The 72,089-nt window shown below is 42.1% G+C and overlaps 1 protein-coding gene and 1 long non-coding RNA gene across 3 annotated transcripts in view; one reads left to right on the top strand and one right to left on the bottom strand.

The window, feature by feature from the left end:
* Positions 1-23,852: 23,852 nt before the first annotated feature.
* LOC119721360 (rho GDP-dissociation inhibitor 1-like) lies at positions 23,853-64,582 on the bottom strand. 2 transcript variants are annotated; one of them, XM_038191407.1, is made up of 7 exons: positions 64,410-64,582; positions 38,678-38,761; positions 36,961-37,137; positions 36,290-36,370; positions 32,838-32,914; positions 27,673-27,736; positions 23,853-25,006 (listed from the first exon to the last, which is right to left on the bottom strand). In XM_038191407.1, the coding sequence occupies exons 2-7, from the start codon at positions 38,742-38,744 to the stop codon at positions 24,810-24,812; spliced, it is 663 nt and encodes a 220-aa protein (XP_038047335.1). In that variant the 5' UTR covers positions 38,745-38,761; positions 64,410-64,582; the 3' UTR covers positions 23,853-24,809. The 2 variants fall into 2 exon arrangements, with proteins under 2 accessions (XP_038047335.1, XP_038047336.1); XM_038191408.1 differs by having other exon boundaries at positions 38,678-38,756.
* Positions 64,583-69,281: 4,699 nt separating this feature from the next.
* LOC119719324 overlaps positions 69,282-72,089 on the top strand; it is a 4,828-nt gene continuing 2,020 nt past the window's right edge. Inside the window, exon 1 of the long non-coding RNA XR_005269899.1 lies at positions 69,282-69,453. This is a non-coding gene — a long non-coding RNA (uncharacterized LOC119719324). The remainder of the gene's footprint in view (positions 69,454-72,089) is intronic.

Here is a 72,089-nt window from a genome sequence, read left to right as displayed (position 1 = left end):
GTTAACCTTGCATTTTTAGTAAAATTTAGATGTTCATAAAATATTTCAAATTGTAAGGGGTGAACCTTGCATTTTTTAGCGAAATTGGGAAAAATCAGATCTCTCTGGAAAATTTCAGATTGTAAGTGGTTAACCTTGCTTTTGTAGTAAAATTTGGCAAAATAAGATGTGTATGAAAAAGTTCAAATTGTCAGTGGTTAACCTTGAATTTGTTTAGCAAAATAAGGCAAAATCAGGTGTTTATGGAAAATGTCAGATGGTAAGGGGTTTACTTTCCATTTTTAGCGAAATTGGGCAAAATCAGATTTGTATGAAAAATCAAAAATTGTAAGGGGTTAACCTTTGCCAAATTAGGGCACTAAAAATGCAAGGTTAACCCCCTTACATCTGAAAATTTCAAATTGTTACGGGTTAACCTTGCATTTTTTTAGCAAAATACGGCAAAACCAGGTGTTCATGAAAAATTTCAGATTGTAAAGGGTTCACCTTGCATTTTTAGCAAAATTGGGAAAAATCAGATTTGTATGAAAAATCAAAAATTGTAAGGGTTTAACTTAAGCCAAAATAGGGCAAAATCAGATGTTTCTTGAAAATTGCAGATTGAAAGGGGTTAACCTTGCATTTTAAGCAACTTTGGGCAAAATCAGATGTTTCTGAAAAAAATTCCGATGTAAGGAATTAACCTTTTTTTTATTTTTGTGAAATTTGATGTTTATGGAAAATTTCAAATTGTAAGGGGTTCAGATTGCATTTTTTTTAGCAAAATAGGGCAAAATCAGATGTTTATTGAAAATTTCGAATTGTAAGGTGTTATTCTTGCTTTTTTAGTAAAATTGGGAAAATTTCAATGTTTATGAAAAATTTCAAATTGTCAGTGGTTAACCTTGCATTTTTAGCAAAATAGGGCAAAATCAGGTGTTTTTGAAATTTCAGATTGTAAGGGTTAACTTTGCAGTTTTAGCAAAATTGGGCAAAATCAGATTTGTATGAAAAATCAAAAATTGTAAGGGGTTAACCTTGTCAAATTAGGGCAAAATCAGATATTTCTGGAAAATTGCAGATTGAAAGGGGTTAACCTTGCTTTAACCTTGCCCTTTTAAACGAAATTGGGAAAAATCAGATGTTTCTTAAAAATTGAAGATTGTTAGGGGTTCACTTGGCATTTTTAGCATAACTGGGCAATATCAGATTTATATGAAAAATCTCAAATTGTAAGGGGTGAACCTTGTATTTTTAGCGGAAACTTTACATCTGGATTTACAGAAGCATATGATTCTGCCCAATTTAAGTAAAATGTGCTCCAAATTTTGCTAAAAAAGCAAGGTTAACCCCTTACCATTTTAGATTTTTTTATACAAATCTGATTTTACCAAATTTTACTAAATATACAAGGTAGGTACATCAGCTATCCAACAAGCTATAGTTTGTCAAAATCCATCCATGCTAAGGTACCTTAGACCGAGACACATGAGAGACTTACTGCACACAAACGAAACTGGGGGCATCACGTACCTACGTCTGGGGATCACTCCAAAAGTTTTAAGTCTGAAGCCTTGCCGATTTGTCAGCTTGTTGGCCTATTCATCCGCTATCCAACAAGCTATAGTTTGTCAAAATCCATCCATGTTAAGGTACCTTTAGACCGAGACACATGAGAGCCATGTCGGCTGGCGCTGACAGCCCTTGCTATGGGACTTAAAGCACAAAAACGAAACTGGGGGCATCATGTACCTACGTCTGGGGCTCACTCCAAAGGTTTCAAGCCTGAAGCCTTGCCGATTTGTCAGCTTGTTGGCCTATTCAACCGCTATCCAACAAGTTATAGTTTGTCAAAATCCATATATGTTAAGGTACCTTTAGACCGAGACACATGAGAGCCATGTCGGCTGGCGCTGACAGCCCTTGCTATGGGACTAACTGCACCAAAACGAAACTGGGGGCATCATGTACTTACGTCTGGGGCTCACTCCAAAAGTTTCAAGTCTGAAGACTTGCTGATTTGTCAGCTTGTTGGCCTATTCATCCGCTATCCAGCAAGCTCTAGTTTGTCAAAATCCATCCATGTTAAGGTACCTTTAGACCGAGACACATGAGAGCCATGTCGGCTGGCGCTGACAGCCCTTGCTATGGGACTTACTGCACACAAACGAAACTGGAGGCATCATGTACCTACGTCTGGGGCTCACTTCTAAGTTTCAAGTCTGAAGCCCTGCCGATTTGTCAGCTTGTTGGCCTATTCATCCGCTATCCAGCAAGCTATAGTTTGTCAAAATCCATCCATGTTAAGGTACCTTTAGACCGAGACACATGAGAGCCATGTCGGCTGGCGCTGACAGCCCTTGCTATGGGACTTACTGCACAAAAACGAAACTGGGGGCATCATGTACCTACGTCTGGGGCTCACTCCAAAAGTTTCAAGTCTGAAGCCTTGCGGATTTGTCAGCTTGTTGGCCTATTCATCCGCTATCCAGCAAGCTCTAGTTTGTCAAAATCCATCCATGTTAAGGTACCTTTAGACCGAGACACATGAGAGCCATGTCGGCTGGCGCTGACAGCCCTTGCTATGGGACTTACTGCACACAAACGAAACTGGAGGCATCATGTACCTACGTCTGGGGCTCACTTCTAAGTTTCAAGTCTGAAGCCCTGCCGATTTGTCAGCTTGTTGGCCTATTCATCCGCTATCCAGCAAGCTATAGTTTGTCAAAATCCATCCATGTTAAGGTACCTTTAGACCGAGACACATGAGAGCCATGTCGGCTGGCGCTGACAGCCCTTGCTATGGGACTTACTGCACAAAAACGAAACTTGGGGCATCATGTATCTACGTCTGGAGCTCACTCCAAAAGTTTCAGGTCTGAAGCCTTGCCGATTTGTCAGCTTGTTGGCCTATTCATCCGCTATCAAACAGGCTATAGTTTGTCAAAATCCATCATGTTAAGGCTGCGAGACATAGGAGCCAGGCGGGTTGGCGCTGACAGGCCTCCCTATGGGACTTACTGCACAAAAGCGAAAGAAGGGGCATCCGCTGCTACGTCTGGGCTTTTCTCCAAAGGTTTCAGGTCTATCGACCAGCCGATTTGCAAGCCGATTGGCCCATTTATCCGCTTCAAAATGGTACCGAGTTTGTCCAGATCCGTCCAGGTTAAGGTACCTTCAGGCTGTGAGACATGGGAGCCAGGCGGGTTGGCGCTGACAGGCCTCCCTATGGGACATACTGCACAAAAGCGAAAGAAGGGGCATCCGCTGCTACGTCTGGGCTTTTTTCCAGAAGTTTCAGGTCTATCGACCTGCCGATTTGCATGCCGTGCCCATTCATCCGCTTCAAATTGGTACCGAGTTTGTCCAGATCCGTCCAGGTTAAGGTACCTTCAGGCTGCGAGACATGGGAGCCAGGCGGGTTGGCGCTGACAGGCCTCCCTATGGGACTTACTGCACAAAAGCGAAAGAGGGGGCATGTGCTGCTACGTCTGGGTTTTTCTCCAAAAGTGTCAGGTCCATATGATCTGCCGATTTGCATGCCGGTTGGCCCATTCATCCGCTTCAAAATGGTACCGAGTTTGTCCAGATCCGTCCAGGTAAAGGTACCTTCAGACTGCGAGACATTGGAGCCAGGCGGGTTGGCGCTGACAGGCCTCCCTAAGGGACTTACTACACAAAAGCGAAAGAAGGGGCATCCGCTTCTACGTCTGCGCTTTTCTCCAAAAGTTTCAAGTCTATCGACCTGCCGATTTGCATTCGGGTTAACCCATTCATCCGCTTCAAAATGGTACCAAGTTTGTCCAGATCCGTCCAGGTTAAGGTACCTTCAGGCTGCGAGACATGGGAGCCAGGCGGGTTGGCGCTGACAGGCCTCCCTCAGGGACTTACTGCACAAAAGCGAAAGAAGGGGCATCCGCTGCTACGTCTGGGATTTTCTCCAAAAGTTTCAGGTCTATCAACCTGGCGATTTGCATGCCGGTTGGCCAATTCATCCGCTTCAAAATGGTACCGAGTTTGTCCAGATCCGTTTAGGTTAAGGTACCTTCAGGCTGCGAGACATGGGAGCCAGGCGGGTTGGCGCTGACAGGCCTCCCTATGGGACTTACTGCACAAAAGCGAAAGAAGGGGCATCCGCTGCTACGTCTGGGCTTTTCTCCAAAGGTTTCAGGTCTATCGACAGCCGATTTGCATGCCGATTGGCCCATTTATCCGCTTCAAAATGGTACCGAGTTTGTCCAGATCCGTCCAGGTTAAGGTACCTTCAGGCTGCGAGACATGGGAGCCAGGCGGGTTGGCGCTGACAGGCCTCCCTATGGGACTTACTGCACAAAAGCGAAAGAAGGGGCATCCGCTGCTACGTCTGGGCTTTTCTCCAAAAGTTTCAGGTCTATCGACCTGCCGATTTGCATGCAGTGCCCATTCATCCGCTTCAAATTGGTACCGAGTTTGTCCAGATCCGTCCAGGTTAAGGTACCTTCAGGCTGCGAGACATGGGAGCCAGGCGGGTTGGCGCTGACAGGCCTCCCTAGGGACTTACTGCACAAAAGCGAAAGAGGGGGCATCCGCTGCTACGTCTGGGCTTTTCTCCAAAAGTTTCAGGTCCATCGATCTGCCGATTTGCATGCCGGTTGGCCCATTCATCCGCTTCAAAATGGTACCGAGTTTGTCCAGATCCGTCCAGGTAAAGGTACCTTCAGGCTGCGAGACATGGGAGCCAGGCGGGTTGGCGCTGACAGGCCTCCCTAAGGGACTTACTACACAAAAGCGAAAGAAGGGGCATCCGCTGCTACGTCTGCGCTTTTCTCCAAAAGTTTCAGGTCTATCGACCTGCCGATTTGCATGCATGTTGGCCCATTCATCCGCTTTAAAATGGTACCGAGTTTGTCCAGATCCGTCCAGGTTAAGGTACCTTCAGGCTGCGAGACATGGGAGCCAGGCGGGTTGGCGCTGACAGGCCTCCCTAGGGACTTACTGCACAAAAGCGAAAGAAGGGGCATCCGCTGCTACGTCTGGGATTTTCTCCAAAAGTTTCAGGTCTATCGACCTGGCGATTTGCATGCCGGTTGGCCAATTCATCCGCTTCAAAATGGTACCGAGTTTGTCCAGATCCGTTTAGGTTAAGGTACCTTCAGGCTGCGAGACATGGGAGCCAGGCGGGTTGGCGCTGACAGGCCTCCCTATGGGACTTACTGCACAAAAGCGAAAGAAGGGGCATCCGCTGCTACGTTTGGGCTTGTCTCAAAACGTTTCAGGTCTATCGACATGCCGATTTGCATGCCGATTGGCCCATTCATCCGCTTCAAAATGGTACCGAGTTTGTCCAGATCCGTCCAGGTTAAGGTACCTTCAGGCTGCGAGACATGGGAGCCAGGCGGGTTGGCGCTGACAGGCCTCCCTATGGGACTTACTGCACAAAAGCGAAAGAAGGGGCATGTGCTGCTACGTCTGGGCTTTTCTCCAAAAGTTCCAGGTCTATCGACGTGCCGATTTGCAAGCAGGTTGGCCCAATCATCCGCTTCAAAATGGTACCGAGTTTGTCCAGATCCGTCCAGGTTAGGGTTTCTTCAGTCTGCGAGACATGGGAGCAAGGCGGGTTGGCGCTGACAGGCCTCCCTCAGGGACTTACTGCACAAAAGCGAAAGAAGGGGCATCCGCTGCTACGTCTGGGCTTTTCTCCAAAAGTTTCAGGTCCATCGACCAGCCGCTTTGCATGCCGATTGGCCCATTCATCCGCTTCAAAATGGTACCGAGTTTGTCCAGATCCGTCCAGGTTAAGGTACCTTCAGGCTGTGAGACATGGGAGCCAGGTGGGTTGGCGCTGACAGGCCTCCCTAAGGGACTTACTGCACAAAAGCGAAAGAAAGGGCATCCGCTGCTACGTCTGGGCTTTTCTCCAAAAGTTTCAGGTCTATCAACCTGGCGGTTTGCATGCATGTTGGCCCATTCATCCGCTTTAAAATGGTACCGAGTTTGTCCAGATCCGTCCAGGTTAAGGTACCTTCAGGCTGCGAGACATGGGAGCAAGGCGGGTTGGCGCTGACAGGCCTACCTATGGGACTTACTGCACAAAAGCGAAAGAAGGGGCATCCGCTGCTACGTCTTGGCTTTTCTCCAAACGTTTCAGGTCTATCGACTTGCCGATTTGCATTCCGGTTGGCCCATTTATCCGCTTCAAAATGGTACCGAGTTTGTCCAGATCCGTTCAGGTTAAGGTACCTTCAGGCTGCGAAACAAGGGAGCCAGGCGGGTTGGCGCTGACAGGCCTCCCTATGGGACTTACTGCACAAAAGCGAAAGAAGGGGCATCCGCTGCTACGTCTGGGCTTCTCTCCAAAATTTTCAGGTCTATCGACCTGCCGATTTGCATGCGAGTTGGCCCATTCATCCGCTTCAAAATGGTACCGAGTTTGTCCAGATCCGTCCAGGTTAAGGTACCTTCAGGCTGCGAGACATGGGAGCCAGGCGGGTTGGCGCTGACAGGCCTCCCTCAGGGACTTACTGCACAAAAGCGAAAGAAGGGGCATCCGCTGCTACGTCTGGGCTTTTCTCCAAAAGTTTCATGTCTATCGACCTGCCGATTTGCATGCCGGTTGGCCAATTCATCCGCTTCAAAATGGTACCGAGTTTGTCCAGATCCGTTTGGGTTAAGGTACCTTCAGGCTGCGAGACATGGGAGCCAGGCGGGTTGGCGCTGACAGGCCTCCCTATGGGACTTACTGCACAAAAGCGAAAGAAGGGGCATCCGCTGCTACGTTTGGGCTTGTCTCAAAACGTTTCAGGTCTATCGACATGCCGATTTGCATGCCGGTTGGCCCATTCATCCGCTTCAAAATGGTACCGAGTTTGTCCAGATCCGTCCAGGTTAAGGTACCTTCAGGCTGCGAGACATGAAAGCCAGGCGGGTTGGCGCTGACAGGCCTCCCTATGGGACTTACTGCACAAAAGCGAAAGAAGGGGCATGTGCTGCTACGTCTGGGCTTTTCTCCAAAAGTTCCAGGTCTATCGACGTGCCGATTTGCAAGCAGGTTGGCCCAATCATCCGCTTCAAAATGGTACCGAGTTTGTCCAGATCCGTCCAGGTTAGGGTTTCTTCAGTCTGCGAGACATGGGAGCAAGGCGGGTTGGCGCTGACAGGCCTCCCTCAGGGACTTACTGCACAAAAGCGAAAGAAGGGGCATCCGCTGCTACGTCTGGGCTTTTCTCCAAAAGTTTCAGGTCCATCGACCAGCCGCTTTGCATGCCGATTGGCCCATTCATCCGCTTCAAAATGGTACCGAGTTTGTCCAGATCCGTCCTGGTTAAGGTACCTTCAGGCTGTGAGACATGGGAGCCAGGTGGGTTGGCGCTGACAGGCCTCCCTAAGGGACTTACTGCACAAAAGCGAAAGAAAGGGCATCCGCTGCTACGTCTGGGCTTTTCTCCAAAAGTTTCAGGTCTATCAACCTGGCGGTTTGCATGCCGGTTGGCCCATTTATCCGCTTCAAAATGGTACCGAGTTTGTCCAGATCCGTTCAGGTTAAGGTACCTTCAGGCTGCGAAACAGGGGAGCCAGGCGGGTTGGCGCTGACAGGCCTCCCTATGGGACTTACTGCACAAAAGCGAAAGAAGGGGCATCCGCTGCTACGTCTGGGCTTCTCTCCAAAATTTTCAGGTCTATCGACCTGCCGATTTGCATGCGAGTTGGCCCATTCATCCGCTTCAAAATGGTACCGAGTTTGTCCAGATCCGTCCAGGTTAAGGTACCTTCAGGCTGCGAGACATGGGAGCCAGGCGGGTTGGCGCTGACAGGCCTCCCTCAGGGACTTACTGCACAAAAGCGAAAGAAGGGGCATGTGCTGCTACGTCTGGGCTTTTCTCCAAAAGTTTCATGTCTATCGACCTGCCGATTTGCATGCCGGTTGGCCCAATTATCCGCTTCAAAATGGTACCGAGTTTGTCCAGATCCGTCCAGGTTAAGGTACCTTCAGGCTGCGAGACATGGGAGCCAGGCGGGTTGGCGCTGACAGGCCTCCCTATGGGACTTACTGCACAAAAGCGAAAGAAGGGGCATCCGCTGCTACGTCTAGGCTTTTCTCCAAAAGTTTCAGGTCTATCGACCAGCCGATTTGCGTGCCGATTGGCCCATTCATCCGCTTCAAAATGGTACCGAGTTTGTCCAGATCCGTCCAGGTTAAGGTACCTTCAGGCTGCAAGACATGGGAGCCAGGCGGGTTTGCGCTGACAGGCCTCCCTATGGGACTTACTGCACAAAAGCGAAAGAAGGGGCATCCGCTGCTACGTCTGGGCTTTTCTCGAAAAGTTTCAGGTCTATCGACCTGCCGATTTGCATGCAGGTTGGCCCATTAATCCGCTTCAAAATGGTACCGAGTTTGTCCAGATCCGTCCAGGTTAAGGTACCTTCAGTCTGCGAGACATGGGAGCCAGGCGGGTTGGCGCTGACAGGCCTCCCTAAGGGACTTACTGCACAAAAGCGAAAGAAGGGGCTGCTACGTCTGGGCTTTGCTCCAAAAGTTTCAGGTCCATCAACCAGCCGATTTGCAAGCCGGTTGGCCCATTCATCCGCTTCAAAATGGTACCGAGTTTGTCCAGATCCGTCCAGGTTAAGGTACCTTCAGGCTGCGAGACATGGGAGCCAGGCGGGTTGGCGCTGACAGGCCTACCTATGGGACTTACTGCACAAAAGCGAAAGAAGGGGCATCCGCTGCTACGTCTGGGCTTTTCTCCCACAGTTTATAGTATATCGACCTGCGGATTTGCATGCAGGTTGGCCCATTGATCTGCTTCAAAATGGTACCGAGTTTGTCCAGATCTGTCCAGGATAAAGTACCTTCAGGCTGCGAGACATGGGAGCCAGGCGGGTTGGCTCTGACAGGCCTCCCTAGGGGACTTACTGCAGAAAAGCGAAAGAAGGGGCATCAGCTGCTACGTCTGGGCTTTTCTCCAAAAGTTTCAAATCTATCGACCTGCCGATTTGCATGCCGGTTGGCCCATTCATCCGCTTCAAAAATGTACCGAGGTTGTCCAGATCCTTCTAGGTTAAGGTACCTTCAGGCTGCGAGACATGGGAGCCAGGCGGGTTGGCGCTGACAGGCCTCCCTATGGGACTTACTGCACAAAAGCGAAAGAAGGGGCATCCGAAGCTACGTCTGGGCTTTTCTCCAAAAATTTCAAGTCTATCAACCTGGCAATTTGCATGCCGGTTGGCCAATTCATCCGCTTCAAAATGGTACCGAGTTTGTCCAGATCTGTCCAGGTTAAGGTACCTTCAGGCTGCGAGACATGGGAGCCAGGCGGGTTGGCGCTGACAGGCCTCCCTATGGGACTTACTGCACAAAAGCGAAAGAAGGGGCATCCGCTGCTACGTTTGGGCTTGTCTCCAAACGTTTCAGGTCTATCGACCTGCCGATTTGCATGCCGGTTGGCCCATTCATCCGCTTCAAAATGGTACCGAGTTTGTCCAGATCCGTCTAGGTTAAGGTACCTTCAGGCTGCGAGACATGCGAGCCAGGCGGGTTGGCGCTGACAGGCCTCCCTATGGGACTTACTGCACAAAAGCTAAAGAGGGGGCATCCGCTGCTACGTCTGGACTTTTCGCCAAAAGTTTCAGGTCTATCGACCTGGCGGTTTGCATGCATGTTGGCCCATTCATCCGCTTTAAAATGGTACCGAGTTTGTCCAGATCCGTCCAGGTTAAGGTACCTTCAGGCTGCGAGACATGGGAGCAAGGCGGGTTGGCGCTGACAGGCCTCCCTATGGGACTTACTGCACAAAAGCGAAAGAAGGGGCATCCGCTGCTACGTCTGGGCTTTTCTCCCACAGTTTAAGTATATCGACCTGCGGATTTGCATGCAGGTTGGCCCATTGATCTGCTTCAAAATGGTACCGAGTTTGTCCAGATCCGTCCAGGTTAAGGTACCTTCAGGCTGCGAAACATGGGAGCCAGGCGGTTTGGCGCTGACAGGCCTCCCTATGGGACTTACTGCACAAAAGCGAAAGAGGGGGCATCCGCTGCTACGTCTGGGCTTTTCTCCAAAAGTTCCAGGACCATCGACCAGCCGCTTTGCATGCCGATTGGCCCATTCATCCGCTTCAAAATGGTACCGAGTTTGTCCAGATCCGTCCAGGTTAAGGTACCTTCAGGCTGCGAAACATGGGAGCCAGGCGGGTTGGCGCTGACAGGCCTCCCTATGGGACTTACTGCACAAAAGCGAAAGAGGGGGCATCCGCTGCTACGTCTGGGCTTTTCTCCAAAAGTTTCAGGTCTATCGACCTGGCGGTTTGCATGCATGTTGGCCCATTCATCCGCTTTAAAATGGTACCGAGTTTGTCCAGATCCGTCCAGGTTAAGGTACCTTCAGGCTGCGAGACATGGGAGCAAGGCGGGTTGGCGCTGACAGGCCTCCCTATGGGACTTACTGCACAAAAGCGAAAGAAGGGGCATCCGCTGCTACGTCTGCGCTTTTCTCCAAAAGTTTCAAGTCTATCGACCTGCCTATTTGCATGCGGGTTAACCCATTCATCCGCTTCAAAATGGTACCAAGTTTGTCCAGATCCGTTCAGGTTAAGGTACCTTCAGGCTGCGAAACATGGGAGCCAGGCGGGTTGGCGCTGACAGGCCTCCCTATGGGACTTACTGCACAAAAGCGAAAGAAGGGGCATCCGCTGCTACGTCTGGGCTTCTCTCCAAAATTTTCAGGTCTATCGACCTGCCGATTTGCATGCGAGTTGGCCCATTCATCCGCTTCAAAATGGTACCGAGTTTGTCCAGATCCGTCCAGGTTAAGGTACCTTCAGGCTGCGAGACATGGGAGCCAGGCGGGTTGGCGCTGACAGGCCTCCCTCAGGGACTTACTGCACAAAAGCGAAAGAAGGGGCATCCGCTGCTACGTCTAGGCTTTTCTCCAAACGTTTCAGGTCTATCGACCTGCCGATTTGCATGCCGGTTGGCCCATTCCTTACCAAATATGGTCTTGTTTTGCTGATATGCAGATTGTGAGGTTTAGATTGACCAATGAAGATTCATGATATCTTACCCTGACCAATCTGATGAAAGGTCTGTCCAATGGCCTGGGTATTTAGCCAAGACCACGAGGCTTGGCGGCCATCATTGCGTTGCAGCTTTTCAGCAAGAAACCTGACCAAAACTTCTATTTTTCGTCATCCCGCCTCCTCCCCTTCATTCCGCCTTAATGAATGCATCGGCCTTATTTGCGGGATTCAGACAGCCATGGTATTTTGTTTTGAAAAACTGTTTTTGTAGAATGTAGTGTTTAATAACGTTTTATGTTAATTAGAGATTTATGAATTACACAGACTTGCAATCTCTCCTGCTGTTCCACGAGAGATTATATTGTTCGATCCAGCCGTACGACGATTGAACAGCACATCTGTGTTAATATCACAATTAAAAACACAATAAAATTAGGACCAAAAGTAACGTCCATGGTTTTGGGTCAGGTGTGCCCGCTAAAAAAGATGACCAAGGTTAAGGTCCAATTGGTTTGGGTCAGGTGTGCCCGCAAAAGATGACCAAGGTAAAGGTCCAACTGGTTCGGGTCAGGTGTGCCCACAAAAAGATGACCAAGGTAAAGGTCCAATTGGTTTGGGTCAGGTGTGCCCACTAACAAGTTTAAGGGACCATAGTGATGGTCCATCATTTGGTTATCTCAAGACGTTTTAGTCTAATAAATGGCTGCTTTTGGCTGCAGCAAAGAGCCAAGATTATTTGTTTCCCCTTTATCTCATTTGCGTCCAAGTATAATGCAAGGTTAACCCCTTTCAATCTGCAATTTTCAAGAAACATTTGATTTTGCCCTAATTTGGCAAATGTTAACCCCTTACAATTTTTGATTTTTCATACAAATCTGATTTTTCCCAATTTTGCTAAAAATGCAAGGTGAACCCTTTACAATCTGATTTTTTTCATGAACACCTGGTTTTGCCCTATTTTGCTAAAAAATGCAAGGTTAACCCCTAACAATTTGAAATTTTCAGATGTAAGGGGGTTAACCTTGCTTTTTAAGTGCCCTAATTTGGCAAAGGTTAACATCTGATTTTGCCCAATTTTGCTAAAAATGCAAGGTTTACCCCTTACAATTTGAGATTTTTCATAAAAATCTGATATTGCCAAATTTTGCTTAAAATGCAAGGTTAACCCCTTTCAATCTGCAATTTTCCAGAAACATCTGATTTTGCCCTAATTGGGCAAAGGTTAACCTCTTACAATTTTTAATTTTTCATACAAATCTGATTTTTCACAATTTTGCTAAAAATGCAAGGTGAACCCCTTACAATCTGACATTTTTCATAAACACCTGATTTTGCCCTATTTTGCTAAAAAATGCAAGGTTCACCCCTTACAATTTGAGATTTTTCATAAACATTTAAATTTGCCCAATTTTACTAAAAATTCAAGGCTAACCCCTTACAATTTGAAATTTTTCATACACATCTTATTTTGCCAAATTTTACTACAAAAGCAATGTTAACCCCTGAAATTTTCCAGAAAGATCTGATTTTGCCCAATTTTGCTTAAAAATGCAAGGTTCACCCCTTACTATTTGAAATGTTTCATTAACATCTAAATTTTACTAAAAATGCAAGGTTAACCCCTTACAAGCTGCAATTTTCCAGAAACATCTGATTTTTCCCAATCTTGCTAAAATGTAAGGTTAACCCCTTGCAAACTGTTAAATGAATACATGAAGTGTCCCATTTGACTTTTTCAAAACAAATTATTTTTCCAGTTTTTAGGGTAAAGGAATTTTCTCTTTTTCCTTTCTCTTTTGTTGTTGCTATATTTTGCGAATTAACTCATTCGTATGGAATGCTCATAGTCAATCAAAGAAGTTCACACACAGGGGCCTAAATTATATTTTTTTTAAATTTAATAGAGACGCATTGATCGTGCTATCATATACCATTCTATTACTATTGCGAATTACTGTATTGTTTGGAATGCTCACAATTAAAGACACGTTATTTGAAAGATGTATAAATAATATTTATACTACAATGTACATCTTTATTCTTTCCCGGTATAATTTATGGCGTTTCTTACGTCAATTGGCAATCGCGTCATTATATAATGATAGTCAAATTGATTAAACGAAACTGCGTTTTGATTATAGTAGTGGCCTATCCCGTCGAATACGACGATGTAGCTCGGTGTCTAGCTGCACGACGATTCTCGCAATCAGCAATATAGGCGGCAGAGGAAGCAGAGCGGCCAAGATGGACAGCGGATCGCCAATGAGTGCGGTCCTGCACCACGGTCTGCCAGGAGGTGACTGGGATTCGGAAGGTTCGCAGATCACGCTTTAGAACATCCTTGTAACGGAGTTTTGGACGACCACGGGGGCGAGGAGCATGAGCCAGCTCCCCAAAGAAGATGTCCTTCGGCAGTCGACCGTCCTCTTGTCTGCAGACATGACCAGACCAACGAAGGCGGCGAGCTGACAGCAATGTGAACATGTCGTTGACTCCTGTGAGCTCAAGAATGGCAGGGTTTGAGACTCGGTCTTGCCAGGAGATTCCAAGAATTGAACGTAGGCAGCGGAAATGGAACGCGTTCAGTCGGCGTTCCTGACGGCGGTAGGTCGGCCATGACTCACTGCAGTAGAGTAGCACACTAAGCACACAGGATACGTAGATGCGGATCTTCAGCTTGATGGAAAGGGCCCGGTTGTCCCAAACACGAGCACGGAGTCGGCCAAAGGTGGTTGCAGCCCTACCTATTCGGGAGTCAAGTTCGGTATCCAGGGAGTTGGTGCTGGTAACTGTAGAACCCAGATACTGAAATTTGTTGACCACGCTCAGAGGTGTGCCATTGATGGTGATCATGGGAGGGGGACCTGGGCCTTGCGATAACACCATTGTCTTGCCAAGGCTGATGATCATGCCAAACTCCGAGCAAGCACTGGCAAATGAGTTGCAGAGATGTTGAAGCTCATCTGCTGAGTGGGCAACAATGGCAGCATCGTCAGCATACAGGAGTTCCCGGATGAGAACATGCCGAATCTTCGTCCTGGCACGGAGACGGGACAGGTCGAAGAAATTCCCGGAGCTGCGTGTGTGAAGTAGGATACCAGATGGTTCGGGAAATGCACGGTGTAGCAGGGCTGAGAAAAAGATCCCAAACAGGGTAGGAGCAAGTACACACCCCTGCTTGACGCCCCGACGAACTTCAAACTTAGCAGATCTTGAGCCATTGAACTGGACTGTGGCGTGCATGTCGTCATGAAAACACATCAGAATAGACAAAAGCCTATCTGGGCAGCCCAAGCGCTTTAGGATGGAAAACAGGCCTGAACGACTCACGTTATCAAAGGCCTTAGTCAAGTCGATGAAGACCATGTACAGAGGTCGCCGCTGTTCAACACACTTCTCCTGGAGTTGTCTCAAGGAAAACACCATGTCAACAGTGGAGCGGGATGGGCGGAAGCCACACTGGCTTTCGGGAAGGATTCTGTTGGCAATGACCTGTAGCCGAGGTAACAGCACTCGAGCAAAAACCTTCCCAGCTAAGCACAGCAGTGAGATGCCTCTGTAGTTATTGCAGTCTTGTCGGTTACCTTTGTTTTTGTAGAGGGTTATGATGTTTGCATCCTTTAGATCCTGTGGTATTAACTGGGATTTCCAGCAGGTCAGGAGAACAGCGTGGAGCTCTGCAGCCAAGATATTACCACCCTTCTTAAGTACCTCTGGAGGGATGCTATCAGTGCCAGGAGCCTTGTTGTTCTTTAAGCCGTTGATGGCATGTTTCACTTCTTCCAAGGTGATGGAATTGTCCAGCTCTTTCAGGATGGGAAGCTGAGGTAAGGTAGATATTGCAGAAGTACTGACTGCAGCATCGCTGTTGTAAAGTGAGCTATAGTGCTCTACCCACCGGTCAAGCTGTGCTGTTTGGTCTGTGAGGATGGCACCAGTGGACGACAGTAAAGGAGCAGATTTCTTTGGGGTAGGACCAATTGCCTCCTTAATGCCTTGGTACAAGCCGCGTAGATCACCAGAGTCGGCACAACGTTGGATGCGATCACTTAGGTGAGACCAGTAGCGTTGCAAAGCTGCTCGAGTAAGACGCTGGACAGTGCTCTTGGCAGCCCGAAGGGCAGCTTTTGAGGAGCGTGTGTTGATCAAGCGGCATTTGTTTCTGGCTGACCGTTTGTTCTCTAGTGCAGGGAGCAGTATGTCCGCGCTGTCCCGGAACCAGTCAGGTTGCTTTCGTGAGCAGCGACCAAAGGCAGACACAGCACTGTTGTAGACTACTGAACGGAACCTAGACCAAGCACCTTCAGGGTTGGCAGAGATTGGTGCTGAGCTGAAGTTACCAGAAAGGAGCTCTTGAAACTGAGTAACATGACTGATGTCGTGAGTTGAGACAGTGTCAATAGCAGGCAATGATCTATGCGTTGCACGATGGAACTTCTTGGGTAGTAAACGAAGCTTACAGCGAACAAGGGCATGGTCTGTATTGCAATCAGCAGAATGCAAGCTGCGGCAGTGGGTGGTATCGCGCAGTTGTCTCTGTCTGACAATGATGTGGTCCAGTTGGTGCCAGTGCTGTGAGCGAGGGTGTTTCCAGGTGACCTTGGAGCGAACAGAGCCTGCGAAGAAGGTGTTGGCAATGCATAGGTTGTACGAAGCGCAGAGCTCGAGGAGACGTTGACCATTGTCGTTCATTCTCCCAACACCATGCGGGCCAATTACATTCTTCCACGCACTGCAGTCAGAACCAATGCGGGCATTGAAGTCCCCAAGGAGAATGATGCCATCACCAGCCGGGATATTGTGCAACAACTCACTAAGCTGAAGATAGAAGTCGTCTTTAGACTCTGGGGTAGACGTCAGGGTAGGTGCATAAGCAGAGATTAAAGTGACGTAACCAGTGCTCAGACACATGCGCAAGGACATGAGGCGAGGAGAGATGGCGGCAGGTTGCTGAGTGCAAGGGAGTAGGGAATTCCGAATTGCGAAGCCTGTACCATGCATAGGCCTCGCATCATCTGCGTAACCGCTCCAAAAGAAGGTGAAATTTTCCTCTCGAATAGAACCACAGCCAGTTAGCCAGGTTTCGCTGAGAGCTGCAACACTTATACCAAGACGAGTAAGCTCGAGGTCAACCACTGCAGATTTTCTTGGCGAGGAGGAGTGGCTGTCTGTATGAACACCGAGAGAACGAACATTCCAACAAGCGAAGGCTATATAGGCAGTAGCAGGATGACGACCAGGTCGCGCCTGCCTGGAACACGAACCTTGCCGAGCAACGAAAGCCCCCGAAGAGGGTGGCTCCCGCATTGCCGGTAGCTGAATATTATTGGAAACCATCATGATTAGTAGACGCCGAGCGCCGAGGCAGAGGGGAAAAGAGAGCGAATGCTTGCCCAGGACAGACGCTCTCCTCTGGGCCTGACATTCATCGAATCCAGCGGAACGCAACAAAGCGTGACAGCAGGGATGAATGGAGGCTGCCCCGCAGTAGCAAACTAACTATGCCTGTTGACCAACAGCCGTTGACCCAAGATGAGCTCATCCGCTTGCCAGTCGGCTACAACATGCCAGTAGCAAACAATTGAATATGCCATTAAAATGCCGTTAAAAACCAAAAAGACACCAGCGGGATTCGAACCAGGGACCCCGCTAACCGTGGACGACGAATCGTAACCACTCGGCCATTTCGTTACCTTAGAATTTTCCTTAAACTGAGAAAAGTTGTCTTTATAGGTGAGCAAACGCGCCAGGAAGATTACTGGGTCCATTTGCTTTACCTTAATGGGTAAAAACAAGTCGATATAATGAGCCCAGTGTGTTTGGTTTGTTAGGAAGCTGCATAACACAGCCTAATTTGCAAAACAGTCGTGTGCTAGGCGGATCATTACGCAACAATGAACACCGCAATTGTGTATTTTCAAAAGGCAGACGCGTAGATTTCTACTCTTTGTATCTGGGCACATATGGATTCTCACCTCCCTCTTCAGCTATTTCGACTTTCTTAAAAAGAAAAATAGAGACTTTCAGCGAATCCAAATTTTGCTAAAAAAGCAAGGTTAACCCCTTACCATTTTAGATTTTTCATACAAATCTGATTTTGCCAAATTTTACTAAATATACAAGGTACACCTCTTAAAATTTAAAATTTTTCATAAACATTTCTTTTTGCCCAATTTTGCTAGAAATACAGGGTTTTGCCCTAACAATCTGCAATTTTCCAGAATCATCTGATTGTGTCCTATTTTGCTTTAAAAAATGCATCCATGTTAAGGTACCTTTAGACCGCGATACATTAATTAGAGCTATGTCGGCTGCCGCTGAAAGGCCTTGCTTTTGGATTCACTGCACAAAAACGAAATTAGTGGCATCATGTACCTACATCTGACGCTCACTCCAAAAGTTTCAAGTCTGAAGCCTTGCCGATTTGACAGCTTGTTGGCGTATTCATCTACTTTCCAACAAGCCATATTTGTCCAAATCCATCCATGTTAAGGTACCTTTAGACTGCGATACGTGAGAGCCATGTCGGCTTGCGCTGACAGGCCTTGCTATGAGATTTACTGCACAAAAACGAAACTAGTGGCAACATGTACATAATTCTGACGCCTCCTCCGAGACTTTCAAGTCCGAAGCCTTGCCGATTTGAAAGCTTGTTGGCCTATATATCCACTTTCCAACAAGCTATATTGTCCAAATCGATCTATTTTAAGGTACCTTTAGACCACGATACATGAGAGCCATGTCGGCTGGCGCTGACAGGCCTTGCTATGAGATTTACTGCACAAAAACGAAAATAGTGGCATCATGTACCTACATCTGACGCTCACTCCAAAGGTCTCAAATCTGAAGCCTTGCCGATTTGTCAGCTTGTTTGCCTATTCATCTGCTTTCCAGCAAGCTATAGTTTGTCCAAAGCCATCCATGTTAAGGTACTTTTAGACCGCGATACATGAGAGCCATGTCGCAGTGGCGCTGACAGGCCTTGCTATGGGATTTACTGCACAAAAATTCTGCTGCCAGCAGCAACGCTATCGCCCTCACATTCTGATTCAGTATGCCAGTTTGGAGATTTTTTTTTCGTTGAAAAGCGTAATAATGTAGGAAATTCTGTAAAACTTATCTGTGTTTTAAATTTACAATTCCTGTCACTTGTTAAGGCTCCTTTTCGAATCACGAACGGTCGGATTGCATTTTGCGACGTTCGTTCGTATCCCCCGCCCTGCAAAAAGGACGCTGGGAAGGGCTGACGAATTAACGCTCTGATTGGACAGATTTTGCGTGACCTGTGACCTGCAAGTCATCACGACCACGACCCTGCAAGATTTGAAATTGCCGTTAAAAGCCTATCCATAAATGCAGCGCCCTTTTTTGGGGGTTAATACAGTATAGTGTTGTAGTATTGGGACCCCCCCCCATTTTTTTAATGTACCGCCTCCCCCACTTTTCGTGGAACCACATTTGCTGTTAATGTTTATCAGTGTACCAATTACTGTTTCATGTGAGATACCCTACCTTCACAGGAAACAGCTATGGGTACAAGTAGCAGGATATGATGTCACTTCCTGTGGGGCACTGGAGGGCTGTGTGATGGTCTTTAAATTTGTTCTTGGGTCATTCTGATCTAAGACTTCGATGAGTGAGGAACATTGACCACCACACCAAGCTAAACCAGTGTCCATTCGTCTGTATTCTTGCAGGTATGTTGTATTCTTTTTCATTTTTATCTTGATGACAGATTATGGAAGTGAAGAGAGGAAACATGTACATTTTGTGTCAGAATGTAAAGTTTAGTTAAAAGTAATGCCAGAGTCTGCTAAACTCTTAGCTTCTTTGTCTTTAAGAAAACACACGGTCAGAGTGTGCCAGAGTACATAGACAAATACTTTAGCCTTTACTCAATTTTGCCTTCATAAATGTTTCCTGTTTTGCCTGCTAATTATGTGTAGTCATTGTTAATTTCTGGATTGTTTTTAGATGGGGTTATGATCGAGAATAAGCTTTATGTGGCCTCTCTGGACACCCATATATTTGCACTCTAAGTTTAGTCGGGCACCATTTGCCGTCATCAGCCGACATTTGAAGCCAAAAAAAAAAAACAGGTAAAAAAAATAATAAATCCGCGTCGCCGCACCACTTTTTGGGCAAGCTCCATACCAGAAACCGGAGACTTTTTTTTGGCCTGATAGACTTTACCCTTTTTTGGCTTATTCCATACATGTACTTCAGGACATTTTGTACTGCTAGATGACATGTATGTATTGTACATGTGCATGAGTTCTTTGATAGTTAGAGCACAGCATGGGAAGCACTCATGCATAACAATTAGTAGTGAGTCAGTCCTGGACTAGAGATAAACAGTGAGGTTGAGACATGGTCAGTATCGATTTAGGTGATAGAATCGATTATGTTTATTCAGAAACAGGACAGAATCGATATTATTATCGATACCAGAGTCGATTTTCGAATCATGCTTAGGCCAAAAAAAAAGTCTCCGGTTTCTGGTATGCGCGCGCGTCGCCGTAGCCATGCGCGTCGGCAAAATGAAAAAGTTTTTTTTTCAACGAAAGATGATGTCTCAAAACCGCCAAACTCACTGGTTTGACTGGAATCCTGCTGCTGCACACTTTAAACGTGATTTTAGATGGGGTTATGATCGAGAATAAGCATTGTGTGGCCTCTCTGGACTCGGGCACCATTTGAAGTCATCAGCCGACATTTGAAGCAAAAAAGTCAGGTTAAAAAAAAAGAAAGCCGCGTCGCCGCACCACTTTTTGGGCAAGCTCCATACCAGAAACCGGAGACTTTTTTTGTTGGCCTTATTGAGTTATTTTTTGCATTTGTTTTTACTATTGTGTTGTGATTCTGATTTAAGACTTCGATGAGTCAGGAACATTTACCACACACCAAGCTAAACCAGTGTCCATTTGTCTTTATTCTTGCAGTTTTGCAGTCTTTTTAATGAACACTCTGCAGCGGCTGCTCCCGTGGCCGTTGGGGGGGGGGGTAACATTTGGCGACCACGAAGGGACTCGAACCCTCAATCTTCCGTTGTAGTATAATGTAGGAAAATCTGTAAAACGTATCTGTTTTGTAAATTTTCAACTCCCGTCAGTTGCTCAAATCAGGCTCCGTTTCGAATTCACGTACGAAGGATCGAAATGCATATCATTCGACGCTCAAAACATGCTTTATACATAGGTCATGATAAATTACCCAGAATGCCATCCCCACTTCCCTCACAACATTCTGTGAAGCTCATCTGCCCTTCCCAGCGCCCTGTTTTCAGGGCAGGGGGTACGAGCGAATAATCGACGCTCAAAATTGTGTCCACATGGTCCGCAATGAAACAGAAATCACATCCGGTATGGAACGTGTGCATTTCTATGGGTAGTTTTCGGATAATATTTTCGCACATTGTCTAACTGCGGTTTTGAACAGCTGCCGCCAGATGCTTGATACATATGTCATATATAGGCCAATTCCTTCACAAGATTCTGTGAGGCGTCCTGTTTGCAGGGTGGGGGTACGAGCGAACCCGTGCGACGGTCTACTACGCATGCGCATTTACCCTGTGCGTGAATCCTCGCGCGCACTTGGTAAACAGCAAAAAATAACATCTGGCACGTGTTGATGAATTGACCAGTGAGAGTTCGGCTCTCAATCATGAATATGTATGAGGTATAGTAATACGCGATATCGTGCCCGGCAGTTGTTGCATTACAAAACACTGCATTCGAATTGACCAATCAAATCGTTTAGTCCTGATTTAGGAATGAAATGACGTCACGATTTAGTAAAGTTGACTCCGATTGGCTGGCGCACGGCTTGCATAAATTTAAATGTCAGGAGATGTCAGACGTTGTACAGGATTTGGCTCCGTGGATAACGGGTGATACTCAGATTAGTTTCAAAGGGACCGATGTCGAATATGCCATACTTTAATATGTTAACCAACGTCAGGTGAATATACGTTGGCCCAACATCGGTCAATGTTGGAACAGTCGCAGTCGGCTTGCAGACGTATGCGGATATGCCGACGCTGGCGGTCCATTAAAGTCGACCCGACATCGTTGTTCTGTCGTTGGTAAAAAGTGTATAATCGACGACTTTTTTTCCCGGCCTGCCAACGTTGTGTAAACTTACAATCGGAATGGTACGCCAACAGTCTGCATCATGGGCGTCAATCCCCCACTTACAATATCAAATGTTTGAAACAAGTGTTCGCCTTTTGCAGACCGTAGAACCCTCATTTTGAGCATTGGTGATTGGTCACTGCTCGCGAGCACGGTGCTGTATTGACACACACAACATGTATCGTACAAAGTACATTGACCAAGCGACAGGAAATGTGTATTTTTACACTCTTAAAACTACTTAGTCAAAATATTGACTGGTTTTCCTAGTTATTGAAAATTGACTGTAGGAATTTAATTAAACATGCAAAGTTTCATACTGAAAAGTAGTTGGGTTCGACTCCAAATTCAGTTATTTGCATAACTATTTTTCCCCATATTAATACTGACTGGAAATATCTAGTCAGATTGCCTGATTTTCAGTTGCACCCAGCTGACCCTGAATAGCTAGTCGAATTTCACTGGTTTCTAGTCGAAACTGACTAATGTTTTTTTAGAGTGTACTCCGTAGGGTGCGCTGTAAACACCCGGGGTTTTATCGTCTTTTCTCGCTAACGGTAAGACATTAGGTTGGTTTCTTTTGAACAAGATGTTCGAATTAGGATAAGTAAACGACCCAAAACAGTTTTCCAGGGATTTCAGGACCTACAGGGCCCTCTTAAGCGCCTGCCCAGAACCCCACGTCTATAGCTCAGAATATAGCTGATTCAATGACTTCAACCTCGAAAATGTGGTTTAAATGATTGTCTTTTGCAAAAAAAAAAAAAAAGTGGTCAGAAATTGCCTCAGATCGCACCACGGAGAGTGTCTAGAATCAAATTTTTCGCGGCACTTGGCCCCGAACCCCCCCCCCCCACGCTGTAGGGGCTTCGCGCTTCGCGCTCGCATTAGTTCTGATCATGGTATATCCCCAACTTTTAAGAAGCGATTGACGCCCCTGATCTGTTTTTAGTTCCGCGGTATATTATTGCCGACTTTGACGATCTGTCGGGTGTGTATATATTTTGATGTCGACGATCGGTCGGGTGTATATATGTTTTAATGTCGGCCTGCCAACGTTGTACTTACGTTAATTAAAGACGTCGCATGCAAACATTTTGCTGACGTCGGCCTGGCCTGCCCGTTCTGGCTAACACTTGGTGATCGGTAATGACGCTGGCCGGCCGACAGCTGCCGGTGACGACGGTAAACAGTTTCGAGGACAGCCTTCCAACGTACGTTAATTGTGCCGACACTGACGATCAGTTTGTATTTTGAGGTTGGCCTGCCAACGTTGTTCAATATAGTTAGTAAAAAGTCTGTAGGCCTAATTTTCGACGTCGGCCTGCTATTATAATATGCCATCGTTGACGATCGGTTCGTATACTATTATGAGGTTGATTTGCCAACGTTGTTGTTCAGAAGTTATTAGTAATATTTGACGTCGGCTGTCAACATTGTTCAGACGAAACAGTTGCATGTATTCGACGTTGGCCAAACGTCAAAAATTGGTCGGGCCGACGTTACAATGCGTCGTATGTATGAGCGTAGTTGGCAGGATGGGGGGATACGTCGCCTAAAGTTGGCGAAATAATGTTGCGCCAACTTGTTTTTTGTTAATCCAACGTTGATGGCCCAACGTCCAGAAGAATTGCCGAACCAACATATCCAACGTTTAATATTTCGCCAGACCAACGGTCTGACAGTCGCGAAGCCAACGGTCAACGTTGACCACGGTAAGCGGGTCAGTTCTCGTAGGGTAGACCATAATTAAACCCGCCACTATCAGCATCGATAATGTAGGGGCGGGGTGTTGCTGTTTGTGCACCAAACTAGCGTCCCCAACTAACAGATTTTAAACAGATGTTTGCAGACCTTATATGGAACAAATTAAAACACTCTTTCACAAAAAGATATAAGCATTATTTATTTATTTATCTATCCATTCCTGTACCAAACTAAAACATGATTACGAGTATAAGGTAGACATTGACTTTCGTTTCATTTGCGACTGCATCCAATTAAGTCATATAGGCTAATCTAACAGAAGAGGCATAGAAAACTTGAATCCAGTTGAAATTATTTTCAAAACTAAAAGGCCCAATATGGATAACTTGATAAAAAAAGTATGACAGTTTTGTAAGTTGTTTTTGTCAAGCGCACGATGGTGATTTTCCCTGTATAGAGCCTTGTGTAACATAGGCTTTTGTAGTTTTAAATATCATTGGATAACTTGCAGGTGCTGATTGGATTTCGTGCTGAACTTAGTCAGCACTTTGAAAATGGAATGTTCGACTTTTTTTCAACTTGGTTAAAGTTCAATGACGGGAAGCACGAGGTTTCTTTAAACAAACCAAACAAAACACCCATGAAAGTTGAAGTGCTACTCATTTGCTACTCACTACCGACCCTAACCGACTAGTTCCTGAGTATGGTAAACTATATAGAATCAAGATTACTTTCTATATAGACATGGTAGACAAAGTATCAATGTGGAATGATTCTACATTGTACCTGATATTGATTCAAAACTAACCTAGTGAAATATATAACATTACCATTTGTGTGCAGAATGCAAATGGCTTATAGACAATGACCATTAACAGACTTCTTTGAAAGGGCTTCAGGAAAATCAATACGCATGCCTCTGGCCCACTTCCAAGGTATAGGGGGCTTCGCCAATCCAAAATGGAAACTACTACATTGTTAAAGTACACAGATGCTTTCAAATAACGTGTCATTTTGGTCCTCGTTTGTTGCCCTCATCTTGATATTTATGCCAACATGGGCTGATCGTTATTTGATGAGGTAATGTATTCCATGCTTTCATTAAAGAAACTACATTCTAGTGCTGACAAAAAAAGCTTGCCGGGTGGTAGGCATGCAACTGTTGTAATACTGGTGGCTTTATGTTACCAGGTTCCCAAAGCGCTTGGTCAAAATCTCCATGAATTAGATGACAACATAGAAGACACCAGATCACTACTATGGCAAACAAGCCATACATCATTGCGGAAATATAACATCATATTATGCACCTAAAGCAAAACCATATATTAAACCAAACCTTTAATAATTAAAATATAACAACAGAAAATATCTATATCTATGGCAAAATAGTCTAATTACAGCCTGAGGCAGGCTGCAAAGATAAAATAAAGCCTGCTATACAACTAACATGTATCATTTATTCCCAAAAGTAACTTAATAAGCGATTACAACAAATAGCATCATCAAAATGTATTTCCTAATAAATGCGTTGTTTTATAGACTTCCACAAAATGAAAGAGTTGTACAAGTTGCTCTGATAAAATGAGAAAAGGCAATGTTCATACAAAACAAGTATACGTCATTTGTTTTGTTCTGTACATAGATGATGGCATCCATATACATGTACACATTTTTTTTGGGGGGGGGAAACATGCAGTTCCTTTTTCTGAGAGACTAAAAAAAAGTCATCATTGGCAATGCTGATGACTAATGCCACAATTAATTCCTTCAAAAAAAAAGTGCCACTTTGGGAAAAAAATCAATTACATATTCATTGTATATGTTGTGGCATACATTTAACTAACATAATCCCTATACTTGCTGAACCATGATAACATAAATTTAATTAAGAATTTCACATTCATGATGTACCCCTTCAAACACCAACAGCATCATCTACAAGTAAACCGCACTTCCAGTAGACCAATTTCCTTTGTAGGAAATCATCACTATAATCTTATTCCCAATCTCTCTTAACGGAGAAACTCCACTCCCACTCCAAGTAGATATTCTTGTCATCGTCTGTGAATTTACTCTTGACAATATAGTCACCACGGCCTAACAAACCCGCGGGTAACTCATCCACGGGACTCTGGAAGATGTGCTCCTCCGTTTTGGGTCTGTAACTCCCAACCATAAAATTGGCCTTGTCCACTGCAAAGAACAAGTGGTTGATTGGGGTTATGCCAGAGTTGTAATGACTCGACTCGAGTCCGACTCAAGTCACAATTTTTGGTGACTCGAGTCCCTAAGGGCAAATGACTCGACTCGACTGAGTCCCTCATCAGAATGACTCGACTCGAGGAAGGCTATTGAGACTCGAATCCCAAAAACATAAGCAAAACTTTGCGAAAAATATTTGCAATGACTTACGCCGGTGCCGGTTTTTTTCACGTCACGTTAGAATGTTCGCGAATAATGTATACATATTACATACGTGGTTTGATCAGTGTCCCCATTAGTTGAATGACGATCAGCTGGCACCCCCTTAGCAGTAGCCCGAATGTAAAATTTAAAAGGCTAAAAAAAATGACTTTCACTCTTGTGTTTATTGATTGTATAGTGCTCAAATATCTGTGACTCGAATTAACTAGAGCTAAATACTTGACTCGACTCGACTCGACTCGACTCGTCCACACACTGTGACTCGACTCGACTCAATTCGACCGTCTTGACCTAATGACTTGACTCGACTCGAGTCACTTCTTTAAAATGACTCAACTCGACTCGAGTCACTAAAATCAGTGACTCATTACAACTCTGGCTTATGCAGGGTGAGTCAAAAAAAGCGGAATCCAACCCCCCCCCCAAAAAAATTATGAAATTGCATAATCCGTTCGTAGAATAGGCCTATATCACCATTTAAACGCAATGACCCTAAAAAGCGTTTCGTCCAAAAAGAGAGAGCAATATATTGTGTCCTGTTTGGAACAACAAAGATAATGACACGGAATACCTGTTTTAACAACTGTCAACAACTTTAGTACACAATATCTTTACTAACAACCCTGCTTAGGCAAACAATATCACTTCTACAATCCACTTTAAAATAAAACAAAGAAGACGGGCCTTCAAAAGAGCTTTGTTTAATATTTTTGAGTTTTAAATTAAGGTTTTATCGCTGAGGATGTTTGAAGACAATTGTGACGACTATTCTTGAAATCGCATTTTAAGTTTTAGGATCACCGTATTTAAATGGTAATATTCTTTGAAAGGTTCGAGCAATTTCAGTACTTTTTTAAATCTAAAATTGCCTTCTATGAAATTAGCTTTACAGTCATTATTAGTTTCGGTGCTACATACTTTTTAAAATATAAAATATGTTTTTGGGGGCTGGCGTTCCGCTTTTTTTTTTACTCAAACTGTACATGTTATTTGCATTTCCTGGATTTGAGGAGCCAGCCAACCGACCGACCGACTGACCAAGGGCGGATCCAGAACACAATTTTTTGGGGGGCCAAAAAAATTTTGGTCCCCAAAAAAGTGGGTCCAAACAATTACGGCGTGGGGGGCGGAGGTCATGCTCCCTGCCCCCCCCCCCCTTCTCCAAAAAAGTGCTCATATTTTTTTAAAGCGCAGTCGTAAAAAGGCATCCACTGCGTACACCACCACGTTTTGCTCGAAAATAAATTGGACAAAGTACACACAGAGCGTCTAAAATCCCCCCTAAAAAAATCGGGGCCCTTAAGCGGGCACCGAAACCCACGCCGTAAAATTTTGGACCCAGTTTTTGGGTGAAGAAGATTTCCTGCCCCTCCCAAAAAAAGTTGTTCTGGATCCGCCCTTGTATGGGACTTCGAAATAGACCAGTTTCCTAACAAATTCAAACTCTTGCACACATGCGCATCGATAGACCGGAAGGTAAAATGTAAAAATGTCTCTAAAATCGCCATAGGTATTACTTTTTGGTCTAAGTGGGGTTTCGGGGGTACATGACTCAGCAATTTGTAATGAAAATTTCAATCAATTTTTAGGTTGGGCACATTGTTTTTTTTGATATTTTGTGTTTCAATGTGGACGGTGTTAAATATTGCCAGAACATCCTTCTAGCCTATTTAAAATAGGCTAGAACTTAAAATTCAAGCATTTCTAGAAATTCCCTACACCCTATTTTGTTCTATCCATTTTCAGCATTAATTAAAGTAGATTTACAAGTGATCATGGATTTTGCATCCCTAAGCAATACCCTTAACTGCGATGGTTCCTCAGCACAAACAAAGAAAAGGCAGCTATTAATTAGGGCACCATGTCGCGTCACATTGAGCCTTTTTTTGGAGGGGGGGGGGTCCAGAAAAAAAGATGGTTGCCCTGTACTACGGGTGTTTTCTCACAAAAAGGCGCACCCATGCAGTGTTCTATTCAAGTTCAGTACACTACAAGTCCATTCACAAAAAATCACATATACATTTTAAAAATCTGGTCATACGTAGTAGAGGATGACTAATAACAAAAGAATGCATTAGTCAGAGGTCATTTCAACAGCTTGTGAAAGGCCTTGGGACTGGACTGGATATTATTATTATTATTATTTTTATGATTTATTCGACCAAAACAATACACAATGAACAAACACGGTATGAAAAACAAAAACTAAACAAAAATGTATGAAAGCTACGAAATACAAAATAAAACAAATAATCACAAAAGACGACACTTTATAAGTGTAAGTGTAAGTGTAGGGGCCACAAAAACAACGCATAATATGAAATGAAAACATCCGAAGACAATATATAAAAAGACGATATGTGGGTCATTGTGTGACTAAAATCAAAATGCAACACCGGGTGAGCGACAAATTGCATGTCCGTACATTCACTCACCTCTGATGCCTTTTCTGTAAACAGCTTCAAAATACCGCAGTCCAGAGACACCCTCACGTTGGACCTTTATTGGATACCGACCAAAAAAATAAAGACAACAATTATTCAAGAATCACGAAAAACCTTACTTTAAGTCTATTCTGTTCGGACCACACGCCTGAGTGCAGAAGTCATCATCATTATCATTCTCAACCGTTATCTGCCCACTGCAAGGTGAAGGCCTTCCCAAGCTGGCGAGGGCCTGTGCCGCTCTCATCCTTGATCTTCTGTATGCCTCCGCTAACGGAGATTAGCCTTCCCCATCTCTGGCAGCCAACCGCACCAGATTCCTCCGAGATGTTTTCTCCTTGCCCGATCGGGCTGCAGCCCCAAGCGACAGACCTGTCCAGTTGCGGATGTCAGCTATATACTGTCGCCATAGCCGGCCTCTCCGCCTCTTCCCTGGATGGTATCCAGCAATTATGTCCCAAGCCAAACCACCTGTCCTTCGCGCGTGGCCAAAGAAGCTGTTTCGTGGTTTTCATATTGGCGAGCAGGGTTCTTGTGGTGCTGAGCTCCTAGAGGATGCTGTCATTGGTCCGTTTGTCTCTCCCGGTAAAGCGGAGAATCCTGCGATAGACCCACATTTTAACAGCCCTAAGAGCGCGTTTCTCTGCAGCTCGTATATATAGTTCAGGACATGCCAGATGAGGGCACATACTATATGGAGTATGACTTTCCTGCTGACGCCTCTATCTTTCCAGATGGGCACCTCACCCAGTGTGCGCTTCTTTGCCATTGTTATTCTGCTCTTGATGTCTGTTGAGCAGACGCCGTTCGTTGTCTTGAGGGAACCCAGACATTTAACCTGTGCCACACGCTCGACCTCTGTATAGTGCTATCTATCCGTCTGTCTGTCTGTCCCGACAACAATTATTCAAGAATCACGAAAAACCTTACTTTAAGTCTATTCTGTTCGGACCACACGCCTGAGTGCAGAAGTCATCATCATTATCATTCTCAACCGTTATCTGCCCACTGCAAGGTGAAGGCCTTCCCAAGCTGGCGAGGGCCTGTGCCGCTCTCATACTTGATCTTCTGTATGCCTCCGCTAACGGAGATTAGCCTTCCCCGTCTCTGGCAGCCAACCGCACCAGATTCCTCCGAGATGTTTTCTCCTTGCCCGATCGGGCTGCAGCCCCAAGCGACAGACCTGTCCAGTTGCGGATGTCAGCTATATACTGTCGCCATGGCCGGCCTCTCCGCCTCTTCCCTGGATGGTATCCAGCAATTATGTCCCAAGCCAAACCACCTGTCCTTCGCGCGTGGCCAAAGAAGCTGTTTCGTGGTTTTCATATTGGCGAGCAGGGTTCTTGTGGTGCTGAGCTCCTAGAGGATGCTGTCATTGGTCCGTTTGTCTCTCCCGGTAAAGCGGAGAATCCTGCGATAGACCCACATTTTAACAGCCCTAAGAGCGCGTTTCTCTGCAGCTCGTATATATAGTTCAGGACATGCCAGATGAGGGCACATACTATATGGAGTATGACTTTCCTGCTGACGCCTCTATCTTTCCAGATGGGCACCTCACCCAGTGTGCGCTTCTTTGCCATTGTTATTCTGCTCTTGATGTCTGTTGAGCAGACGCCGTTCGTTGTCTTGAGGGAACCCAGACATTTAACCTGTGCCACACGCTCGACCTCTGTATAGTGCTATCTATCCGTCTGTCTGTCTGTCCCGTCTGTCCTGTCTGTCCTGTCTGTCCTGTCTGTAACATGTACTTCAGGTTTGGCAACACTACTTGAAGACTACTCGAAGATATCTGGAGCCAGGTAAATGCGCAACTTTTGGGTATAATCAGTGGCATAGCCAGGAATTTTTCAGTGGGGGGGGGGGGGGGGCGCTGGGGGGGGGGGGGCTGGAACATTTCATGGGGGGCGTCATGTAGATCAATGATAATGTTTTTTAGAAACTCAAAATCTCAGTGGGGGCGACTGGGGGGCGACAAGGTTTCATGGGGGGCTGTCGCCCCCCCCCCCCCCCATGGCTACGCCACTGGGTATAATAGTAGCATTTTTGGATCGTTACTACGTCCTCATAATTATTCAGTAACTTATATGCTTTAGAAATATGTTAATAAAGTAAGGCTGTGCAAGTAGAATCAACTTTTTTTTTCAAAATAAAAAAAACCAAATATACCCAAATATGAGGGCAAATATGGGGGAAAATACGGATGGTATTAACATTGCAAATACGTGAACTGACTCTCTTGGTCTCCATTGCACAGCTTTGTCCATCTGTTGTCATTTGTTCAGTCCACAACATGCCCTGCCCGCTTCCATTTTCTCTTCATCATCTTCTATGATGTCTTGTACTGTGTTTGCTCGCTTATCCAGTGACACGTTTTATTTTGTCCTTTTAGCTTCTTTGTTTTGTTTGGATCATTATTACACGACAAATCAAAACTTTTAATTATAAGTCTTTTTTTAATGAATTGATGTATCTTCACAGACCTTTACATAGTTTCAAAAATATCAAACCCGTAAAATATGCAACTTACAAAAGATAACATCATCATGGCTGCCAGGACATCAGAAAAAAAACAGCTTGGCAGTCTTGCAAACCCCCCACAACACACTGCAAATAGGTTAAATATTTAAGTTACTTTTTCTCAAAATGTCCTTATAAAGTGAGATACATCAATTTACCGAAATAGGGCGTTGCGGCACTGAAGAGTTTATGCAATATTGTACACAATTGTCTTATTTGACTCCTTTTTGAATATTGATCTTTTCGCTTTCGGTGTAAAGTCTTTTGGATGATATTCCCTATAGATTTTCTTAATAATCTGTATATAACTTTGATGTATTCTAATGCCTTCTAATGCCTCCTGTTGCCTCTTTGATGTCACTTTGATGCCAAATGGCTAGTGATGACTTAAATCTGATGCCTAATACTGAGGACTCTTTGATGCCTCAATGCTCGATGGTCATTCATGACTTCTATTGCCTTACTTGTGCCTCTTTGATGCCCCTTTGATGCCTGATGGCTAGAGATGACTTTAGTCTGATGCCTTGCTGGTGCCTCATTTATGCCTCAATGCTCGCTGGTCAGTCGTGACTTCTGATACCTTCCTCGTGATCTTTGATGCCACTTTTATGCCTGATGGTCTGCCATGACCACGAATGCCTTGCTGGTGCCTCATCCATGCCCCTTTGATGCCTGATGGCTAGTTATGACCTAATTTCGTTGCCTTGCTGAGGCCTCTTGGATGCCTCAATGTTCGATGGTCAGTCGTAGCTTCTAATGCCTTCCTGGTGCTTCTTTGAGGTCTGATGGCTAGTGATGACTTAACTCTGATGCCTTGGTGATGCCTCTTTGATGCCTCAATGCTCGATGGTCAGTCATAACTTATGATGCCTTCGTGATGCCTTCGTGATGCCTTGCTGATGCCTGATGGTCTGTCATGACCTCGAATGCCTTCCTGGTGCCTCATTGATGCCACTTTGATGCCTGATGGCTAGTGATGACTTAACGCTAATGTGTTGTTGATGCCTCTTTGATGCGTCAATGCTAGATTGTCAGTCATAATATCTAATACCTGGTTCCTCTTTAATTGATGCCCCTTGGATGCCTGATAGCTAGTGATGACATACTTCTGATGCCTTGCTGATGCCTCTTGGATGACTCAACGCTCGATGGTTAGTCATGACTTCTGCTGCCTTTATGCTGCCTTCCTGGTGCCTCTTTGATACACCTTTGATGCCTGATGGCAAGTGATGACTTAATTCTGATGCCTTGCTGATCGATGCCTCTTTAATGCCTCAATTCCTCGATGTTCAGTCATAACTTTTAATGATTTCCGGATGCCTCTTTGATGCCCCTTTGATGCCTGATGGCTAGTGATGACATAATTTTGATGCCTTGCTGCTGCCTCGTTGATGCCTCAATGCTCGAAGGCCAGTCAGGTTTTATGATGCCTCTTTATTCCTCAGTGCTCGATGGTCAGTCATGACTAATGATGCCCTCCCTGATGCCTCTTTGATGCCCCTTTGATGCCTGACAGTCAGTGATGACTTCTGATGCCTGTTTGATGCCCGTTTGATGCCTGTTTGATACCTGCCTGTGATGCTTGATGCTCAGTGATGACTTTTGATGCCTTCCCAATACCTTATATTGATGCCTAAACAATGCCGTGAGCTTCAGATGAACATCAGCAGTCATAATTTTTACATCAATGATATGTTTCTTGATGACTGATGAATGTACGCCTTTAATGTTTTTCTTTATAAACTTTGCTCAAATTGCTACTCTTTTGATGTCCAATGATGCCTAAAAGAATGTGATGCCTTTTTGATGACCATTTGATGCCTGTTCGATGGCAATGCAGCTAATTCATGGCAAGTGCAGCCAAGCCGCCTGAAAGGTAAAGGGCGTTATCTCGGCATTGGGAGTTAAAGGAAATACACAACATTTTCTTTTGCTGTACTTTTCAGAAAGGATGTAGTTGGGCGGAGTATATTGCAGCAAATATCGTCATTGAACTGACCTGTTAAAGTTTGTGTTAATACATTGATGCTGAAAGAAAGAAAAATACCGAAAGCTGTTCTTGTAGTCTAGTTGCCTGACCTTACGAAAGGGGGAATTGTCAGGTCAGGGAACTGAATCAGCTGGTCTCCACCCGTTCACGGATGTGTAACTTCAAACAAAATGTGGACTTATTAAACTTGGTAAAATGGGGGCAGTATTTGAATCAAAAAAGTATTTTTTTTTCCAATGATGGTCAGTACTAAAAAACCCCACTTTTCTTGAAAATGACAGCACACTTGCCATGATTTCACATGACGCATGGGCCATGGACTATTATTATTATTATTTTTTTATGTTGCAAATGATTAAGGTGTATATATTCCCTTTTAGAAAATTCCAAGCATGCCCCATGGTGTGCACATTAGCAAGGACATGATCCCCCAAATTTGTGGTTGGTGTGTTTTCCATGATTCAATATTTCAAACGCAGGCTCCGAAATGATAGAATCTACTCACCTTGAATTTGATTTTATTAATCCTAAATTTGATTTGAATCTTCATGCTACGCACAATAGCGCGATCCATAATGTGGCTGTTGCATTTCCATTGATGCAATTTTTGAAAGGCAGGCACTGACAATATAAATTAGAATCAACTCACCCTGAATATGAGTTTAATCCTGTACTCGGCGCCTTCCTTAACCACAAATGGGTTATGCTTGAATTGAGAAAGATCACCTTTGAACAAAGCAAAGAGGATGAAAAAAGTGTGACAATCCAAGTGAAAATTTGGAAACCAAAACAATTTCAAAAGAAGACAACCTTGAGTTTAAAGCCACATAGCATCACTATTATGTGTTGTTATTTTATGAAATGGACCAATTTAAAGGATGTTAATTAATAGCAGAAATCGTTCGATTCCGAGCTATCAAATCCTTTGTGAACACCGTGCTGCAAAAAAACAGATCAACCCATCCCCTAACAAAACCCACTGTACATTTTCAACCGGCAAAATGCAGCTCGTAGAATTTGTTGTACATAGAACCCATAGGTCACAGGAAGTGCCTGAGTACCCGAGAAATTGTTTATTGCGATCATGCCAAGGCTAAGTCCTAACCAGTGGCGTAACTATAGGGTTAAACCTCTAGGCAGGCACCTGCGGGTCCACTATTTTTTTAAGGGGGGACTGAAGTAAGAATATGGTTAACTGCTTTTTTGTTAAAAAAATTTTTGGGGGAGGGGGAGGGTTGTTAAAAAAATTATGGCTGTTAGGAAGTTATTTAGGCACCTTTTTCACATACAAAGTGTTACATGTAATGTTAGTTTCTTTTTTTAAGGCAGAGAAGTAAGGTTCATTTTGTTATGCGAATAGCCTAGGGGTTGGCTTTTAGTATTGTTTTTGTTGATGTCGGGGGGCAACATGGGACACTCGCACATCCATGCTGAAATGTAGACCCTTTTTTATCCCGGACATTTTTGGCATCCGTAATATCAGAAAATGGTGGGGGAGCATTTTTTCAGGGTGCATTGTAATGCATTTGTCGTTCGTGTCCTCGCTATACCAATTTTGGGAATATAGTTACAAACAAAATATTATATATTTACCAACGTGGACAGACTGCATTGTAAGATACCTACCATTACGTGAGTTACCAATATTAATATCCCTCTTTTTTTTTTTTTTTGGGGGGGGGGGTAATTGAACTGGTAGCTTGCACATGACACCCGACACCCGACCGACACCCGGGTGTCGGTCACTTCGCCGACAACCACTTCGCCGTACATGGGGCAGTGTGGTGCAACTTTCATAATTGTTTTGCCTTGTCCTTTTCTGGTAGCGTGAGTTATGCCTACTAATGATAAAAAAATATTGCCAGACCAACAGAAGTTGGTTTTGTTGCTCTTTCAGTAGAATGTGCGCTTAATTTCAAAAGATTTTCTGTGAGAAAAATATTCCGAAGTACCATGGGTCCGAAGTCCCATTGGTCCGAAGTCCCATTGGTCCGAAACAGAATACTGTGGCGGAACCGATCCTGACACCATTTGTAGCGGAACCGGCGGGTGTTGGCGGGAACCCGAGGGGACTGGTCTGTTTTATCCCAGGACTCCAACCCACACCAATTATCCCACAAAAATATATATTAGCCTAACGAACGGGTGAGCGGCTACCCATACGAAAGGGGGGACAATTAACGAACGGTGGACTAAGCCTAGGGGCTGTTCGTTTGGTGGAGATTTACCACCGTTTTGTGATTGAGTAATTCATTGAATGTAATTAGAGCAAGACAAGTAGCGACGATAGGCCTCAAAGTGAACTCAGGTAACCCTCACAACAGACCTAGGTAACCCTCAGTGAACTTGGTAACCATCACAGTGAACCTAGTAACCCTCAAGGTGTGCCTGGGTAACCCTCACATAGACAGTTATTCCAAAGACGATTATCAATAGGACTTATTCAAGAATAGTTATAACAAGGGTCAACTGCAGTTACTGCACCCTTTGTAGTAAACTTAGCCTTAGGTAACCCTCACGTGGTCAACTGCACCACATGATTACAAACTTATACAAATATAATCCCTGTTATTATCACAGTTCCAATAACCCTCACACAGATTGAGCTGTCCCAATAACCCTCACAGAGGAAAGGTAACCCTCAACCCAATTTACACTATGAGCCCGATGTACATATAGCCCTCGCACAAGAAAGGTAACCCTCAACACGATTTATCGTCAGAGCAGGCTGTACTATGTAATCCAAATAACCCTCACACGATCTGAGCAGTCCTAATAAACCCTCTCAGGAAACCAGTAACCCTCACAGTGAGTTATACAATATAAACCTTACGTGCAATAAATCTCAAATGAAACAGGTAGCCTTCACAAGTGCTCAGAACACGGCAAAGAGTAAACTCGTTAGGCAAGCTAATCCAATGATTACGGCAATGATTGCTTCAGTCGTAAAACCCCACCGAATGGTGTCCAACCCACGACAAGCAATCTACCACCGAATCACAGTCTCACTAGCCTCTCAAACCAAGTTCTACAACTCCTTGCCCTTTTGTTCTAGCATTAATCAAGACACAATAATCAGTCTTAATTTCCCTACTAGATTTCATCTAAATCTTTGTCCCCAATTATCTTAGACATTCGACACTGAATAACAGACCTTGAGCTACAACTTCACTCAATATATATTACATAACACTTAGCTTACTGCTACCTAACCCGGAGCTACAGCTCCCGAACCCGGCCGCACCAGAGCGTCCACCGTCAGAGATGAGCTCCTACTCCCGACCGGGGAGTACGCAACAGCAACGAAGACCCCAGAAACGGCACCGCGACTTGACTGGTCCCTGAACCCCGAAGCTTGGCTTCTTGCAACTTGGCAACAGCACCAGAACGCGTTCCTACTACATTGACGTCATCTTGCGAACTCACGAGATGATCTCAGGACCCCACGCTAAAGCATGCTAATTCGCGCACAGCCTTCACAATACGCGTTGCTGATTGGTCACTGTTCACCATGAATTATTAATCTCCTGATCACGCAGAACAATTTATTGCTGATTGGTCCACGCGCACTTTGGCATTATAAGCACGCACCAAATGTCCCAGATCACGCGCATAAATAATTCCTAGGACTTAGACTCCTACACAAGTCTTCATATACATGTACCCCTGTTTCGTCACAATACTGTGTAGTTCCACTTGTTCAGGTTGACTGACCCTAACCCTAACCCTAATCCTATGGGGCGTCGGACCAATAGGACTTCGGATCAATGGGACTCCGGACCAATGGGACTTCGGATCAATGGGACTTCGGACCAATGGGACTTCGGACCAATGGGACTTCGGGCCAATGGGACGTCGGACCAATGGGACGTCGGACCAATGGGACGTTTATACCAATGGAACGTATAGACCAATGGGACTTCGGACCAATGGGACTTCGGACCAATGGGACTTCGGACCAATGGGACTTCGGACCAATGGGACTTCGGACTATAGAGACGTCCCCGAAAAATCTACCCTAAATGCTTTGAATGACAGCACAGAGTTTACGAAAGACCCCCTCTTAATATAACTGTGGAACTGCCCTGTTTTTGCGTTTACCTGTCAGATCCAGAACAGTTTCCTCGTGGTCTACTGGAGCAAATACCAAGGCCTTCAATAGTACATTTTGTCCGCCTTCATCTGAAATTTAAGAAATTAAAAAGGTCATCTAAAGTACATATATACGTATTTAACTGGCTTATCCATTTTGTGCCAGCAACAACAGAGATATAGCGCACAGCCGCACATAGGCGGGCGCTTTCGAATTAACATAAACCAAACAGGTGACGTCATCTTAAAGAAGATTTTAAGTTTTATATCTAGAGAACTACAAGTTCGATTGGGTTGAAACCTTGAAGGTACATGGACAGGGATGTGTTATAGACGAAAATTTAAATGAGATTATTATGACGTCATAATGTGATTTTTATTCAGATCTTTGAAATTTTGAAGATTATAATCATATCTCACGAACACAACATGCTCAACTCAAAATTGATAGTCACAACTATCAGCCCAATTGTGTTAGAAAGTTGTGACTCGTTATAATGTCATCCAAAACATGACTTTCTTTTTATATTTCGATCATTTACACGCATATACACTTCCACAGAAAAGCATAAACCAGTAACAAAATCATAACGCTGAAAGGTCCTATATATTCTGTTCTTAGACAGATATAGACTTTGTCTTGTTCTTCTTTTTTTTGTTTGAATGTATTTGCACAGTACCTAAAACATCTGCAGTGCTACCCAGTAGAGCTTCCTTGTACTTGACCAGACTTTCGTCATCGGCGTCACGTTCTTGAAGCGTCTGCAAGTCCACTTCTTTGGGCGGTGGGTAGTCGCGGGTAAGCTCTTCAGTACCCCTCTGAGCTGGCACGGCTTCTGGTTCATCTCCCCTGTTTACTGCACTCCGACAGGGAGAGACAGAATTAACTTTAACGCTTGTATTACATTATACTACATTTAAGAAGATTCCCTGCTGAAAATGATAATAAAAAGAACTTTCCGTGGTTTTGGGCAGTACCTTACAAAGAGTAGCAGTTGTTTTCTGCAGACTGACGCGGTACAGGGATGCATGGGTTAACACGTACCTTTTCCAGACATGGCGTTTCAGAGTTGGACTGTACCAAACTATTCCGAAGATTTAAATTACTACAAGCAAATGTCAATGTCTGAAATAGCAGAGACTACTTCCAACTACAACTGCCTGAAATTATACAAATGTATGTGCTATTTTTCGTGAACATTTCACAGACTTTCAGGAAGGAAGGAGGATTGTTTTGTTTTGTAACTTTTTTTAATGTTGTCCATCGTCTTTACACTGCTTAAGGATACATTTAAGGGTGTGCTTTAATTAACCGAGAACACACACTAACTCCGCATGGCAAAGAATTGCATATTTTAAAAGTTTACTCTATTTTCAAATATTTGCACATGTTTGGCAATGTGGCCATGACAAATCAAGGTAGGTCCGTGTGACCATGTGACACATTAGTGTGCACTGTAAACAAAACCCGTAAAAACACTATCCTTTTCCCGCATTGTTTACGGTTTATTACCGTTATTGCTTGAACCGTCACAAGAAAGAACGTGCTACGTGCATTTCCCGTAAAACTTGGTGACCTGACGCAGGCTGGGATTCACAATGCTTTGTATTCGTAACTTTTCAAAACCCCTCCCCTTTCAAACCCTCACAACCACCTAGTTTTTAAAGCTGTGATTCGTGTGCACTCACGCAAGGTTCGCTACGTGCTGATCATTGTACTGTGAAAGCCGTAATGCTTTAATATTGCGGAATTTGGAGAGCCAAACAGCTAATTCTGCGGTGTTGACCAGCAATAGGTTGACCCTTTCTGCGGGATTGGTAAAAAGTTGTAAATGAAAATTACAACTTACAGATGCAAGTTATGTTACAACTTAAAGATAATTTCATGTTATGTTTTCTCTAAGATGTTCGTCATATATTTTGTAACGCAAACTTGAATTGTACCTTTAATGTTATTTAATATAATACTTAATATGTCTCCGTCCTTTGAATATTTATGGTATGGCTGTTCTATACTCGTAAGCCATTAATACTCATTTACTGTGTTTGATGCTTAGAAGTATAAATAATTCGTCTGTTTTTGTGTAATGGCATGCTTAAAACAAGCTACAACACAATACAATTTTTGCTACCTCTACCAGTCTTTACATCTTAACCAAGACTGGTATTATTCCTCATTTCTGCCGTTATACGAGGAAATGCACGTGTTTGCGAATAGTTTAATTCCCAATCGTCTAGACAAAGCGCAGTTAGAGGATAAAGACGGGGTCAAAAAGACTGTGTGCCAAATGCCATGCTTGTATCATCAAAGGCACAATTCCCTCAAATACTTCCCTATCTGTCCCACTTTAAGTCTTACATAGGGTCTATCTTACAATCACATGAACATGTACATACCTTGAAGTGCCGTCGCGCATACACAGCTGAGGCACATCAAGAGAATCACACAGGCGTGTCCCTTCATTTCAAGTCTCTTCTGTTCTTTTTTAACGAAAAAAAAAATGGAGCAGTCATGTTGGAAAGACGTTTGTATTGATACACCGTGGAAGTGACCATGGGAAGTGAAAAGTCCCATCACCCATCTTTGGTTTAATTGTACACACGGATGTCGCTAGAGAAGGGGTGTTGGGTCCATCCACCCAATCAAACGGTTTGTCGGCAAAACTGTCGTCCTGACGGCAAATATACTTTAGTTTATTAGGTTGTGTATATAATACACGAGTGCCACTAGTGAGCGCAAATTTGCATCCTTGTGGAGACATTTCCACAATAGGGAACAAAAGATTGTATAGGTTTCCACAGGGCAATTTCTATAGATGAATAGGTCTCCACAAGGTTTTCACGAAGTAGATATATGGATTTTACCCCAAAACTAGGAATTTCCAAGGTGGGTTGATTTGTCGCAAATGGAAGAGTTTTAGAAAAGGGATATTAAGTCCGAATTTCAGCTAAGGAAATTAATTCTGGTTAAAATAAGAGCATTTTGGAACTTCACTTTCAAACTCAAAATCTTTACTACACGAGAACAAGGAAATTTCTCCACAAGGATACAAATTTGAGCGTGTGTGAAGGGGTGTGAGAACCCCCATCAATTGGTTTTGTCTGAAAAATTGTCGTCCTGTCGGTAACTATACTTTGGTTTGAGTACACACGAGTACCACTAGAAAAGGGTTGGGGTGAAATACATTTTGGCAAAATTGTCGTCCTGTCCAATATATGCTTTGACGAGTGGCGCAACCTATCATAATTGTTTGAAGATCGTTCGCTTTGAATAGTGCGGCCCGGGGGTAGACGCCATCCAACTTTTGGAGGCACTGATCGACATGCCCCAAAAGTTGGATGGTGTCCACCCCGGGCTAGCTTCCAGTACAGACGGCCTGTCGACAATTTTCTGTCAACACCCTCCATAAAAATTAACATTGGTAGGCGACGCCCTGTATTTGCAGGGGCCGTATCATAAGTCCGACGCCTCATAGGTCCGACGCCTCATAAGTCCGAAATTTCGGACTTATGAGGCGTCTGAGTTATGAGGCATAACATTTATTTATTCCGCCTCATAGGTCCGACGCCTCATAAGTCCGACGCCTCATAAGTCCGACAACGGAAAAACGAGGCGTTTAATTTGTCGGACTTACGAAGCGTCGGAGCTATGAGGCGTCGGACCTATGAGGCATCGGACTTAGGAAAAACTCTGAATGGGCATGATCTGATAGGGCAATATAGTCCAGGCAAAATACTGCATTTTTTGAGTGAACCTCAAACAAATTGCAACAGAATTTTTTTCACCACGGTGCATTTCTATAAGGTCCCTAAAATGACATACTAAAAGTCCAAAAAAATCCAAGTGGTGGAAATATGCCTAATTTGCATTAATCCAAAATGGCCGAATTTTTTTGGACTTTCACATTGATTTGGTCATATTTCTTATATTCGTTAGCTTTTTCAGGTACTTAAAACGACAATTGTAGTCCGTTTACATTGATTTCATAATTATTCTAGTCCTACGTAACTTTCAAGATCCCCATGTTTCCCAAATTTGCCATATGCCGTACAATAATTTTCATAAATGCAATATATTAATTTGCATAAATTAAAGTTAAAATTATGGCTGTCATGTGTGGACATGTCACAATTGAATTTTCCTGATAATCCAAGTTCAGTTATTTACTAAATATCACACCACAGTGCATTTCTATAAGGCCCCTAAAAGGTCCAAAAATCCAAGTGGTGGAAATATGCCTAATTTGCATAAATTCAAAATGGCCACTTAAACCATGATTGAGTGGTCGGGCACAACCCGACCACTGATTGGAGTTGTTACGATTAATCTTCTTTGAGTGGTCGGGCACAACCCGACCACTCTTTGGATTTGTTGCGATTAATCTTTCTTTCTTTCTTTCTTTCTTTTTCCGGACAATACTTCTCGGCGGGTTTTCTCTTAAACGGTATATGGTATGAACTTGTAACTTTCAATATATATCGACCCTCATCCGAAGTGGTGCATATTACTCTGACGTCATGATTATTTCATCAGGTGTCAAATTACAAGTGATTTTAACTGAACAAGTGACCAAATACTTTCACTTATAACTCTTGAACTAAATCATTGATGTTTGTATTCTGTAATCAGATAGACCATTAATCGCTAACTATTTTTTGCCGTGTACGTAAACTCGCTTGACCTTTACTTCCGGGTCTACCGGAAGGTCAAAGTTAAATGAATTCAAAATGAAGACGTGAGCCTGAAATCAAAACAAAGCAACATTTCTTCCGAACGGTTCACGGTATGATCACAAAACCTTGTGTGAACTTGTACCTTGTTACGAAGATGTTATAGTTTTTATTACGCCATCATGACGTCATCAGGTATCAAATTACAAGCGATTTAAGGGCAAATTTTGACAAAAAAGTTTGCGCATATCTTTTGAACTAAATAGAGTATCGTGTTCGTTTTTTCATGAGGTTGTAGACTATGCCGTGAGGAACATTTCTTGTCCCCAGACACAAAACCGCTTGACCTTTACTTCCGGTGTTACCTGAATATAGCTCAAAAGCGGAAGCATTTTACTGCAGACACATATATTATAAAAGTGTTTGGTGAAGAATGCCAGACACAAAAACAGTGTGATGGCGTCATCATCCGGAAGTCAAAGTCGTTTGACCTTTCCTTCCGGGGCTGCCAGAAGGTCAAAGTTAGGTGAATTCAAAATATAGAAATTAGCCTCAAATAAAAGGAAAACAAGATTTCTTTCCATAACCGATTGAAATCACGCCTCACCAGTTTACCTCTCATATCTGAATGCTGAAAATTAATATTTCCACAGCATGTAGCAACAACCTTTCCTGTCGTAAAGTCAGTGCAGAATTTTATTATGCCCATGCAAAAGAAAAAAACAACTAAAAAGCCATTTTATGTGATTAGCATATGTTGCATAAACTCCAACGACGTAAGAGGCTCCGGCAAGTCTACCAATAGTCCCAACTGGTTGTATGCTTGAGTAGCCATCCATGCAGCACCAGATGTGCGCTTCCTGATAGGCCTACAAGTCTTGTCGAGGTAGCAACAAGTTCAACTGCAGGTTGTGTGATTTTCTATGTGAAAAACACAGGGTAATGGATATGCAGGGTAATTGGAGGAGTATTGTGCAGTTCAATTATGAATAAGTCACTGTAAACACAAGAAAATATGCCAGCCGGACCACTCTGCGTTTGTAACTCAACACACGCGAATCTCTAGTTCTTTCTTTCTTTCTTTCTTTTTTCCGGACAATAAGTTTCCGCGGATTTTCTCATAAACAGTATATGGTATGAACTTGTAACTTTCAACATATATCGACCCTCGTCCCAAGTGGTGCATATTTTCTGACTTCATGATGACGTCATTGGGTGTCAAATTACAAGCGATTTTAGAGAAAAAATGGGCCAAATACTTTCACCTTTAACTCTTAAACAAAGTGATCAATTACGTTTCAACTTTGCAATCAGATAGAGCATTAGTTGATAAACATTTTTGTCGTGTACGTGAACTCGCTTGACCTTTACTTCCGGGTCTACCGGAAGGTCAAAGTTACGTGAATTCAAAATGAAGACTTAAGCCTGAAATTCAAACAAAGCAAAATTTCTTCCGAACGGTTTACGGGATGATCATAAAACCTAGTGTGAATTTGTACCATGTTACGAAGATGTTATAAATTTGGTTACGTCATCATGACGTAATGTAAGGGCAAAGTGATGGAAGGGCAAATTTTGACAAAATAGTTAGAGCTATACTTTTGAACTCAGTAGAGTATCGTGTTCGTTTTTTCTTGAGGTTGTAGACTATGCCTTGAGTAACATTTCTTGTTCCCGGACACGAAACCGCTTGACCTTTACTTCCGGTGTTACCGGAAGTGCAATAAAAACTGAATATAACTAGGAAGAGGAAGTATTTTACTACATTTTACTACGTTTTACTATATTTGTTGGAACAAATAAGAAAGCGGCTGCTTACAATAATAGTACTGCTACCACATAATTTCATCATATTTGTTCACCAGGGACTGCAAAATCACAGCTCTTATAAGAATAAACCCAGGGGAGGATCCAGAAATTTGTACAAAATCACACAAAGCATTCAAAACTAATATTCTTTTTTCTGATTTCTTTCGGCGTAACTCGCATATCAACACTGATTCTTTAATTCGTACCTTTATGCAGAAATTTAATAGTTCGACAGTGTAGCCACAAACTTTTTTTTTCGTTATCTCAGTGCAGAAATTTAGGAAGCCCATGCGTGCAAAAGACATAAGCCATTTTATTTTTGATATTGAGATAATCAAATGTTGCATATATTAAGCTCCAAACACGTCATAGAGGCTCCCTCAAGTCTACCGATTCCGATTCTGACCATGAATTCAATTCTAATATTCTCGTCCATTTTCTGATATTTTTCGCCATAACCGATTGAAATCGCACCTCGCCAGTTTTCCTCTCATATCTGAATGCTGAAAATTAATATTTCTACAGCGTGTAGCCACAAACTTTTCTGTCGTAAACTCAGTTAGCATAATTATGTTTCATAATCTTTAACGACGTGAGACGCTCTGTCAATTCTACCAATGTCGTAACTTTAGTGCAGAATTTTATTATGCCCATGCAAAAGACAAAAAAACAAAAAAACAAACCAGCCATTTTATTTTAAGATTAGCATAATTCTGTTGTATAAACTCCAACCACGTTAGAGGCTTCGTTAACTCAACCAATAGTCCCAACTGGTTGTATGCTTGAGTAGCCATCCATGCAGCACCAGATGTGCGCTTCCTGATAGGCCTACAAGTCTTGCCCAGGTAGCAACAAGTTCAACTGCAGGTTGTGTGATTTTCTTTGTGAAAAACACAGAGTAATGGGTGCAGGGTAAAGGGAGGGGTAATGTGCAGTTCAATTATGATTAAGTCACTGTAAACACAAGAAAATATGCCAGCCCGACCACTCTGCGTTTGTAACTCAACCATTGCGAACCTCTAGTTTTCATATTGATTTTGCCATAACTCTCGTCCTACATTGCTTTTTGGGGTACTTTAAACAACAATTTGTCCTTTTACATTGATTTCATCATTATGCTAGTCCTGGGTACCTTTCTAGGTCCCTATGTTTCCCAAATTTGCCAAATGCCGTATAATAATCTTCCCATACGAACGGACAAACCGCCAGCACCACCATCACTACTTGAGGTCATCAGATGTGGGTGTAAGAAGCGTTCTTTCGTTTTGGACGGTTAGTCATGACGGTTCGTGACAGCTCGTCATGACGGTCGTCGTGGCAAATCACATTCCTCGCTAAAACGAAAGGGCGTGATCAATGGATCTTGGCCAATCAACTGGCTCCTCTGTACGGTAAACTTTGTTGTTCGGAAAGACTTTAGATTATTATTCAAATAATTATGGAACGCACACACACACCTACCTGCCAGGGACTGCCACGTCGAATGCCATGGGCGTCGCCAGGATTTTTTCTAGAGGTGGGAAATGCACATTTCGCCCCCCCCCCCGAAAAAAAAAAAACAACAAACAAATACCTGTACTTTTTCCAGCATATTCTCAATTTATCTTTTTTCGAGGGTGGGCATGGGGGCATTTACCCACCACTCTTTTGATGATAAAAAGTAGTAATTAAATAGTAAAGTCTGTCAGGAGCAAGTGTGGCCCATTGGGCCATGGGCAGCGCCGGCATTTATCTCCGGTTTTAGAGAATATTTCTATTTCCCCTGGATGGGATGCTAGTCCATCGCAGGTTACTCCACAGCTAATACCGGCACCCATTTATACTCCTGGTTGGAGAGAGGCAAGCGTGGATGAAGTCTGCCCTAGCACACAACATAATGGCCAGCACCTTAATTCGAACTCCTGACCCTCTGATCATGAGTCACAAACCCTAACCACACTACGGCACAAAAAGGAGTTTGATCACTGCTTGCTCAATTGGAAGTTGGTTGCTGCCTCGGCAAATAATATGGAAGACATAATCTAACTTTTGAAGCGCATTTCTGGTGCTGCACATGGCTACCCGAAAATAAAAACGTCAAACTTCAATTTGGAGATTGACGGATCCTCTAAAGTCCTTGGAGTTATTGTAACACATGCCTGTCATCTAAAAATACACAAAATTATGGCTGTTTTGTCTTTGCACAGACGTAATAAAATTATATTCTGAATTATCGAAAGAACGGTTCGTGGCTAGACTGTACGAATCAAAGTTTCTGCATAAGCAATAAAATATGCTCAATATTTTCTAAAAAAAGAAGGAAAAAAAAGGATTTTGTGGCTTTTTGGTTTTTGCAGGGCATAATACAAGTTTGCTCTGTTATTTTTTGGTCCCATTTTAATAGTTTATCAAATTAGGCAGCTGCTGAACGGCAGAGAGGATTTGCAACCGCCCCCTCTAAATCTGATACTGTAGAAGGAGGCTTGTTGGAAACGAGAGGCTGCAATTATTGTCCATTTGTCTTTTGTTCTTCCTCGTTTCTACTCATGAATATTAATTTGTGAAGACAATTTATTTTAAAGCCAGCCATCCAGTCAACGTAATAGAAGCAGAACAAAAGCTGCCTAATATGGGAGACGTGATCCACTTTTTTTTGGTTCACATTAAGACTACTCAAAAACATAAGCAGTGTCGGTAGACTTCAATTTGGAATTTGACAGAGCCTCTGAGTCCCTGGAGTTTATGTAACATATGCTTATCATCTAAAAATACATGTTTTTTATTACGTTCTGTTGAAACTAAACTGGTGAGGTACCATTGCAATCAGTTATGGCGAAAAAAAGAGAAGTGTATGAAATAAAATAATTCTTGTTATTTCGCCCTGGGGTTGTGGTGCGTGTGCCCTTGGGCAAAGCACTTAATTTGCCACTCATTTGGCCCACCCAGGATTTTTTTTTGTAGTGGGGCAAAGCAAATTAATTGTCCCCCAAAATCCTTGTATTCTCTCTAGCATATTTTCAATTGATCATTTTGTTTGTGGGTGGGCGGGGGACATTTGCCCACCCCACCCCCAGTGACACCCCTGCAGACGCCCATTTTGTTAAATGTGTATTAAATTAATAGCAAATATGACTTAAACTAGGCAGGAGGCACATGTCGTGCAATGTTTAGAATTCTGAAAGAAAAGAATTGAGAAAAAAACCTCTTCCATGCAGGCACAGATGAAGTCGCACAGAAAAATGAAGGATTATGGGGTATATTGCAAAAGTGGCATTTTAGTGTTTGAATCCACATGTACATAGTATATATAAACACATGCACTGGGTTCAAAACTACATGTAGTGATGAAAGTTTGCCAATTTATTCTCGCAATAAACAAATGAACCCTGTAATCCATCATGTTTTTGTACGAGTTCATCGGCGCCCTAAGACAGTCCCTGCATGAAAGAGATTTCTTCCTGCTCTTTTTCTTTAAGAACAACGCGTGGTAAATAAATGTAGGGCCTATGGCCTTGTACCCCTTTTGAAACTCCCGCACTAATCCTATTCAAAGTGAGCAACTGCATGGGCTGGCTTTCAATTTTCATTGTTGTTGCATTCGATTTCAATTTGCATTGTTGTTGCATTCTAAAGTCTTTATTACGAATGACAAAGTTTACCGTACAGAGGAGCCAGTTGATTTCTACAGCGTGTAGCCACAAACTTTTCTGTCGTAAACTCAGTGCAGAACTTTATTATGCCCATGCAAAAGAAAAAAACCCATAAAAGCCATTTTATGATGAAATTAGCATATGTTGCATAAAATCCAACGACGTTAGAGGCTCCGTCAAGTCTACCGTTGTCGTAAATTCAGCGCAGAATTTTATTATACCCATGCAAAAGACCAAGAAAAAAAACAAAATAAAAGCAATTTTACCTTAAAATTAGCATAATTATGTTTCATAATCTTTAACGACGTGAGACGCTCTGTCAATTCTACCAATGTCGTAACTTTAGTGCAGAATTGTATTATGCCCATGCAAAAGACAAAAAAACAAAAAAACAAACCAGCCATTTTATTTTAAGATTAGCATAATTCTGCTGTATAAACTCCAACCACGTTAGAGGCTTCGTTAACTCAACCAATAGTCCCAACTGGTTGTATGCTTGAGTAGCCATCCATTGAGCACCAGATGTGCGCTTCCTGATAGGCCTACAAGTCTTGCCCAGGTAGCAACAAGTTCAACTGCAGGTTGTGTGATTTTCTTTGTGAAAAACACAGGGTAATGGGTGCAGGGTAAAGGGAGGGGTAATGTGCAGTTCAATTATGATTAAGTCACTGTAAACACAAGAAAATATGCCAGCCCGACCACTCTGCGTTTGTAACTCAACCATTGCGAACCTCTAGTTTTCATATTGATTTTGCCATAACTCTCGTCCTACATTGCTTTTTGGGGTACTTTAAACAACAATTTGTCCTTTTACATTGATTTCATCATTATGCTAGTCCTGGGTACCTTTCTAGGTCCCTATGTTTCCCAAATTTGCCAAATGCCGTATAATAATCTTCCCATACGAACGGACAAACCGCCAGCACCACCATCACTACTTGAGGTCATCAGATGTGGGTGTAAGAAGCGTTCTTTCGTTTTGGACGGTTAGTCATGACGGTTCGTGACAGCTCGTCATGACGGTCGTCGTGGCAAATCACATTCCTCGCTAAAACGAAAGGGCGTGATCAATGGATCTTGGCCAATCAACTGGCTCCTCTGTACGGTAAACTTTGTTGTTCGGAAAGACTTTAGATTATTATTCAAATAATTATGGAACGCACACACACACCTACCTGCCAGGGACTGCCACGTCGAATGCCATGGGCGTCGCCAGGATTTTTTCTAGAGGTGGGAAATGCACATTTCGCCCCCCCCCCCGAAAAAAAAAACAACAACAAACAAATACCTGTACTTTTTCCAGCATATTCTCAATTTATCTTTTTTCGAGGGTGGGCATGGGGGCATTTACCCACCACTCTTTTGATGATAAAAAGTAGTAATTAAATAGTAAAGTCTGTCAGGAGCAAGTGTGGCCCATTGGGCCATGGGCAGCGCCGGCATTTATCTCCGGTTTTAGAGAATATTTCTATTTCCCCTGGATGGGATGCTAGTCCATCGCAGGTTACTCCACAGCTAATACCGGCACCCATTTATACTCCTGGTTGGAGAGAGGCAAGCGTGGATGAAGTCTGCCCTAGCACACAACATAATGGCCAGCACCTTAATTCGAACTCCTGACCCTCTGATCATGAGTCACAAACCCTAACCACACTACGGCACAAAAAGGAGTTTGATCACTGCTTGCTCAATTGGAAGTTGGTTGCTGCCTCGGCAAATAATATGGAAGACATAATTTAACTTTTGAAGCGCATTTCTGGTGCTGCACATGGCTACCCGAAAATAAAAACGTCAAACTTCAATTTGGAGATTGACGGATCCTCTAAAGTCCTTGGAGTTATTGTAACACATGCCTGTCATCTAAAAATACACAAAATTATGGCTGTTTTGTCTTTGCACAGACGTAATAAAATTATATTCTGAATTATCGAAAGAACGGTTCGTGGCTAGACTGTACGAATCAAATTTTCTGCATAAGCAATAAAATATGCTCAATATTTTCTAAAAAAAGAAGGAAAAAAAAGGATTTTGTGGCTTTTAGGTTTTTGCAGGGCATAATACAAGTTTGCTCTGTTATTTTTTGGTCCCATTTTAATAGTTTATCAAATTAGGCAGCTGCTGAACGGCAGAGAGGATTTGCAACCGCCCCATCTAAATCTGATACTGTAGAAGGAGGCTTGTTGGAAACGAGAGGCTGCAATTATTGTCCATTTGTCTTTTGTTCTTCCTCGTTTCTACTCATGAATATTAATTTGTGAAGACAATTTATTTTAAAGCCAGCCATCCAGTCAACGTAATAGAAGCAGAACAAAAGCTGCCTAATATGGGAGACGTGATCCACTTTTTTTTGGTTCACATTATGACTACTCAAAAACATAAGCAGTGTCGGTAGACTTCAATTTGGAATTTGACAGAGCCTCTGAGTCCCTGGAGTTTATGTAACATATGCTTATCATCTAAAAATACATGTTTTTTTATTACGTTCTGTTGAAACTAAACTGGTGAGGTACCATTGCAATCAGTTATGGCGAAAAAAAGAGAAGTGTATGAAATAAAATAATTCTTGTTATTTCGCCCTGGGGTTGTGGTGCGTGTGCCCTTGGGCAAAGCACTTAATTTGCCACTCATTTGGCCCACCCAGGATTTTTTTTTTGTAGTGGGGCAAAGCAAATTAATTGTCCCCCAAAATCCTTGTATTCTCTCTAGCATATTTTCAATTGATCATTTTGTTTTTGGGTGGGCGGGGGACATTTGCCCACCCCACCCCCAGTGACACCCCTGCAGACGCCCATTTTGTTAAATGTGTATTAAATTAATAGCAAATATGACTTAAACTAGGCAGGAGGCACATGTCGTGCAATGTTTAGAATTCTGAAAGAAAAGAATTGAGAAAAAAACCTCTTCCATGCAGGCACAGATGAAGTCGCACAGAAAAATGAAGGATTATGGGGTATATTGCAAAAGTGGCATTTTAGTGTTTGAATCCACATGTACATAGTATATATAAACACATGCACTGGGTTCAAAACTACATGTAGTGATGAAAGTTTGCCAATTTATTCTCGCAATAAACAAATGAACCCTGTAATCCATCATGTTTTTGTACGAGTTCATCGGCGCCCTAAGACAGTCCCTGCATGAAAGAGATTTCTTCCTGCTCTTTTTCTTTAAGAACAACGCGTGGTAAATAAATGTAGGGCCTATGGCCTTGTACCCCTTTTGAAACTCCCGCACTAATCCTATTCAAAGTGAGCAACTGCATGGGCTGGCTTTCAATTTTCATTGTTGTTGCATTCGATTTCAATTTGCATTGTTGTTGCATTCTAAAGTCTTTATTACGAATGACAAAGTTTACCGTACAGAGGAGCCAGTTGATTTCTACAGCGTGTAGCCACAAACTTTTCTGTCGTAAACTCAGTGCAGAACTTTATTATGCCCATGCAAAAGAAAAAAACCCATAAAAGCCATTTTATGATGAAATTAGCATATGTTGCATAAAATCCAACGACGTTAGAGGCTCCGTCAAGTCTACCGTTGTCGTAAATTGAGCGCAGAATTGTATTATACCCATGCAAAAGACCAAGAAAAAAAACAAAATAAAAGCAATTTTACCTTAAAATTAGCATAATTATGTTTCATAATCTTTAACGACGTGAGACGCTCTGTCAATTCTACCAATGTCGTAACTTTAGTGCAGAATTTTATTATGCCCATGCAAAAGACAAAAAAACAAAAAAACAAACCAGCCATTTTATTTTAAGATTAGCATAATTCTGCTGTATAAACTCCAACCACGTTAGAGGCTTCGTTAACTCAACCAATAGTCCCAACTAGTTGTATGCTTGAGTAGCCATCCATGCAGCACCAGATATGCGCTTCCTGATAGGCCTACAAGTCTTGCCCAGGTAGCAACAAGTTCAACTGCAGGTTGTGTGATTTTCTTTGTGAAAAACACAGGGTAATGGGTGCAGGGTAAAGGGAGGGGTAATGTGCAGTTCAATTATGATTAAGTCACTGTAAACACAAGAAAATATGCCAGCCCGACCACTCTGCGTTTGTAACTCAACCATTGCGAACCTCTAGTTTTCATATTGATTTTGCCATAACTCTCGTCCTACATTGCTTTTTGGGGTACTTTAAACAACAATTTGTCCTTTTACATTGATTTCATCATTATGCTAGTCCTGGGTACCTTTCTAGGTCCCTATGTTTCCCAAATTTGCCAAATGCCGTATAATAATCTTCCCATACGAACGGACAAACCGCCAGCACCACCATCACTACTTGAGGTCATCAGATGTGGGTGTAAGAAGCGTTCTTTCGTTTTGGACGGTTAGTCATGACGGTTCGTGACAGCTCGTCATGACGGTCGTCGTGGCAAATCACATTCCTCGCTAAAACGAAAGGGCGTGATCAATGGATCTTGGCCAATCAACTGGCTCCTCTGTACGGTAAACTTTGTTGTTCGGGAATAAAGACTTTAGATTATTATTCAAATAATTATGGAACGCACACACACACCTACCTGCCAGGGACTGCCACGTCGAATGCCATGGGCGTCGCCAGGATTTTTTCTAGAGGTGGGTAATGCACATTTCGCCCCCCCCCCCCCGAAAAAAAAAAAAACAACAAACAAATACCTGTACTTTTTCCAGCATATTCTCAATTTATCTTTTTTCGAGGGTGGGCATGGGGGCATTTACCCACCACTCTTTTGATGATAAAAAGTAGTAATTAAATAGTAAAGTCTGTCAGGAGCAAGTGTGGCCCATTGGGCCATGGGCAGCGCCGGCATTTATCTTCGGTTTTAGAGAATATTTCTATTTCCCCTGGATGGGATGCTAGTCCATCGCAGGTTACTCCACAGCTAATACCGGCACCCATTTATACTCCTGGTTGGAGAGAGGCAAGCGTGGATGAAGTCTGCCCTAGCACACAACATAATGGCCAGCACCTGAATTCGAACTCCTGACCCTCTGATCATGAGTCACAAACCCTAACCACACTACGGCACAAAAAGGAGTTTGATCACTGCTTGCTCAATTGGAAGTTGGTTGCTGCCTCGGCAAATAATATGGAAGACATAATCTAACTTTTGAAGCGCATTTCTGGTGCTGCACATGGCTACCCGAAAATAAAAACGTCAAACTTCAATTTGGAGATTGACGGATCCTCTAAAGTCCTTGGAGTTAATGTAACACATGCCTGTCATCTAAAAATACACAAAATTATGGCTGTTTTGTCTTTGCACAGACGTAATAAAATTATATTCTGAATTATCGAAAGAACGGTTCGTGGCTAGACAGTACGAATCATAATTTTCTGCATAAGCAATAAAATATGCTCAATATTTTCTAAAAAAAAGAAGAAAAAAAAAGGATTTTGTGGCTTTTTGGTTTTTGCAGGGCATAATAAAAGTTTGCTCTGTTATTTTTTGGTCCCATTTTAATAGTTTATCAAATTAGGCAGCTGCTGAACGGCAGAGAGGATTTGCAACCGCCCCCTCTAAATCTGATACTGTAGAAGGAGGCTTGTTGGAAACGAGAGGCTGCAATTATTGTCCATTTGTCTTTTGTTCTTCCTCGTTTCTACTCATGAATATTAATTTGTGAAGACAATTTATTTTAAAGCCAGCCATCCAGTCAACGTAATAGAAGCAGAAAAAAAGCTGCCTAATATGGGAGACGTGATCCACTTTTTTTGGTTCACATTATGACTACTCAAAAACATAAGCAGTGTCGGTAGACTTCAATTTGGAATTTGACAGAGCCTCTGAGTCCCTGGAGTTTATGTAACATATGCTTATCATCTAAAAATACATGTTTTTTATTACGTTCTGCTGAAACTAAACTGGTGAGGTACCATTGCAATCAGTTATGGCGAAAAAAAAGAGAAGTGTATGAAATAAAATAATTCTTGTTATTTCGCCCTGGGGTTGTGGTGCGTGTGCCCTTGGGCAAAGCACTTAATTTGCCACTCATTTGGCCCACCCAGGATTTTTTTTTGTAGTGGGGCAAAGCAAATTAATTGTCCCCCAAAATCCTTGTATTCTCTCTAGCATATTTTCAATGGATCATTTTGTTTTTGGGTGGGCGGGGGACATTTGCCCACCCCACCCCCAGTGACACCCCTGCAGACGCCCATTTTGTTAAATGTGTATTAAATTAATAGCAAATATGACTTAAACTAGGCAGGAGGCACATGTCGTGCAATGTTTAGAATTCTGAAAGAAAAGAATTGAGAAAAAACCTCTTCCATGCAGGCACAGATGAAGTCGCACAGAAAAATGAAGGATTATGGGGTATATTGCAAAAGTGGCATTTTAGTGTTTGAATCCACATGTACATAGTATATATAAACACATGCACTGGGTTCAAAACTACATGTAGTGATGAAAGTTTGCCAATTTATTCTCGCAATAAACAAATGAACCCTGTAATCCATCATGTTTTTGTACGAGTTCATCGGCGCCCTAAGACAGTCCCTGCATGAAAGAGATTTCTTCCTGCTCTTTTTCTTTAAGAACAACGCGTGGTAAATAAATGTAGGGCCTATGGCCTTGTACCCCTTTTGAAACTCCCGCACAAATCCTTTCAAAGTGAGCAACTGCATGGGCTGGCTTTCAATTTTCATTGTTGTTGCATTCGATTTCAATTTGCATTGTTGTTGCATTCTAAAGTCTTTATTACGAATGACAAAGTTTACCGTACAGAGGAGCCAGTTGATTTCTACAGCGTGTAGCCACAAACTTTTCTGTCGTAAACTCAGTGCAGAACTTTATTATGCCCATGCAAAAGAAAAAAACCCATAAAAGCCATTTTATGATGAAATTAGCATATGTTGCATAAAATCCAACGACGTTAGAGGCTCCGTCAAGTCTACCGTTGTCGTAAATTCAGCGCAGAATTTTATTATACCCAGGCAAAAGACCAAGAAAAAAAAACAAAATAAAAGCAATTTTACCTTAAAATTAGCATAATTATGTTTCATAATCTTTAACGACGTGAGACGCTCTGTCAATTCTACCAATGTCGTAACTTTAGTGCAGAATTTTATTATGCCCATGCAAAAGACAAAAAAACAAAAAAACAAACCAGCCATTTTATTTTAAGATGAGCATAATTCTGCTGTATAAACTCCAACCACGTTAGAGGCTTCGTTAACTCAACCAATAGTCCCAACTGGTTGTATGCTTGAGTAGCCATCCATGCAGCACCAGATGTGCGCTTCCTGATAGGCCTACAAGTCTTGCCCAGGTAGCAACAAGTTCAACTGCAGGTTGTGTGATTTTCTTTGTGAAAAACACAGGGTAATGGGTGCAGGGTAAAGGGAGGGGTAATGTGCAGTTCAATTATGATTAAGTTACTGTAAACACAAGAAAATATGCCAGCCCGACCACTCTGCGTTTGTAACTCAACCATTGCGAACCTCTAGTTTTCATATTGATTTTGCCATAACTCTCGTCCTACATTGCTTTTTGGGGTACTTTAAACAACAATTTGTCCTTTTACATTGATTTCATCATTATGCTAGTCCTGGGTACCTTTCTAGGTCCCTATGTTTCCCAAATTTGCCAAATGCCGTATAATAATCTTCCCATACGAACGGACAAACCGCCAGCACCACCATCACTACTTGAGGTCATCAGATGTGGGTGTAAGAAGCGTTCTTTCGTTTTGGACGGTTAGTCATGACGGTTCGTGACAGCTCGTCATGACGGTCGTCGTGGCAAATCACATTCCTCGCTAAAACGAAAGGGCGTGATCAATGGATCTTGGCCAATCAACTGGCTCCTCTGTACGGTAAACTTTGTTGTTCGGGAATAAAGACTTTAGATTATTATTCAAATAATTATGGAACGCACACACACACCTACCTGCCAGGGACTGCCACGTCGAATGCCATGGGCGTCGCCAGGATTTTTTCTAGAGGTGGGAATGCACATTTCGCCCCCCCCCAAAAAAAAACCCAACAACAACAAACAAATACCTGTACTTTTTCCAGCATATTCTCAATTTATCTTTTTTCGAGGGTGGGCATGGGGGCATTTACCCACCACTCTTTTGATGATAAAAAGTAGTAATTAAATAGTAAAGTCTGTCAGGAGCAAGTGTGGCCCATTGGGCCATGGGCAGCGCCGGCATTTATCTCCGGTTTTAGAGAATATTTCTATTTCCCCTGGATGGGATGCTAGTCCATCGCAGGTTACTCCACAGCTAATACCGGCACCCATTTATACTCCTGGTTGGAGAGAGGCAAGCGTGGATGAAGTCTGCCCTAGCACACAACATAATGGCCAGCACCTTAATTCGAACTCCTGACCCTCTGATCATGAGTCACAAACCCTAACCACACTACGGCACAAAAAGGAGTTTGATCACTGCTTGCTCAATTGGAAGTTGGTTGCTGCCTCGGCAAATAATATGGAAGACATAATCTAACTTTTGAAGCGCATTTCTGGTGCTGCACATGGCTACCCGAAAATAAAAACGTCAAACTTCAATTTGGAGATTGACGGATCCTCTAAAGTCCTTGGAGTTATTGTAACACATGCCTGTCATCTAAAAATACACAAAATTATGGCTGTTTTGTCTTTGCACAGACGTAATAAAATTATATTCTGAATTATCGAAAGAACGGTTCGTGGCTAGACTGTACGAATCAAAGTTTCTGCATAAGCAATAAAATATGCTCAATATTTTCTAAAAAAAGAAGGAAAAAAAAGGATTTTGTGGCTTTTTGGTTTTTGCAGGGCATAATACAAGTTTGCTCTGTTATTTTTTGGTCCCATTTTAATAGTTTATCAAATTAGGCAGCTGCTGAACGGCAGAGAGGATTTGCAACCGCCCCCTCTAAATCTGATACTGTAGAAGGAGGCTTGTTGGAAACGAGAGGCTGCAATTATTGTCCATTTGTCTTTTGTTCTTCCTCGTTTCTACTCATGAATATTAATTTGTGAAGACAATTTATTTTAAAGCCAGCCATCCAGTCAACGTAATAGAAGCAGAACAAAAGCTGCCTAATATGGGAGACGTGATCCACTTTTTTTTGGTTCACATTATGACTACTCAAAAACATAAGCAGTGTCGGAATTTGACAGAGCCTCTGAGTCCCTGGAGTTTATGTAACATATGCTTATCATCTAAAAATACATGTTTTTTATTACGTTCTGTTGAAACTAAACTGGTGAGGTACCATTGCAATCAGTTATGGCGAAAAAAAGAGAAGTGTATGAAATAAAATAATTCTTGTTATTTCGCCCTGGGGTTGTGGTGCGTGTGCCCTTGGGCAAAGCACTTAATTTGCCACTCATTTGGCCCACCCAGGATTTTTTTTTGTAGTGGGGCAAAGCAAATTAATTGTCCCCCAAAATCCTTGTATTCTCTCTAGCATATTTTCAATTGATCATTTTGTTTGTGGGTGGGCGGGGGACATTTGCCCACCCCACCCCCAGTGACACCCCTGCAGACGCCCATTTTGTTAAATGTGTATTAAATTAATAGCAAATATGACTTAAACTAGGCAGGAGGCACATGTCGTGCAATGTTTAGAATTCTGAAAGAAAAGAATTGAGAAAAAAACCTCTTCCATGCAGGCACAGATGAAGTCGCACAGAAAAATGAAGGATTATGGGGTATATTGCAAAAGTGGCATTTTAGTTTTTGAATCCACATGTACATAGTATATATAAACACATGCACTGGGTTCAAAACTACATGTAGTGATGAAAGTTTGCCAATTTATTCTCGCAATAAACAAATGAACCCTGTAATCCATCATGTTTTTGTACGAGTTCATCGGCGCCCTAAGACAGTCCCTGCATGAAAGAGATTTCTTCCTGCTCTTTTTCTTTAAGAACAACGCGTCGTAAATAAATGTAGGGCCTATGGCCTTGTACCCCTTTTGAAACTCCCGCACTAATCCTATTCAAAGTGAGCAACTGCATGGGCTGGCTTTCAATTTTCATTGTTGTTGCATTCGATTTCAATTTGCATTGTTGTTGCATTCTAAAGTCTTTATTACGAATGACAAAGTTTACCGTACAGAGGAGCCAGTTGATTGGCCAAGATCCATTGATCACGCCCCTTCGTTTCAGCAAGGAATGTGATTGGACAGGACGACCGTTATGACGAGCTGTCATGACGAACCGTCATGACTAACCGTCCAAAAACGAAAGGACGCTAGAAAGACTTGTGTGAATAGAAACTGCACGTGCAGAAAGTATGGTCTCTCTTGTTCAACTGCTTGCACTGAAAACCGTGGCACTTGTTGTGCCAACTCGCCACCACCAGACATTGATCCTAGGCTGCTGAAGATTATAGTCTGCCACATAAGTGTTCATTCTAAGATACAATGATGTACGTGTAGATGATAACAATCAGACTAACATTGCATGCAAGCCAATATGGATGATAGGCCGCCAATATGAATCTTTGTGATATTTCTGTATTCATAACTGAACTTGGATTATCAGGAAAAGTACAATTGTTTTCTCTCTTCACAGTAATCATATAATGATAAGAAGTTAAGCTACGCTTTCATTTCACTTACTATTCCGTATTTTGTATTTTGAGTTGCATATTCGAAAGTGATATTGTTAAGTGATTTAGCGAGAACCACTTAAATAATTGCGACTTTAACTATGATTGTGTTTTTATTTAATTGACTTGCTACTTGTTCCTTTTTAGTTGTTAAGAATTAGTATTTAACTTTGTCATTCTGTTCTTGGATGAAGATTACTCAATATGTATCTTGCGCCTCTTAAATCAGACTCAATAAAAGTGCAAAACCTGATGAATAGTTACCCCCGCAACCCATTTTCCATGGCCTAAGTCCCAACATGTGTCCTAATTGTGCTGTAACTTCAACTTTACTTTACTTTATTTGAATTCATGCAAATTAATATAAGGCATTTATGCAAATTATTATACGGCATTTGGCAAAGTTGGGAAACATAGGGATCTCGAAAGGTACCCAGGACTAGAATAATGATGAAATCAACGTCAGAGGAAAAGAATTTTTTTTGTTTAAAGTACCCCAAAAAGTAATGTAGGACGAGAGTTATGGCCAAATCAGTATGAAAATCATATAATTAGTGGCCATTTTGAATTTATGCAAATTAGGCATATTTCCACCACTTGGATTTTTTTGTTTTACTTTTTTTTCGGGACCATATAAAGATGCTCTGTGGTGTGATACATAACTGAACTAGAAGTTATTAGGGAAAATTCAATTGTGGCATGTCCACACATGACAGCCATAATTTTAATTTTAATTTATATGCAAATTAATATACGGCATTTATGCAAATTATTATACGGCATTTGGCAAAGTTGGGAAACATAGGGATCTAGAAGGGTACCCAGGACTAGAATAATGATGAAATCAATGTAAAAGGACAAATTGTTGTTTAAAGTACCCCAAAAAGCAATGTAGGACGAGAGGTATGGCCAAATCAATATGAAAATCATATAATTAGTGGCTATTTTGAATTTATGCAAATCAAGCATATTTCCACCACTTGGATTTTTTTGTACTTTTTTTTCGGGACCATATAGAGATGCTCTGTGGTGTGATATTTATGTATACATACATGTAACTGAACTAGAAGTTATTAGGAAAAATTCAATTGTGATGTCAACACATGACAGCCATAATTTTAACTTTAATTTATGCAAATTAATATACGGCATTTATGCAAATTATTATATCGCATTTGGCAAATTTGGGAAACATAGGGATCTTGAAATTTACCTAGGACTAGAGTAATGATGTAATCAATGTAAATTAAAGGACTAAAATTGTTGTTTAAAGTTCCTCAAGAAGCTAATAGTATGAGAAATATGACCAAATCATTGTGAAAGTCCTAAAATATGCGGCAATTTTGGATTTATGCAAATTAGGCATATTTTCACCACTTGGATTTTTTGGACTTTTAGTATGTCATTTTAGGGACCTTAAAGAAATGCACTGTGGTAAAAAAAATTCTGTTGCAATTTGTTTGAGGTCAAACCTTATATTGCCTGGACTAATAATGCGCTGTCTGATACAGAAGCAGGAAGGTCCGTTTCATTATGAGAGAGGTATTCACTGGGGGGGGGGGGGGGGGGGGGGGGCAGGTGCAATGTTATTATCAATGAAATCCAAGATGGCAGCTATTTTGAAAAATCCAAGATGGCTGCCATCCATCTGGGATACATCATCAGCAATGGGTCATTAAGATTACTAGGTATCAAATGTATGGGGTTTGCCACCGAAATTGACTTCGTACGACATTCGATTCCAAATTTAGAGGGAACATTCAATTGGTACATGTCCACACATGGCATCCATTATTTTAACTTTAATTTAGGCAAATTGATATACGGCATTTATGCAAATTATACGGCATTTGGAAAATTTCGGAAACATAGGGATCTTGAAATTTACCTAGGACTAGAATAATGAGTTAATCAATGTAAAAGGACTAAAACTGTCGTTTAAAGTACCTCCAAAATCTACCTAGATGAGAAATATGACCAAATCAATGCAAAAGTCCTAACATAAATGAGGCATATTTCCACCACCTGGATTTTTAAAGACTTTTAGTATGTCATTTTAGGGACCTTATAGAAATGCACTGTGATGAAAAAAATTGTTTGAAGTCAAACCTTATATTGCCTGTTTTAGTGGTCGAAACGACACAACACGACAAGCCCGATTGCGCCTGTGATAATCAGGCAAACACATAAGCCACTGACACCGGTGCGGCCGCCATCAGTAAAGAAGACATCAAAAAGGAATTCAGAATGGTAAAGGATACCGTCTCACGAGTACAACTGGACTCTTCCTCATGCTGTGTGAGGGCCCCAACAGGTACCAATAATAAAACTGAGAGGGCACTTTACTTTCTGCTACAAAAGAGCAGTCGCTACGTAGAAACAGTTCTAAAAGTGCTTCAGCTAGCGTACAGCGACCTTCACAAGAATGAGAGTGTGGATCCAGAATTCTTGGACCAGCTGGCTGTAATTTTGAAAGCCAACTTGGACTACAATCAGCGTGAGTACGAGGCAGTTATTGTGGCATCACAATTCGACGAGGATACCTCCAAGTTGGTTCGCAGCTTTCAGAAAAACAATGCTTGCTTCTCTGATCGAGGGGTGAACCAGCTAAAATTAGCAGCAGAACTAGCCGCAGCTTCAAGAAAACCAACATCAGGGGCACGTTCAAATTGTAGGTTATATCCCCCCAGAGGCAGGGGTACTTATACTTATAGAAATTATGGTAGAGGTGTAGGCGGTCGTGGTCAAGGTAGAACGGATGTGTTCCATGGATTAGCAGCCAACTATCCTCCCAACCAACCTCAATATGGAGGAGAATAGTTCTCAATCATGCCACTCTCTAACTATTCCAAATGGCAAGAAATAGGTGCGTCTCCAACTGTTATTAGTTGGCTTCAATGTGGTGTAACGCTATCGTTTACCACTGACCCACCGGTGATTGAATTGCCTAACAGAAATTTTGTAAGTGATCAAATAACATTTTTGAATAGTGAGATTAAGAACTTGCTTCAGAAAGGTATTATTGCCAGATGTGCCTTTAAACCTAGAGTTGTCTCTCCACTGAATGTGGTACCGAAGAAGGGCAAAAACAAGTGGAGACTTATTATTGATCTTCGTGTTGTTAATTCTTACATTGATGCTCCCAAGTTTTCTAACGAGAAAATTTATGTTTATTCATTAGTGAAGAGTGAGGACCATTTAATTACGATTGATCTCAAGGATGGGTTTTATCATGTGCCTGTGTGTGAATCTCAACAAACCTTCCTAGGGTTTAAATGGAATCATAATTGTTATTGCTGGACCAGACTTCCATTTGGGTTAAATGCCTCACCTTACTTCTTTGCAATAGTTTTACGACCGGTTCTTTAATTATGTTAGGGTCTAACAAACAAAAGAGGCAGGTTGGATGGGGCACTTCTTTGGCGCATAAAAACTACGTTTGTGGTTCGCGCTGTAGAATTATGGATTAAAGGATTACTGGTCACATATGATTGCCTGTGTTGATAAACACTATAGGATAAGGGATTCGGCCTTGTTTTTTTTTATTATACCTATTATAATAATAATTAGTGTAATTAGTATACAAAAGATTCCCAAAGAGCGCCCTAAAGGCACTGTAGCTTGCAAGCGTTAAGAAACCTGTAGAAAGGATAATAGTGAGTAGTAATTACAGTTTTAGAGGAGAAGACAGAATACTTCGAGGGAAAGGCAACCGAATGAGGCAGGGAGAAGCCCGGCCACGTGTAAGTTGGCCCATGTGGAACTCGGACCCGGGTCACAGCGGTGGAAGGCGAGGACATACTGCTACGCCAACCTGACTGAAGTAATGGGAATGAGTTAATTTTTTCAATCTCGTCTGAGTTTTTGAAAGGTTAATTTAGAACAGGGACGCCCAAAACGGAAGTTATCCATTGAACACCTGTTCTTCTCATCCCGAAACCGATATGTACAGTCCTTCAAGTCGCCGTTGAAGCTCTGGGGATTAGCAGGACATTATGCCTTGTCGTCGTGTTGCTAATGTGTGCATGATGGCCAGCATTGGTAGGCTAATATACATTGACCCGTTCCTGAATCACACGTTAATTAAACTCCAAACTACAATGTAAAAATGTTTGGCAAATAATTCGTTGGGCGAAATATAAACAACGCAATATGTATTAGGCAATGTTGCCCAATAGTTAAACGTGTTAACTATTCGCCAATCGGTGGTCGAATAATCAACCCTTTTGCCCAGCTTTTTTTTACAGAGCAAAAGCCACGACGTTCCGCCGCCCGCCAATATGGAAAAGTTTTCCCGGATTTGTCTCATAAAAGAAGTTGCCCACATGACCGCTGTGTGACCTCCACGGGAGCTATGTGTGCACAGGGTCACGCGCCGCTGACCTCCACTGCAGGGTACTGCCATTGTGGGAATGGGTAAATAAACAATGGCACAATATGAGGGGACTGGCATAGTCAATGTAAATACAACAATTTGTAGAGAAATAATTCTACTTTGCACGACGAGAAAATCCGTGTGTTGAAAATGGATGGACTCTCGATGCCATTGGCATGATTGTATCACATCTTCGTCACTTACGCCCAACGATATTCACGACAAATCTCGGTTTAATCTCTCAGTTTTAAGCATGTTTTCTAAACAATAGATAGAAAAAAGACACTTACCTCATTTCTGATAATGTTTGTAATGACATTTACTGAAACAGAAGACAGGATATTCTTGAAATCAACGCGAGATTACTGACGTCCGGCGAAGGCTAAATTAAATTTGGCGCGGCCTGTCGGAATAATACTTAACCCCTACAACTTTAATGGTACGATCCAGTCAAGACGACAGAAAAAAAAGGCTTTAATTTCAAAACAATACTTTAAATTAAACCTAAAACTTAACTGATAGATTGCAAAAATAGTCCTACATATTACTAATAAATAAAATCTATACCAAACGTCGTAGAATTGTAACATTTGACGATGAAAGACGATGAGTAATAATTGATGACGTCACAAATGCGGTTTTGCGTGCTTGTGTCATCCGGGACCTGTAGATGAAAGGTCATTTCAGACGCTAGATGTGAATAGTCAATCCTCTCCAAAGCTTCGTTCCGACAAAATTATTCAACCCATCAAAACATGTTTTATATCGCCAGAAAGCTAATATGGGTCATTCCATGTCAGACCAACGCACTTTTTTACCTCATGTCTTCCGATTTTAATAAAAATTGCTGTGCTTGTAGGTCCTAATGAGCAATGAATACACACCAATTTTTAGCCCGATCCGACCTACCATGTGGTCAGGGCAGAAGCCACAAAAAAATGGCATTTTTAGAGTAAAATACCACCCTTTTGGTATAAATATGTCAAAACTATGGCAATTTTCATCCAATATATGTGAATTTGGTTTTAAAATAATGAGGATTGCATGCTCAAATCACTCTTTTTGTCAAAATTAAATTTTGTGAAAAGTAGGTCACGTGACCTTTAATATGCTATCGTGACCTTTGACCCAATTTTTGTAATAATGTATCATTCCGAAAATCAACGAAATAAAAATAACTTGCTAGAGCATGTCTTCCTCTATCAGAATCTACTAAAAATCAGTTGGGGTCTTCAAAATTTACAACTTTATGACTACTTTTGTACAGTTAGTAGGTTACAAATGAGTCAATTTATAGACTTTACATAAGAAATTCACCAACACAACTTACTATTCTGTTTCTAAAGTTACTAAAATTAATCTAGATTTGTATGTATAAAGTACAAAGCCAGGAAAAACAAAATTCCACCTTCTGATTCCAAAGAAACTGTTTAATCAGAATATCTGGACTCAAAGTGTGCTAACCACTAACAGTAACCAGGCCTTCACCCAGTACAGCGGACTCACGTCCAGGTGAAATTCACCTCAAAGGAACAAAATGCCAAGTCTGTGAGAGTCATTAAAGTTCAAGAAGCACAGTGATGAATGAGTAAAGGTAACTTTGATTGTAATATTAAGTATTATCTTCAAGCAAACTTGAATCCTAGACCCTGATTAGTCCATCTATAGCAACAACTGTGTGATTTTATATAATATTGCACAGCTATATTGCACCCCAGATATTAAAAATGTACGTGTACATATGTTGTGTTATTTCCTGCAGAACGGACCAAAACACTACATGTATGCACGTACATCTTCACTGCGTGTACGCATTTGATATCAAGTTTGCTTGAAGATAAATTGGTTATAAATCCCACTTGCGTGGAACACGGAATTATGTAGTGCATCGAGTGGCATATGGGTCACAGCAGCATTGCATTATTTCATATTCCAAGCGCGCTCGTGGGATAACTAATTATCAGTGGCACCCAGGAGGGGGGGGGGGGCCTTGAACCCACCCCCAACATTGTCAATTTGTTTGTTTGATTTTATTCTAGTTTTTGTTGAAATTCACAAACCAAGATATATTTTAGTAACTTTAGAAACAGAATAGTAAGTTGTGTTGGTGAATTTCTTATGTAAAGTCTATAAATTGACTCATTTGTAACCCACCAACTGTACAAAAATAGTCATAAAGTTGTAAATTTGGAAGACCCCAACTGATTTTTAGTAGATTCTGATAGAGGAAGACATGCTCTAGCAAGTTATTTTGATATCGTTGATTTTTGGAATGATACATTATTACAAAAAATGGGTCAAAGGTCACGATAGCATATTAAAGGTCATGTGACCTACCTTTCACAAAATTTAATTTTGACAAAAGAAGTGCTTTGAGCATGCAATCCTCATTATTTTAATAACAATTTCACATATATTCGATGAAAATTGCCATAGTTTTGACATATTTATACCAAAAGGGTGGTATTTTACTCTAAAAATGCCAATTTTTTGTGGCTTCTGCCCTGACCACATGGTAGGTCGGATCGGGCTAAAAATTGGTGTGTATTCATTGCTCATTAGGACCTACAAGCACAGCAATTTTTATTAAAATCGGAAGACATGAGGTAAAAAAGTGCGTTGGTCTGACATGGAATGACCCATATACTGCACATTCATAAGCCGCTAGGCCCAAAGCAGCCTGATCACAATGACACGAGTGAGGGCTCACGAAAGCGAGTAATGTGCAAGGAAACTTGCTGTTTTGCTAGCTCTCCCACGCAAAAACGACGACATTATGCAGGTTTACTATGTTTTTTCCAACGAAACTGAGGAACTTACTGGTATTATTTGTAGGTTTTGGATTTGATGAATAGTTATTCAAGTGACTCCCGAGCGGCCCAATGCTGGAAATGCAGCGCACTTTTTTTATAAAATCACTTTTTCATAAAAAATGCTCATTTGACCTATGTACGCAGGCCAGATTGAGCGGATGAGACAACGTTTCCATATAGTTCAGTTCAGTTCAGATACATATATTTACGTTTGAAAACCTGTGAACCGTTCGTTGTCAATGGAGCTGGAAGTCCGGTGGAAAAAAAGAAAAGAAAACCAGATGAACTTACCACGATGTTACAAAAGTGAGTCACAATAATAAGGCGGCAACTTGCGCTTTACTAAACACCAACCGATCTCCACGAGGGGCTCCAAGTAGCTGTCTTTTTTTTCTGCGGCTCTCTGTACGCTATCCAGTCACACCGATGCACTGAGAGAGTAGAGTGTTTTTATGGTGAGGACACGAATCATTAAGTAGTGGCGATCGCGATATGGTCGCTTTCACCTCCGCCCACGGTTGAACAGACTTGTTTTTTTCCACCCGTGAAAGCATTGGCTTTCGTCCTTGGGTTGTGTTTTTTCTATGCAAACAAACTAAATAAAATATGCACCAACGCACAAACTAAATGGCACAATGAACCTTATGGCTTGCATAGAAGTAGAAATTTAACCTGCATTGAGGTTGAAATTCTACCTCCATTTGCACAACTAAATATCAAAGTGACCCTGCACAAACACATATGATATACACGCACATCTGTATATAGGTACTGCGTACTGTATAGCGGACTGTGCACCGATCTCCTGTCTTGTTAATTATAGTCCAGGCAAAATACTTTTATTTTTAAAGTGAAACTCACACATACGAACTGCAACAGAATTTGGAATTCTACCTACATTTCCTTGTTTGAATAACATTTTCTAAGGGAAATCAATATCAGAGACCGGATAAGGACATAATAAAGATACAAAATGGCTATTATTAATACTTTAAATTAAGTTGCGCGTAAATGCCTTTTACTCATACATTCTCAAAGGTCAGTATTGATGAGCTTCAAATTCACAAACTTCTATCTACTGGCACAAACTTCTATCTACTAACAAAAATAAACGGTGAATTATGTGAAAAAAATAAAAAATTCTTGATCATATGCCAAAATACCGGGGGGAGGGGGAAATGTGGTGTTCATGGTAAATTGGGCTAAACAGTAGGCGACGGGTTGCCTAACGAACAAAATAAAGGATTATTGTTGCTTACAATAATACTGTCAACGTCAAAATGTTTTCTTACCAGTAATTTTGGAATTTCCTTGAACTTTTAGGCACCCACCTGCTTTTTAGCCCAATTATACAGACGCCTCTTTCCCCGTTTTTTGTTTTCTGGGCTAAACATCGAATTTTTATCATTCTTCAAATTTGCAGGAGCTAATTCACGTTGGGTCATTTTTGGAATTCAAATTCACCATTAAGCAAGATTTGTGAAATGTAAGCAAAAGAATTCGAAACTGGTTCATGTGATTACTTTGTTTGTCTGTTTCTTTGTTCCAATTTGAAAATGCTTAATACTATTTCCCACAAGATACGGCTACATAGCAGCAGCCACAAATGACCATATTTTGATCATTTTTTTGCATAAAAACAAGCACATGTTACTGAAATAAAGAATGTTTAAGATCAACTTAGGGCCTCATTTAGAAAAAGGTCAGAGATATAAGAAACCAAGATCGTCATTTAAATCTAGAAGATAGAAGGGCAAATGCACAGTAGTTTAAAACCATATATGACCCAGACATCATCAATATTCTTGAATTATCATCAAAAATATCATTGAAAACGAATTCAAATGCAATCATTTACCATGTAAAATATTGTCCAAATTCATTAGTACGTGCATCTTTGTCAAAACGATGCAGATTTTGCTATTCGGGAGTTTAACTCGCTGCTGTGGAGTAACGCCCTCTGTTGACCAATAGTGTACAGTGTGACAACAATTTTTTTTTCAGTTCAAAACTTCGCGGATCTAGGACGACGTACGTTCACTGCGCTATTTTGTGAGATCAAAAGTAAGACTTACCCATGCTTTTATTCAATCTACTCAAATGGGACTCATTAATTTACTGGAGAATTTTCATTTTCGAAGGAATGTAGTGTAATGTTTAATCATTGTTTTCCCTCGAAATTTGGGAAATAAAATTAATCATTGTGTGCAACGCAGGGGAATATGTATGTTTATGATGTTTCTCGCTTTTTTGAGTTTTGGGGGAGAGAGGGCAATCAGTAGAATGTTAGTAGGTTTTTTTATATTCTAAAAAGAAAAACAACCAAAACTACTTTGTAACTTACTCTTAGTAGAAAAGAAAAAAAACTAAAGTATTTTGAAAGTTACTCTATAAGCTTTATGCTGGGCTAAAGGTGTTCCATCTCACGATCTTCTTCGCTAATATGCGATCGCGAAATCTGCCTGATATACTGACAACAAATGCTTCACTATGATCGACCGAGAAACTCATCCAATCACACTTTTTTTTTTTGTCACTGTGCCGCGTTTTAATTGTCTTTGCTTCCATAGAGTCACTGTTTAATAATCTGATTCGACATAGGATTTTCTCAGTGTATTTATAATTTCCTAGGCAACATTGATGAAGCTGTTTAAAAATCCATGTTTTGTAGCTTTGGTCAATTTGTTTCTTGGAGAGAAAAAAACAGAGAAAAAAAACCTTAAAATTGAGATGAAAGGCTTTTACACTTAATGGACAGACCAGGTTTTGCTGTAAGTGAAAGTCATACAGAATCGTTCTAAACACCTTTTCCTAATTCATAATCAAACAGAAAGGGCCTATTCCGAAATAAACTGTGCTATAATTATTATAGTCCAAAATGGTACTTATACACATGGCATTTTGAATGTAAGTTACTGTCTGACACGAGCAGTTATATAGTTTACGAAAATATTATTTTCTTTCTTAACTTTACAAGAAATTAAGTTTCAGATATTAACTACTCTACATGACATCAAAACCCTAAAAAGAACCTGCCTGTGCGAAATGTGCACCTTTATTTCATGCCAAGGACACTTAGTAAACTGTGATATCGATGTACAAAAAAACCTGTACATGTAGTACGTGAGGTTGACTCACTACAGAACAATCGGATTGGAAAGGGATTTCCCCTCTTCATGGCTTGTCAACAGAGGGCGCTGTTTTTCTTACTCAGCCGCTGCGTTCCGATCACCTGGCCGGCGAAAATGAACAGTATTGGTCAACAGAGGGCGCTACTCCCCAGCAGCGAGTAAAACCACTATGAGTAAAACTCCCGAATAGCAAAATCTGCATCGTTTTGACAAAGATGCACGTACTAATGAATTTGGAAAATATTTTACATGGTAAACGATTGCATTTGAATTCGCTTTCAATGATATTTTTGATGATAATTCAAGAGTATTGATGATGTCTGGGTCAAATATGGTTTTAAACCACTGTGCATTTGCCCTTCTATCTTCTAGATTTAAATGACGATCCTGGTTTTCTTAGGCCAAAAAAAAAGTCTCCGGTTTCTGGTATGCGCGCGCGTCGCCGTAGCCATGCGCGTCGGCAAAATGAAAAAGTTTTTTTTTCAATGAAAGATGATGTCTCAAAACCGCCAAACTCACTGGTTTGACTGGAATCCTGCTGCTGCACAATTTTAACGTGTTTTTAGATTGGGTAATGGTCGAGAATAATCTTTATGTGGCCTCTCTGGACTCCCATATATTTGCACTAAGTTTAGTCGGGCACCATTTTCAGTCATCAGCCGACATTTGAAGCAAAAAAATCAGGTAAAAAAAAAAAAAGCCGCGTCGCCGCACCACTTTTTGGGCAAGCTCCATACTAGAAACCGGAAACTTTTTTTTTTTTGGCCTTATATCTCTGACCTTTTTCTCAATGAGGCCCTAACTTGATCTTAAACATGCTTCATTTCAGTAACATGTGCTTGTTTTTATGCAAAAAAAGTGATCAAAATATGGTCATTTGTGGCTGCTGCTATGTAGCCGTATCATGTGGGAAATAGTATTAAGCCTTTTCAAATTGGAACAAAGAAACACAGACAAACAAAGTAATCACATGAACCGGTTTCGAATTCCTTTGCTTACATTTCACAAATGTTGTTGCGAATTCGAATTCCCAAACTGACCCAACGTGAATTAGCTCCTGCAAATTTGAACAATGATAAAAATGTGATGTTTAGCAAAGAAAACAAAAAACGGGGAAAGAGGTGTTTATATAATTGGGCTAAAAAGCAGGTGGGTGCCTAAAAGTTCAAGGAAATTCCAAAATTACTGGTAAAAAAACATTTTGACGTAAAGGGCAAAACCTATAATTGGACAGTATTATTGTAAGCAACAATAATCCTTTATTGTGTTCGTTAGGCAACCCGTCGCCTACTGTTTAGCCAAATTAACCATGAACACCACACTAGTTTTCCCCTCCCCCCGGTATTTTGGCATATGATCAAGAATTTTTCATTTTTTCACATAATTCACCGTTTATTTTTGTTAGTAGATAGAAGGTTGTGCCAGTAGATAGAAGTTTGTAAATTTGAAGCTCATCAATACTGACCTTTGTCGAGAATGTATGAGTAAAAGGTATTTGCGCGCAACTTAATTTAAGGTATTAATAATAGCCATTTTGTATCTTTATTATGTCCTTATCCGGTCTCTGATAGTGATTTCCTTTAGAGAATATTATTCAAACAAGGAAATGTAGGTAGAATTCCAAATTCTGTTGCAGTTTGTATGTGTGAGTTTCACTTTAAAAATAAAAGTATTTTGCCTGGACTATAATTAACGAGACTGGAGATCAGTGCACAGTCCGCTATACAGTACGCAGTACCTTTACAGATGTGCGTGTATATCAAGTGTGTTTGTGCAGGGTCACATTGATATTTAGTTATGCAAATGGAGGTAGAATTTCAACCTCAATTAATGCAGGTTACTTCTATGCAAGCCATCAGGTTCATTGTGCCATTTAGTTTGTGCGTTGGTGCATATTTTATTTAGTTTGTTTGCATAGAAAAAAAAACACTTCCCAAGGACGAAAGCCAATGCTTTCACGGTGCAAATAACCAAGTCTGTTCAACCGAGGGCGGAGGTGAAAGCGACCATATCGCGATCGCCACTACTTATTCGTGTCCTCGCCATAAAAAAAACACTCTACTCTCTCATCAGTGTGACTGGATAGCGTACAGAGAGCCGCAGAAAAAAAGACAGCTATTTGGAGCCCCTCGTGGAGATCGGTTGGTGTTTAGTAAAGCGCAAGTTGCCGCCTTATTATTGTGACTCACTTTTGTAACATCGTGGTAAGTTCACCTGGTTTTCTTTTTTTTTCCACCGGACCTCCAGCTCCATTGACCACGAACCGTTCAGAGGTTTTCAAACGTAAATATATGTATCTGAACTGAACTGAACGTCGTGGTTTTTGCAATGCCGTACAGTTTCAAACCTGCACTGTAATAAAAAAAAGTTGGGCAAAAGGGTTGATTATTCGACCAACGATTGGCGAATAGTTAACACGTTTAACTATTGGGCAACATTGCCTAATACATATTGCGTTGTTTATATTTTGCTCAACGAATTATTTGCCAAACATTTTTACATTGTAGTTTGGAGTTTAATTAACGTGTGATTCAGGAACGGGTCAATGTATATTAGCCTACCAATGCTGGCCAGCATGCACACATTAGCAACACGACGACAAGGCCTAATGTCCTGCTAATCCCCAGAGCTTACGGCGACTTAAAGGACTGTACAGATAGGTTTCGGGGTGAGAAGAACATGTGTTTCAATGGATAACTTTCGTTTTGGGCGTCCCTAATCCAAATTAACCTTTCAAAAACTCAGACGAGATTGAAAATATGAACTCGTTCCAATTACTTCAGTCAGGTTGGCGTAGCAGTACTGTCCTCGCCTTCCACCGCTGTGACCCGGGTCCGAGTTCCACATGGGCCAACATACACGTGGCCGAGCTTCTCCCTGCCTCATTCGGTTGCTTTTCCCTTTGAAATATTCTGTCTTCTCCTCTAAAACTGTAATTACTACTCACTATTATCCTTTCTACAGGTTTCTTAACGCTAGCAAGCTACAGTACCTTTAGGGCGGTCTTTGGGAATCTTTTGTATACTAATTATAATAACTATTATTATAATAAGGTATAATACAAAAAACCAAGGCCGAATCCCTTATCCTATATAGTGTTTATATCAACACAGGCAATCATATGTGACCAGTAATCCTCTACTCCATAATTCTACAGCGCCAACCACAAACGTAGTTTTTATGCGCCAAAGTAGTGCCCCATCCAACCTGCCTCTTTTGTTTGTTAGACCCTAACATATTCAAGAACAGGTCGTAAAACTTTTGCAAAGAAGTAAGGTGAGGCATTTAACCCAAATGGAAGTCTGGTCCAGCAAAAACAATTATGATTCCATTTAAACCCTAGGAAGGTTTGATGAGATGCACAAACAGGCACATGATAAAACCCATCCTTGAGATCAATCGTAATTAACTGGTCCTCACTCTTCACTAATGAATAAACATCAATTTTCTCGTTAGAAAACTTGGGAGCGTCAATGTAAGAATTAACAACAAGAAGATCAATAATAAGTCTCCACTTATTTTTGCCCTTCTTCGGTACCACATTCAGTGGAGAGACAACCCTAGGTTTAAAAGCACATCTGGCAATAATACCTTTCTGAAGCAAGTTCTTAATCTCACTATTCAAAAAGTTTTTTGATCACTTGAAAAATTTCTGTCAGGCAATTCAATCACCGGTGGGTCAGTTGTAAACGGTAGTGTAACACCACATTGAAGCCAACTAATAACAGTAGGAGACGCACCTATTTCTTGCCATTTGGAATAGTTAGAAAGTTAGAGCCAGCTGGTCCAAGATTGCTGGATCCACACTCTCATTCTTGTGAAGGTCGCTTTTTGCTAGCTGAAGCACTTTCAGAACTGTTTCTAGGTAGCGACTGCTCTTTTGTAGCAGAAAGTAAAGTGCCCTCTCAGTTTTATTATTGGTACCTGTTGGGGCCCTCACACAGCCTGAGTGAAGAGTCCAGTTGTACTCGTGAGACGGTAGCCTTTACCGCGCTGAATTCCTTTTGGATGTCTTCTTTACTGATGGCGGCCGCACCGGTGTCAGTGGCTTGTGTGTGTGCCTGATTATCACAGGCGCAATCGGGCTTGTCGTGTTGTGTCGTTTCAACCACTAGTACAGGCAATATAAGGTTTGACTTCAAACAAATTGCAACAGAATTTTTTTTTAATTTCTCATACTAGGTAGATTTCTATAAGGTCCCTAAAATGACATACTAAAAGTCTTTAAAAATCCAGGTGGTGGAAATATGCCTAATTTATGTTAGGACTTTTGCATTGATTTGGTCATATTTCTCATACTAGGTAGATTTTGGAGGTACTTTAAAAGACAGTTTTAGTCCTTTTACATTGATATTACCATTATTCTAGTCCTAGGTAAATTTCAAGATCACTATGTTTCCGAAATTTTCCAAATGCCGTATAATTTGCATAAATGCCGTATATCAATTTGCCTAAATTAAAGTTAAAATAATGGATGCCATGTGTGGACATGTACCAAATGAATTTTCCCTCTAAATTTGGACTCGAATGTCGTACGAAGTCAATTTCGGTGGCAAACCCCATACATTTGATACCTATAATCTTAATGACCTATTGCTGATGATGTATCCCAGATGGATGGCAGCCATCTTGGATTAGTCAAAATAGCTGCCATCTTGGATTTCATTTATAATAACATTGCACCTGCCCCCCCCCCCCCCAGTGAATGCATTATTGCCCTGTCAACTCGGGTACAAGCGCTGTGAGAAATGAAAATAGGGGTCCGCTCATGAGTCCGACGCCTCATAGGTCCGACAGAATCGCATCCCCTAACCAAATAAAGGCCCATAAGTCCGACGCC

This window comes from Patiria miniata, unplaced genomic scaffold (genome assembly GCF_015706575.1).
Source record: "Patiria miniata isolate m_02_andy unplaced genomic scaffold, ASM1570657v1 HiC_scaffold_13, whole genome shotgun sequence".
Lineage (NCBI taxonomy): Eukaryota > Metazoa > Echinodermata > Asteroidea > Valvatida > Asterinidae > Patiria > Patiria miniata.
The sequence above is the reverse complement of the archived record's forward strand: the minus strand, read 5'-3'. Positions and strand labels throughout refer to the sequence as shown.

Bases quoted from the DNA above. Each gene is read 5' to 3' on its own strand.
- LOC119721360 (XM_038191407.1), bottom strand. From the start codon at position 38,744: ATGAAGGGACACGCCTGTGTGATTCTCTTGATGTGCCTCAGCTGTGTA. The intron at 37,138-38,677 runs GTATGTACATGT...GTCGGAGTGCAG, and splicing joins ATGCGCGACGGCACTTCAAG to TAAACAGGGGAGATGAACCA. The intron at 27,737-32,837 runs GTGAGTTGATTC...TATCCAATAAAG, and splicing joins GGATTAAACTCATATTCAGG to GTCCAACGTGAGGGTGTCTC.